Here is a 72,089-nt window from a genome sequence, read left to right as displayed (position 1 = left end):
CTCGTGGGTAGCGGGGACACCTATCAAACACAGCGAAAAACCTAGCAGCAGTAAACATAAAATCTCAAACATCAAATCATAAAACATAATACCAGAGCATTCTATACATCCTCACATACATCATAATGTCTCTAATGCTATTATAAAATCTTACCCTTCTCACAGGGTAATCTCACTAGCTCAACGGCGGCCCTGACCCGCTGGTCTCTCAGGGGCTCCTAAAAAATTAATTAAGTTTGGGGGTGAGACACTTCTCAGTAAGGGAAAATAAACAAAATACAACTGTGTGCCAACATGAATATTTAATGCATTTATACGTATACAGTACGTTTCTTAATTCTATAAACATCATCATATCGTACTGGGTAAACATATATTTTCACATTTGTTAATAAATCATAACATACATAAAATCATCTGTTATAACTGTAGTACTGAAAACAAACCCAGGATGACTAGCTAGCTGGTGTCATGTATTACCCCCTATGACGGGTTGTGCAGCCTGAAGGCAGGACCCGACAATGGCTGCCCTACCACTGCCGAATCAAATATGTCTGTAAGTACGATGAGCCCGCCACACCCTGGTCCGGACTGCCAGGTGGACGTCCACACTCTACTGAAAGCCACGTCGACTATCCATCTACCATCCCCTCGTGGGATGGTTAGCACTAATCTGACGTAGATATCTGATCTACACATATAACTACGATACCGAGCCCCTGAACTGAACTAAACTAACATCCTGGTGGTGATAACATATAATACATGATCATATATATAACATCATTACGGCCTCGTGCCAAAAATATAGTAATTACGGGCCTCGTGCTGAAAACATAAATACGTGGCCTCGCGCCAATAACATAAATACGGCCTCGTGCCGATAACATAAATACATGGCCTCGCGCCAATAACATAAATACAGCCTCGTGTCGATAACATAAATATATGGTCTCGCGCAAAAAACATAAATACGGTCTCGTGCCGATAACATAAATATATGGCCTCGCGCCATATTGTTTCAGGTATATATATTCATAAAATACATCATTTATCACATAATCGTCAAAACCATCACAACATAGCTCATATTTTCATAATACCTGAAATCATGCTTTGTTTGTAAAATCTTTCACATCATAATACATTTCACACAAAATAATATTCATGCCACACATATGCTGTTAAAAGTCATACTTCATATTCTAAAATTGTGATTTACTTACATCTCATGCATACATATGCATTTTAATCATCATAGCAGTATTTTCCCAATCGTACATTTTATTCGTAATACACAATGTCGCAACGTCCCGGAGCGCGTGTGCCCCGGGTGGCGAAATTAAAATGAATTTTAAATTTTCAATTAAAGATTTGAATGTCAGAGTCGCCACTAACCTTTTAGTGTGGTTAGAACACATGATTAGTACTCCGTTAGGGGTAGAATGGGTCTACGTTACCAGAGTTAGGCTCGGGAGTTCGGTTACGCGAGGGTAAGGCACAAGCACCCCCTATGCGCCCGTTCTTACGAACGGTACCTAATTAATTTGAAATTATCCCTAAGTTAATCTAATAAGTCTTTAAATTACTCCTTTTTATGAATTTATAAATACATATGAAAAATAAATAAATAACTAAATAAATATAATATATACATATATATTCCCTCAGAGCTTAAAGGTACGTGAAGCCCGAAGGCTAATACCCCTCGCAATAAAATCATAGTAATTAAAAATTAATAAAATATCTAAGAAAATACGCTCCCAAATTTTGAAATTGTATATAAAATTTTTATAGGAAAATACTAGTATGGGAGGTTTTACTATGTATTGATAAGATAATAAGTTAAAATATTAAATTATCACAATGCATATAAAAATAGTAATGATAATAAGCATATCTGTTAAAATATTACAACTTTCAAAATAGGCAATAAAATACCATATGTATATATATATTAAAACATTCAAGATATTATACAAGGTAATACCATCTATAAAGAAAAATGTCTTAATAAGTGAAGCTAAATAATAATTATATCATAATATTATATACAATATCATACTAAATGTAATAGCAAAATATATACCAAAACACTAAACTTACCATAATGATTGATACCTTTATATGTAAACATGATAAAATATTAGAATACGAATGCTAAATATCAGAAAATATTAATATGAGTATAGATAACACATACAATAAAGAAAACCCTAAATAATTAAAATTGAACATACATCAACGATGAAAACCCTAAATAGCCCTAAACATATGGATTAAGTAAATAATTACAATAACTGTTCTAGTTACGTATTAAACATGCAATAATAATATTAATAATCCAATGAATAAAATGAAATTAAACTTTAAATATTTAGACAAATTCCAACTATAAAAATTCCGCAATAAAGACAATTAACTTATATAGATAATACAACCAAAATTTACCATGAATGCTAAATATTAAACTAACTATAAAAATAAAAACCTACATACCTGCATATACAAGGAAAAAAAACCAGATATTAGATGTTAGAACAAATAAAAAAACTCAACAAAGAAATAGAAGAGAAAAAAAAAAAAGGGGCACGTGAATGTGTGTGTGTGCGTGCGTGTGTGCGTGCGTGTGTGTGTTTCTGTGTTTGGGTGTTGCAGTGTGTGTTGTGTGTGTGTGTTTTTGTGTGTGCTGTGTGTGAGTGTTGCAGTGTGTGCTTTTTTTTTTTTTTTTTTTGGAAGGGCAGTACCTCCATTTATTTATTGATAAACCCTCACTTTTAGCGGAGGAATACCGTGGTTACAAGACAATCAATGAGAGATAACAAAAGACAAACGTTAAAAATCTCCCAAAGAACAACACCAACATCTAGCAAAAACCGGGTTACAAGTCCAAACAAAACAAAACAAATTAGGACCTACAAAACAAAACTCACACAACATAACAAAACAAAAGAAAAACAGCAAAAAGCATGAGCAAAAACCAAAAGATATCAGCTAAACATACCTCATATAAGCCATACCCATCTTCTCCAATTTATACAAACCATTGCTAACTTTAGGGAGTTGACTACTATTTGTAAACAAACTATTCCTCCCCATAGCACCTTGTCGAGCCAAGGCATCTGCTACTTTGTTCCCTTCTCTATACGAATGATTTATCGAAAAATCCACTCCCTCCAATAAACCAATAAGCTGCTCCCAAAAATCCCACAAATACCACAATGAGCACTTCCTGACTCTAATCCAATTAACTACAATATTCGAATCACATTCAATATCGATACAGGTATGACCCAACTGTTTGCAAATCTTTATTCCTTCCAACACAGCTCTCAATTCAGCTTCATTATTTGAACAAGAACCAAAATATTTTGAAAAACCAAATACAAAAGAACCTGTATGGTCTCTAAGGATGCCACCACCACCCACCGGCCCTGGGTTCCCCAGGCTGCTCCCATCCAAGTTTAGTTTCAACCTCCCTTGCCTCGGTTTTAGCCATCTTACACTTTGCATAGTTTTAATTCTTTTATTCACAATTTGCACTTCCAGATTCTGCAAAATCCGAAAATCAGCATCCTTTAACTGAACCATTTCTTTCATGTTCCTACTCAAAACCCCCACCCAATACTTAATGGAGAGCCACACATCGGTACTACTCTCTAATTTTCCTCCCATTCTAGCCACACATTGGTACTACTCTCTAATTTTCCTCCCATTCTAGCCACACATCTCCTTCTCCACAGCCTCCAAACTACTAAACAAGGAATCAAACCCATCAATGAACCCAATTGAGAGAACCTAGAAGCCCTATTAAACCACATTTGAACTCTTTCTGTCCAACTTTGTTGCCTAAGGAAAGGAACACCTACCTCCACCGAAACCTTCCTCCAAACTTCAGAAGCAAGGTCTCCCTTATTTAACACATGCTCCAAATCTTCTGATTGCCTCATCTCACAACAATTACATGCCGAAACCAGAGAAACCCCCACCCTTCTCACCTTTTCATCAACACTTAGGCACTCAAAAGTAGCCTTCCACATACAAATAGAAATTTTCTTCGGTAACCATTTGTTCCAAACCCACTTAGCCCAATCAAATTTTGGAGCTCTTACTCTGATAACATCCCATGCAGATTTTGTATTAAAGCAGCCATCCTTTTCCGGGAGCCATAACAGAATGTCCGAAAAATTTCTAAGATTTCCCACCTTTTCCATCACTTCATCTGCTTTATTATACCCTAGAATGCTCTGCAAATTTTCCACATCCCACGCATTGTTGATAACTAAATCTTTTAATTTGATATGAGATTGTGCATCATTTGGACAATTTGCATACAAAGGTCCCGAATCTAGAAACTTATCATACCACAATTTTACATCTCTTTCTCTAACCTTCCACTTAGATTTACTTAATAGATCAGGCATACCCTGCAGAACTTTCCTCCAAAAGGAAGAATCTGATCCATGCAATCTGCAAAGAGCAATATGTCCTCCTTTCACATATTTAGTTTTAAAAAATCTAGCCCATAAAGAATTCTGCGTTAATAAATGCCAACCAAACTTCATGAATAAATACCGTTGCACTTCCGAAATGTCCCTTACTCCAATGCCCCCTTCCTCCACAAGAACACACAATTTCTTCCAAGCCCTCCATTTCATTTTTTCTTTTCCATCCTTAAATCCCCAGAAAAAAGAAGCAAACATACCTTGAATCTTTTTGATCACCAGTTTCGGTACATTTAGAACAGCTAACAGATGCAATGACATACTTGAAAGCACATGCCTCAACAAAACAAGACGACCTCCTTGAGACAATAGTCTACTTTTCCAGCCCTCAACTCTCTTACTGATTTTTTGGATTAAAGGGTCAAAATGATAGCCTTTCAATTTACCATCCACTATTGGCACACCCAAATACATAAAAGGAAATTTACCCTCAATAAAACCAGTCTTTTGAAGAATTTCTCCTTTCCTCTAGACACCCAACTTGTTTGAGAAAAAAATAGCTGATCTTTATTCACCATTTGGCCAGTCCAGTTTTCATACTCCTTAATCACCTCCATTAATTGACTAACAGATTTTTTTCTAGCATTAGCAAAAACAACAACATCATCCGCGTACATTAAATGCGATATAATAGGTGCACCACACGGGTGTGCAAATGGTAAAATCCGCTTCTCAGACAACTTTTTCTGAATTAATTTAGAAAGAATTTCTTCCATGATGATGAAAATATACGGCGACAACAGATCCCCTTGCCTCAAACCCCTTTTTGACTTGAAGAAACCTCTATAAGTGCCATGCATCATGACAGAAAATCATGGAGTGGAAATACAATTCTGAATCAACTTACAAAACCAGTTTGGAAAACCAAGAGCCTTAAAAATTTGATCTACCACCTGCCACTCCACTCGATCATACGCTTTGCTCATATCAATCTTTAGCATTATATTACCTCCTCTCACCCGCCTAGGTAATAATTTTGTCATCTCTTGAGTAAGCGTTATATTTTCAAAAATACTCCTCCCTTTCACAAAAGCACCCTGTTCTAAAGAAATTAAATCACTCATCACCAACGAAAGCTTACCAACAAGGATTTTGGAGAAAATTTTATAGATTACATTACACAGGCTTATCGGCCGAAATTTATCAAAAGACTGAGGATCCTTCACCTTAAGAATAAGCACTATGTAAGAGGAACAAAAATACTGAGGCAACATATCACCTCTGAAGAATTCTTTTACTGCATCCATCACATCATTTTTAATAATCTTCCAACAGGTAATATAAAAAGAAGACCCAAACCCATCAGGTCCCGGGCTAATATTCACAGAAATAGACGAAACAGCTTCATAAACCTCCTCCTCGGTTGGGTCTTCACTTAGCTGACCTATAGACTCCTCATAAACTACCGATTGGATAATCTCTTCTAGGTTTGACCTTTGCACCGAACTATTTTGCCCTAAGAATTGCTCAAAATACTTCACAACCCCATCATGAACCATCTGCATATTTTCTAACACCGAACCATCAGGAAGCGTCATTGAATTTACACAAGAATTTTGTCTCTTTTGCGTCATCACAGCATGGAAAAACTTTGAATTTTGATCCCCGTCTATCAACCATTTCACCTTTGCTTGTTGCGCCAATCGAACCTTTTCCCTTCTATACCAAACCTCCAATTCAGTTTTAGACACAAGGAACTCTTCTTCAACTAATTCTGAGTATTCTGTCTGCAGTAAATTCTCATAATTTTCCACCCTTTCCTCCAACTCTTGAATAAAACTACCAACACGACCGAAGATCTGTTTGTTCCACACCCTAAGTCTTTGTTTTAGCCTTTTTAATTTACCCGCCAATTTACATAATCCTGAATCTGCCACAATGTGTTCTCTCCAAGATGATTCAACCATTTCCAAAAAATCCCTATGTGACGTCCACATATTCTGAAAACTAAACGGCGCTGGTCCATACCTCTCCATACTCGCACACAGCTGTAATAAGATAGGTGAATGATATGAAGTATTTCTTTTCAACAAAGAAGTCTTAGCTTCACCATATTTTATAGAAAAAACATTATTAATCAACACCCTGTCCAGTTTCGCCCAACTTCTTCTCAAACCTTATTGGCCATTACACCATGAAAATTGACTTCCTTCGAATTTAAGGTCCAATAACCCACAACTATTAATACAACCATTGAATTCAGCCATAGATGAACCCAAGCAAGGTCTACCTCCCACCCTTTCCTCATCTGACCGAATTACATTAAAATCTCCCATAACAACCCAAGCCACGTTAACACTCGACATCCCCTGAAGCTGTTCCCATAAATCTCTTCTCTCAATATGATAACATTTAACATATACAAAAGTAAGAAGCAAGGAGTCTCTATCATTTGTTACCAAAACTGTCACACATTGATTTAAGTTACCCACCCAATCCACTTGAACATCATCTTTCCAGAACAACCAAATCTTTCCACCTTCCTCTACATTAGAGCAAAAGTTAGTAAATTGCAAATACATCACCCACCTTTGTATCTTTTCTATATCTTGAAAAGGTTCCGAGACTGCCAAAATCGAAACTTTCTGATCCTTCACGATTTGTTTCAATCTTCTCCTCGACGTGCCCAACCCTCTTATATTCCAAAACATAATTTTTTCAATCATAGGTTCAACTTTTGAGGTACTGCCTTAGACCTCTTAGACTTTCTCACTTGTCCATCATCTTTCTTTCTTCCTTCTGATTCACCCACTGTCACATTACCTGGATCAGAATAATATTCTTTTTAAGTATCAATGCAAACCTCCAAATCTCCCTCAGATACCACATCATAATTATCCCTTCACAATCCACCCTCCGCTTCACCCTCTCTCTCATCCACCTCCTCCACTAAAATCAACTCTTCATCCTTATCCTTTTCAACTTTTCCCCTCCCACCTTCATCAACAACTCCGATTTCCTGAACAGACCTAGAACAACCTCCCTGTTCTACCTGCACCCCTGCCTTCTGGTCTTTACAACGATCGACTTTCTCTCCACTATTTTTCTCTACCAAATTAACTTCCTCCACTTTTTTAGTACCCACATTATTAACCTCATTCACAATTTCTTTATTTTTCTCAATCACCTTCGACGGATCATTCACGTTTCCATCCTTCTTCTCCTCCATCCGTTGTTCCTGACTCTTCAAAATAAGATCTTCCTCTTCAACTATCATATTCTCTTTTCTATTCACTTTTTTCCAAACGATCTCATCTACCTCCTTTCTCATACCTACCTTCCTTTTATCCTTAGACTTAACTCCAAACCGGCATACTACTTCAGTGTGACCTTGTCTACAACATTTGTTACAATAGAAACCCCTCTTCTCATATATTACCCTTTGCCAATTCTGTTTTTGTCCTACCATCAACGGAAAACCCTCCACAGGATCCTTCTGCAAATCCACTTCAACACATAATCTTGCACCCGTGGCTCGTGTTCTATATAACGTGGCATTATCCGTTCCCAAGAATCTACCAAATCTTGTGGCCAAACTCTGTAAACAGTCCATTCTATATAAATGTAAAGGCAGACCTGGTAAGAAAATCCATTGAGGTGCGATTGATGGCTCCTTGTTGACATCAAAATTCACGGACCAATTAAAAAGCCGAAATTGGCACCTTGCCACCCATCTTCCTTCTAGTGCCCATGCATGAATGTAGTCCTTTTCATTTACCAAATGCAACAGAACATGGTAGTTATCCATAAAACTTATCATGGGGACTTCAGAGAGACCCCAGGATTGGATAATATGCCTTCGAAGGACATCAATAGACGGCCTTGCAGAAAGAAATTTAAGCACCAATGCAAACTTCAGATCCTCTGCAGCCTTTTCCATCTCCACATCTGAGAAAACAAAACCTAATTCTCTATTAATTAGTTCCGGTTTTCTCAATGGGATTTTGAATTTTGAAGATGGAATTGGCCTCTTCAAGGCTTCCGCAAACGATTTTCCCCCAACGAAACCTTTCCCCTTTTCGATCTTAACATCCCCCGAACCACTCCCTGTCTCCCGTATACTAGCATCGACACCTCCCCTCAATCCTCCAGTAACAGTTACCGAAGATGGTTCAGTCATGTCTAAAAAATAAGTTACCTGTTTTCCATATTGACCACCGAAAAGCGAATACAAATAATAAATAAAAAATAACAAATAAAAAATAAAAATAAAAAACGAAACCTGCAGTCCTATAGATCTACGTCTGCCGTTCCCTTATGTTTCTTATACAAATTCGCCGGCTACGTCTTTTCCCTAACACTCCTCGCAACAACGCCGAAGCCAATCGCTGCCAACGCCGGAGGCGAAACACTGCCAGAACTCCGTTGCTAGGAGACGCGGAACGCCGCTGCTGCAAGGCCAAATCTGACCACTGGCGACGGCAAGGCAGTCCCACCCAATCTCCCGGAGATCCAGACGCGACAACTAGCGACGAGGCCACGCGAGCTATAGAGAATACGTCCGGCGACGGCGGCTCTCAAGAAACGCGAGCAACTGTCTGGCGAAGACGGCAGGCCAAGAGACGCGAGCGACAGAGACGTCCGGCTACGGCGGCTCCCAAGAACATGCGAGCAACAGTCCGATGAAGGCGGCAAGCCAGAACACGCGAGCAACGAGTTAACAACGGCTCGCAAGGTAGTCCCACCCAATCTCCCGGAGATCCAGACGCGACGACTGGCGAACGAGGTCACGCGAGCGACAGAGATTACGTCCGGCGAGCAACAGAAAATTTAAAAACTGTGTGTGCAATGTGTGCTGTGTGTGTTGTGTGTGTGTGTTTTTGTGTGTGCTGTGTGTGTGTATTTTGTGCGTATGCAGTGTGTGTGTATTTTGTGCGTGTGTAGTGTGTGTGTGTATATACAGCAGAGGGGCAGGGAGCTCCAGGAGAAGAGAGGCCGGTGGAGCTTACGGAGGTGCAGAGAGCCTCTCGGGTCTGCTGGTATGGTTGACTGCAACTGGGCTGCTGCTGCGTGGTGTCGTGGCTGTGAGCAGCAACGGCGAGTGAGAAAACGATAGGCGAGGATGGGGATTCCAGGGGGGCTGCTGCTATGGCTGGGAAAGAAAGAAAACGAGAGGGAGGTTGCTGGTGAAGTGAGATGGAGAGGAGAATGAGAGCATATGGTCTCCGGGAAGAAGAAGAAGAATAAGGAGAACATAAATTTTTTTTTGGTTTCCCTGTGCGCTCCTTCTGTGCTGCTGCGGCTGTGCGCTGCGCACCACCCCCCACCCCCCCCCCCCTTTGGCTGGTTCCGTGAACCTTGGCTGGTTCCGTGAACGTGCCTTCAAATAGGCATCTCCCCCAAAACCCTAATGAAAACTTTTCTTTTTGTGTTTTTTTTGTTTTTATTTTTTATAATAATAATAATAATAATAATGGTAAGACAATAATAATAATAATAATCATAATAGTAATACTAATAATAATAATACTAATAAATACCAATAATAATAATAATAATAATAATAATAATAATAATAATAATAATATAATAAAACAAAAATAATAATGATTGCAAAAATAACAAAAATAATAATAATGATAATAATTAAAAAATAATAATAATAATAATAATAATAATAATAATAATAATAATAATAATAATAATAATAAGGATAATAGCAAAATAATAGTAAAGTACTAATAATATAGGAAAATAATAATAATAATAATAATAATGAAAATAATAAAAGGGGACCATGTGTTCTATTTGGTTAGGGCAAAAATAGGGTGTCTACACATAATATAACATATGCTTTTCTGAAAATAAATTTACACATAATCAATAATAATTTGTATGAAAAATTACTGCTTTAGTTTATTCCCTTACCTGCCTACTGAGAAATTCGTTAGGATCCAAAATTTCACGCCCTTGGCGCCCTAAATTTAACTCCTGCAATTTATATTTCTTCCTAGATTAATTAATCTATTTCTCCAAAATAATACTCATCTAGTCTTCCTTAGGCTCCATATACCTCAAATTAACATTTAAACTATTATTTAACATCCCCGCTTAATTTTTCAAATTTTTCCTGCGGGTCCCAAAATTACACCGGCGGCACTCACCCGGGGCCTAAATTCTAGAAATCTTACTTCAGTCCCAAATGCTTAATATTTTAGCATTTCTAAATTAATTCTAATTAATTAAAAATAAGCCCCTTAATAATCGCCGCACCCCAAATTTGGGGTTTTGGCCCGACACCCTCACGAGAATTCCGTCCCACTAGACTTGTAGAGAATCATCCCTAGATTCTCGTGGTGGTGTCTGTTCGTCAATTGGGCTTATATTTTGCAAGAAATTAAAGAAAAAAGGAACAATGGCTTACCCCAGGGAATACGCTTACGCCGCCGCTCCTACCACCGATCCGCTCTAGTAGAAATGACGGCAGCGGCGAATGGAATCCAATGGTATCTTCGGATTTTCAATCGGGCGAAAATCCGTCATGAAATCGAGGAGAGAGGGAGAGAGAACGTGAGGAGAGAGAGAGTTTTCAGTGCTGCGCAGGAGGGACAAAAAGAAAAGAAAAGAAAAGAAGAAGAAGAAGAAGAAGAGGTAGAAGAAGCCTAAAGCTTCTAGGCTTCAGATAATAATAATAATAATAATAATTAATTAATTAATATTAATAATATATTTTATTAATAAAATAAAAATAAATTTTAATTAATTTTTTTTCTTTTTCTTTTAAATCCAATTAATAATTAGTTGATTAATTAAAATTTAATTAATTATTTTTTTATTTTATTTATTTTATTTATTTTTTTATTTTTTTGGAAATCAATCCACTAATTTTTTTTATATCTTTGTTTTTGGGGTTTTTACACGTTTATAGCTTAAAAAATATTTGTTAGAAAAAAAAAAAAAAATGTCTCTAGTTAGTTAACTAAATTATAAACTTAATGTAAGGGAATATGCAATATCGTATCCCTCTTTTTTTTTTGATTCCTTTAAATTGTCAAGTTATTACCTACGGTAGCTGTTTTGGAGGTTTGATATTCAGAGGTCTTCGTGCATTAATGATGGAATTTTGTATTACCACCGTAGCGTCCTCAAATATGAAATCTATGCTTCCATAAATTTCAAAATCTCAAAAATATTGAATACCTCTTTGAGGATTTAGGATATCTTGATACCCAAGAAATATGTACTTGTAAAATGCAATGTGGTCCTTACCTCTAATCAATGTCAGTGCCCTGATTATAATTCGCCCCGTTGTATTTTCAAAATTGATATCCATTGCGATGATTCCCAAGGCATTTATAACTGAGAAAATATTTTTTGAAAAAAAAAAAGAAAAATCTTAGTTAACTAAATTATAAACTTAATGTAAGGGAATATACAATATTGTATCCCTCCCTTTCTTTTTTTTTTTTTCCTTTTACATAGTCAAGTTATTACATACGGTAACTGTTTTGGAGGGTTGATATTCAGAGGTCTTCGTGCATTAATGATGTAATTCTGTATCACCACCGTAGCGTCCCCAAATATGAAATCTATGGTTCCGTAAATTTCACATTCTCGAAAATAATGAATACCTCTTTGAGGATTTAGGGTATCTTGATACCCAAGAAATATGCACCTGTAGAACGTAATGTGGTCATTACCTTTAATCAATGTCAGTGTCTGATTATAATTCGCCCCGCGGTATTTTCAAAAGTAATATCCATTGCGATGAATCCCAAGGCGTTAGCTGAGAAAATATGTTTTAGAAAAAAAAAAAAAAATCTTAGTTAGTTAATTAAATGTAAGGGAATATGTAATATTGTATCCCCCCCCCCTTTTTTTTTTCTCTTAAATTCTCAAGTTATTATCTACGGTAGCTATTTTGGAGGTTTGATATTTAGAGGTTTTCGTGTATTAATGATGGAATTTTGTATCACCACCGTCACGTCCCCAAATATGAAATATATTGTTCCGTAAATTTCACATTCTCGAAAATATTGAATACCTCTTTGAGGATTTAGCGTATCTTGATACCCAAGAAATATGCACCCGTAGAATGCAATGTGGTCTTTACCTTTAATCAATGTCAGTGCTTGATTATAATTCGCCCCACGGTATTTTCCAAAGTAATATCCATTGCGATGAATCTCGGGGCGTTTATAGCTTAAAAAATATTTTTTAGGAAAAAGAAAAGAAAATATCTCTAGTTAGTTAACTAAATTATAAACCTAATGTAAGAGAATATGCAATATCGTATCCCTCCTTCTTCTTTTTTTGTTCCTTTAAATTGTCAAGTTATTACCTACGGTAGCTGTTTTGGAGGTTTGATATTCAAAGGTCTTCGTGCATTAATGATGGAATTTTGTTTCACCACCGAAGCGTCCCAAAATATGCTATCTATGGTTCCGTAAATTTTACATTTTTGAAAATATTGAATACCTCTTTGAGGATTTAGGGTATCTTGATACCCAAAAAACATGCACCTGTAGAATGCAATGTGATCCTTACCTTTAATCAATGTCAGTGCCTGATTATAATTTGCCCCGTTGTATTTTAAAAAGTATTATATCCATTGCGATGAATCCTGGGGCGTTTATAGTTGAGAAAATATTTTTTAGAAAAGAAAAAAAAAAATAAAAAATCTTAGTTAGTTAACTAAATTAAAAGTTTAATGTAAGGGAATATGGAATATTGTATCACTTTTTTTTTTCCTTTTAAATAGTCAAGTTATTATCTACAGTAACTATTTTGGAGGTTTGATATTCAGAGGTCTTCATGCATTAATGATGGAATTTTGTATCACCACCGTAGTGTCCCCAAATATGAAATCTATGGCTTCGTAAATTTCACATTCTCGAAAATATTGAATACCCCTTTGAGGATTTAGGGTATCTTGATACCTAAGAAATATGCACCTGTAGAATGCAATGTGGTTCTTACCTCTAATTAATTTCAGTGCCTAATTATAGTTCACCCTACGGTATTTTCAAAAGTAATATCCATTGCGATGAATCCCGAGGCGTTTATAGCTTAGAAAATAATTTTTAGAAAAAAAAAAAAGAAAATATCTTATTAGTTAACTAAATTATAAACTTAATGTAAGGGAATATGCAATATTGTATCCCTCCTTTTTTTTTTATTTTCTTTTAAATAGACAAGTTATTACCTACGATAGCTATTTTGGAGGTTTGATATTCAGAGATCTTCGTGCATTAATGATGGAATTTTGTATCACCACCGTAGTGTCCCCAAATATGAAATCTTTGGTTCCGTAAATTTAACATTCTCGAAAAAAATGAATACCTCTTTGAGGATTTTGGGTATCTTGATACCCAATAAATATGCACCTGTAGAATGTGATGTGGTCCTTACCTCTAATCAATGTCAGTGCCTGATTATAATTTGTCCCGCGGTATTTTCAAAAGCAATATCCATTGCGATGAATCCCAAGGCGTTTATAGTTGAGAAAATATTTTTTAGAAAAAAAATAGAAAAAATCTTAGTTAGTTAGTTAAATTATAAACTTAATGTAAGGGAATATGCAATATTGTATCCCTTATTTTTTTTTTCTTTTAAATAGTCAACTTATTACCTACGGTAGCTGTTTTGGAAGTTTGATATTCAAAGGTCTTTGTGCATAAATGATGAAATTTTGTATCACCACTGTAGCGTCCCCAAATATGAAATCTATGGTTTTATATATTTCACATTCTCGAAAATATTGAATACATCTTTGAGGATTTAGGGTATCTTGATACCCAAGAAATATGCACCTGTAGAATGTAATGTGGTTGTTACCTCTATTCAATGTTAGTGCCTGATTATAATTCGCCTCACGGTATTTTCAAAAATAATATCCATTGTGATGAATCCTGGGACGTTTATAGTTGAGAATATTTTCTTTAGAAAAAAAGAAAAAGAAAAAATCGTAGTTAGTTAACTAAATTATAAACTTAATGCAAGGGAATATGCAATATTGTATCTCTTTTTTTTTTTCTTTTAAATAGTCAAGTTATTACCTACGGTACATGTTTTGGAGGTTTGATATTCAGAGGTTTTCATGCATTAATGATGGAATTTTGTATCACCACCGTAGCGTCCCAAATATGAAATCAATGGTTCCGTAAATTACACATTCTCGAAAATATTGAATACCTCTTTGATGATCTTGATACCCAAGAGATATGCACATGTGGAATGCAATGTGGTCTTTACCTCCAATCAATGTCAATGCCTGATTATAATTCGCCTCGCGGTGTTTTCAAAAGTAATATCTATTGCGATGAATCCTGGGGCGTTTATAGCTGAGAAAATATTTTTTAGAAAAAAAAAATAAAAAATCTTAATTAGTTAACTAAATTATAAACTTAAGGTAAGGGAACATGCAATATTGTATCTCTCCTTTTTTTTTTTTTCTTTTAAATAGTCAAGTTATTACCTACGGTAGCTGTTTTTGAGGTTTGATATTCAGAGGTCTTCGTGCATTATTGATGGAATTTTGTATCACCGCCATAGCCTCCCCAAATATGAAATATATGGTTCAGTAAATTTCACATTCTTGAAAATATTGAATACTTCTTTGAGGATTTAGGGTCTCTTGGTACCCAAGAAATATACAACTGTAGAATGCAATGTAGTCCTTTCCTCTAATCAATGTCAGTGCTTGATTATAATTTGTCCCGCGGTATTTTCAAAAGTAATATCCATTGCGATGAATCTTGGGGCATTTATAGTTAAGAAAATATTTTTTAGAAAAAGAAAAAAAAAGTCTTAGTTAGTCAACTAAATTATAAACTTAATGTAAGGGAATATGCAATATTGTATCCCACCTTTTCTTTTTTTTTTTTTCTTTTAAATAGTCAAGTTATTATCTACGGTAGCTGTTTTGGAGGTTTGATATCCGGCACCAAGACTCCTGTTGCCAGATATGATGGTGGTATCCATACCCTCTCCTACAATTGCTATGTTTCGTTTTTGTGGGATCCACAATCACATTGTCCATATATTTTCCAGGTCAGATATTGATATAATATATTTGAGGACAGCTGTCCGGAGCCTCTTGGAGTGCTTCAGCGATTGCAGTGAAGTTTCCGGATCCATCTCTGGCCACTACGCTATCCAGGTTTCTGGGTTGGGCATCGGGGCTCCAAGACAAAACTGATACGAGCGGAGGTGTGAACAAAAGCTTTACTAACAAAAAATACTCCCCCATGGTGCCTTTGGCTTGATAAAAAAAAATCCACTCCACACCAAAAAATCTTAAATACCACCAATAATAGCCTTACTGACAAAATAAATATAAATTCTTTAAAATGTATAATATATGCCTTCAATTACATTATTCCTTGCAATACGCCTTCTCTCCATCTGCCCCATCTCTATTCAATTTACACACAACCCCTAAATTTTTTGTCATAATTACTAAACAAAATAATTTACTCAGTTCACACATGTCTTTTCAACATAGCTTTCAATTAAAAGTGGTCTTATGATTTAGAGTTAATTTTTGAATAGCCATCAACCACTTGGTTAATTAGAAATCACATTGTTGAAGATATAAATTAATTTTGAACCTATCTCACTTTAGGAAGAAGTTAATTGTCAAAATTTCTTCCAGAATTTAGGTCAATGATAATTTCTCAAACCATGACATGCTAGTATAGAAGTAAAATTATAGTGTCAAATCATATGCATTATAAGGCCACCTAATCTAGCTTCTAGTTTTTCTTTCTTTATTAGAACAATCTTCCTATTATTTGCACTCGTATCCCATTGCAGCACACCCAATGTTTAGGAAAAATGAATGTAACTTATCTCTGAACTATTTTAAAATATGATTCTAATTTCAAACACTTCTCAAATGCTGTTTTAGACACACAAATGTCAGACTAGGCCCTAAATTTTTATTTTAATAATAATAATCTAGATAGAATATACTAACAACCCAGTCTACTCAAGGTATTCAAGCTCCCACACCAAAAAAAATAATAGTACCTTTCTCACCCAACTCCATAAATAAAGACCTGACCAAAGAAAAAAAAAAAGCCTCCCTAGACCTTCAATTTACGGATCATAACATCTTGTTGCTTCAATTTGACACTATTACAACAGCATAAAGCATTGAATAAGCCTCACAACCTCCTCTTCTTCTTTTAGTTAAGAATTATAATCATATAAGAAGTAGGATTTTAATAATTAATTGACTTCTCCCTCACTAATATAGTAGTATATCAACGACCTTACCTCCTAATTGGTAGGCAAACCAAATATGAGAGGGAACTAGAAGAATGAGGACCCCACCAACAATCACTCCAAAAAGACACCGAGGAACCTTCCTCTATATCTATTATGTAGCACACCTCCAGATTATATCTACAACATTCAAAATGCCTCCCTAGAAAACAGCAAGATGAGATCTTATCAAACAAATGCAAGCCTCCTGCACCTAAATCCAAGGGTAATCACTAATATTCTTCCAGTTGTTCTCAATTCCACACACACTAAATCATAAGGAACCATATATAGAGAATTAGGAGTACACTCTAATGTGTAGAGGTGAGCACATTCCAAAAATGCACAAAATTCTATTTCATATTTTCCAGTATTGCAAATGGTAGCTAATTCCTTGCAGTGACTATTTACACAAGAAAAGATCATAATGCAGCATTTCGGGAGAAAAACGTCAATAGTTTACATGACTTTTCTAGAACCGTTGACTGTTTCAGAAAAATCATAGAAAACCCTCGATGAATTTCTACATTCGACTGCAAAACAAAACTCCAAAATTCTAATTTACTTGTCATATTTTACTTCACTATGCGTCCTATATTCGATCGCTCTTACAACGCCTAGCCTACCCATTCCTATCCTTATCCTACTTCATACCTATATTCTCGTAATAATCATCCCTAGAGTCTAAAAAACCTATTTCCTAAACTCGGATACCACTCTGTAATGCCCCAAATCTGAAACTAGGGTCTGGAGTATTATTTAAAAATAAATCTCTGATACCAAATAATTACATAGCGAAAGACCTCAATATTCACATACCAGAGTACTAAAATCCTAAATATTCAACCGTAATAATCAAATAATCATTCTGTAATAATATATATATATATATATATTTAAAACATAATTCAATTTAATGTTTATAACCTTTCTTAGCAAGATCACTTTGGTGACAACATGTTGATCACAATATAAACATTGATGGATAAATATTCAAGCAAAAATTTGTCCATACTAAAATCAAATAATAAAGCATGCATAACGAAAAATTCCCCAGATTGTCATGACGCCATTTTCTGAGGTGGCATTGATGATGTGACAGTGGAGCCCAATGATGATTGTGCTAAATTATAGCACGGTCAATTCCCAGGTAAGTGGGGAGTCACAATGGACCGCTTAAGTCTCACTTTCCTAGACATAATTTTCCTTAACTAGGTAATTAGCACAATATAACACATAATTGGCCATAATGTAAACCAGTCTTTAAAAGAAGATAATTAACCATAGACGCTTAAATACAATTATTCACCTAACTATAAGAATTTTACATGCTTACTTTTATGTAAAATTCGACAATTCATGCATGCATAAATACAATTGATCACCTAATATAAATTGGTCCATAACATTGTCAACTTACTATTATAAAACATATGAGAATTCCATACTTAATCAAATAATAAAATTGTTTGCATGCATTTTCATTTAATGACTCAATACAGTATCACTATCCTGGGAAAAACCGTCAACGGTTTCAGGATGCTAGCAAGGTCACAATTTCAGAACTATGATATTTCATACCAACAAAACCCAATAAAACCAGAAAATATCATATAAATTTTTCAGTATTATATGAAACATTAACGAGATCGTAAAGGGTTAATGGAAACGATCTTTATCATAAAAGGAAGATCACAATAATTTCAATATGGCTCTGATACCACATGTAAGAAATTATAAGCTGTTATTTATGTTATTTACTATAAGCACAAGATCTTTAAAAAATTATGATCTTCACATATATGTTACCTTTATGCGGAAAAATAAGAAAGCCATAAAGTTACATACCAGAATCGTTCATGGTGTATGTCAACCGGGAAGAACGCTCGTAGAAACCGCAAAAATCATTTCTCTTGCTTCACCCCGATCTCTTTTCGTACTTCACCAAATTTATGGGAATATGGCTGATGAATAGAGAGCCAAGGCAGAGAGAGGACAATTCCTATATGCCTTACTTTTATTCTATTGCCATACATAATAATATCTTCATTACACTACTTCCCATAACAATAGCTATATATAGATACATAGGAAACTCTTCAACTTCCAGCCTTTAATTTCACATTCACTCTTTCGTTAATCCACTATGACCTTTTATTCTATGACCTTTCATTATCCTTTATCAAATGAGACATATAATATTCATGTGAGACATAGACATATTCTTAAAGAAGGAAAAGACAATGATAGACAAAAATCTTTCCAAATTACCAATGGAAAAAATTATGGTACAAATTAATTTAAGCCAAACATACATATTGTGCCAAAAAACTAACCAATTTAATTAAGCTAAAACTGTTGCAATCAAATTATTAAAGGAGAGTGTCGTGACGTTCTCCTGCACAGGGCGGAACGCACAAAGTGCGTGTCTTGCCTTGGTGTTGACTTTTTGAGTATCATCCCTGTTTTGATGTTGACAAAGCACATGTTTCTTATGTGTGTATTTAGCATGTGAGCAGGTTCATTTATTTAACACACATATACAGAAGCTTGCAGGACTCAAAGACTATACGATCAAGCATTCCATAAAGTCATAAGAGCAAAAAGAAGAAGAAGACATTTGTGTTTTATGTAATTGCATTTAATTTTATATCTCTGGTCTGTAATAATGCATGCATCTGCATGATGTGTTTGAATGCTCAAAACGACCGTAGATAGACTCTAGGGACCAGCACATCTCACCAAAAACTTTTTTCTAAAAAGACTAAAATCATATAAAGTTTTTGGAATAGCTTTAGGGTCAAAATCGGGGCTAAAATGAAGTTTATGAAAACTTTGGTCGATCGACACCAGATTTTTTCGGTGTCTTCAAAAGGACCTAAAAATGACCATAGGACACTCACTCATGCATACCCATACTTGGTCATTTGAAATGGGGTGATCATTGGCTGAAACAGGGTCGAAATGCACAAAATGTGCACATTCGGTCGACTAAACTACCATGTACAAAATGCCCTGATCGACTAAACCTGGACCAGGTCAACTAGTTGACCGTAGCCTAATCGACCAAACTATGTAGTTCATTTGGCCCTGGTCGACTGAACCTCCTAAGAAGTCAACATTTTGACCTCCTAGTCAACTGAGAGAAAATTGTATACCAACGCCCTGGTCGACCAAGTTCCCACATGTGGGAATCCAACAGTCTGGTTAACCGACCACTTAGTTCATTTTCACCCTGGTCGACCAAACCACGCTATTTTGAAAAATCACTCATTCCGATCGACCGACCCTGAAGTTCAAAATTGGCTCGGTTAACCGAGTCATATGAACTTCGGTCGATCGAAAGTCTTCTAGTCGACCGGTGCTATCGGGTTGGAATATTTTTTAAGTATTTAAAACGTCATTAAAACTTAATTAACTTTTTCAAAATACTGAGCGTGTCCCCAATGGTCATATTTCTCATAAACCCCTCATTACTCCAAATTAGCAACTTTGATTAACTCTAAATTTCTTTTTAATCCTTAGTTATTCAAAGTTCCCCCAAATCATTTTTATTGCAAAAATTTCTTCTTTTGGGGCCAAAATTTTTATAAAAAACTCTCTAACTCTCTTCCACTCTTTCATTTCAAAATTACTCTTGAAGAGAGCATATTTATATTTGGGTATTTACTTGCTTACTCTCACTTATTCTTTATTCTTTGAAAATCGTTTTGAGAGTATAACTTTGGTTTTCTCCCGAATTATTTCCTTGATAAATATATTTTGGGAGAATTTATTTATTGCACAAATATTTTATTGAGCTTAACTCCTAGATTCTCCAAGTATTTCTAACTTGCATAAATCTTTGATTGGAGAACATAATACACATTTTTCATACACATTCTATTTATGCGAAAATCATTAAAAGAGAAAAACCCTAGGTTCTCCTATATTTTCATTGAAATACTTTTTTGGAGAAAACCTTTTATTAGGGTTTAAATATAATTAGGCACCCTTACTCCCCTGAGCATTTTTGCATATCATTGAAGTGTGTATTTGTTTGAGCTTATTAAGTACATCTCCGCTTGTATTTTTTAGAAGAATTTTCATGTACAAAAATAATTTTATTGTAATGGTTGGGTTCAGTCCGTTAATTGAATTGGAGAGTCTTAGTCTCGTAAGTGAGACCGATTCGGTTCAGCCCAGAATTGAATTGGGGAGTCTCAGTCCCGTAAGTGACACTAGTTCGGCTCATCTTAGTAATTGAGTTGAAGTTTTCCTTGCCTCGTGAGGAGAGGATGTAAAAGGCTTTTGCTCCACCCAGTTAAGTGAGCAAGTATAGTATAATCCTTGGGGGTATGGCCAAGGCGAGGATGTATGCAGTATTGTCCGAACCTCATTAGCAAATCTGTGTATTATTCTCTCTCTATCTTATTTAAAATCTTGCACTTAAATTTGAGCATGTGTATGAATGTTTGTTTAATGTCTTAATTATTTACATACACGCATTTGATTTAAATAAGATATACTGCACACGCGTATGCTTGCTTTCAGCGTTAAAAACATTTTACATACACATGTATATGTTGAATGAGATATGAAACGTGGTGAATTGGTGAAATGTTTTAAATTAGCCGAAAATTTTTAAAACCCAATTCACCCCCCTCTTGGGATCACACCAATTCCAAAACCCAGTGTACGCAAATTGGAAAAGGTGTGATTTTGAAAATATATTTTTGTGGAAAACAAGGTGTATGAAATCGCTACTAACCTTTTAGTATGGTTAGACCATTTGATTACTACCCAATTAAGAGTAGAATCGGTCTACATTACCAAAGTCGGGTTCAGGAGTTCAGTTACGCGAAGGAAAGATATAAGCACCCCTTACACGCTCATTCTTATGATCGGTACCTAATTAATAAAAAATTATCCCTGAATTAATTTAATAAGCCTTAAAAATTACTTCCTTTCAAAATTGTAAAACAAATGCTAAATAAAAATACCATATAGGTATTCCCTTAGAGTTGGGGCATATCGTGCTTTGAAGAGCTCAATGCCTCCCTTTGCAATCATCGAGATCAAAAAATGGAGAAAATACAGTACAAAATACACTCCCAAGATTTGAAATTTTTATAGAATTTTCAAAGTATGAAAAATAATATTATGAGAGATTTTTGGATTTTATTTTGGATAGAAGGGAGTGCCAAAAAATGATCTTCAACCTCAAAAATATTTTTCTTCCATTTTTCTGAAATATTTTAATAATTTTCTTGAAATAACAAAAAGGTAATAGGCAAAATCATGAAAATCAAGTCCAAAAATATTTTAGATTTTTTTTTCTTGAGTTTTCTGAATTTTCTAACATTTTTCTTGATTTTTATGAATTTTTATGAATTTTTAGAAAATTTCTATGAATTTTTATTCCTATATTTCTTCCCAAAATATGTTAGTGGGAATTAAATCAAAAAATACCCTTTTAGAATTTTCCCCTGAATTTTCTAGATTTTAAAGCATTTTTCTGATTTTTATGAATTTTTTGTGAATTTTCATTTTTATTAAAGATAATTAAATAGGAACTAGTCCATGGCCGGTTCAAATGACCCAAACCGGTTCGGGGGAGAGCCAGTGTTAGAATTGGTGTATTCCCAAGAGGGAAGGTGAATTGGGTATTTAAAACTTCCTAGATTGATTTTAGTTCCACAAACAGTATTTCCTAACCTAGGGTCTATTTATGTAATCCCAAATGCGCAGATAAATATAATGTGTGGAAATTAAGTCATACACGACATTCACGGACTACTGAAAGTAACATACACATGTGGTAAATAAATTGTAGAAATATAAATTACATACACGATATGTTATCGGGGTTCGGCCAATACTGCCTATGCCTCAGCTTGCAAGCCCGAGGATTCCACTAATATTCACTTAACGGGTGGAGCGGCACCAAAATACAACTAGGTCAAATTAACATAGGGCTGACCTCAACCTTTACAACCAATTCTTTTGGGTTGGATCAACACCCCTTCAGGGCACACCTGGAATACAAAAGATAATAAAATATAACTTTTCTTGTACAATATACATGCTTCTCCAATAAGCATATATGTATCAATACGCACAAACAATAATTGATGCACTTATAGATAATAGTATTTATACTCTAGTGAGATCATGAAAATTTAATTCAAGATAATATATTCAACGAGTGAATATTCAAGATTACCTCAAAACCCTAATCAAGTATCACACAAATATTTTATAAAATATAATCACAACAGATACTTAGGGTTTAAGCTTGCAAAAGATTTATCAAATAAAATATGCAAGTTCTCAAGTCTTGCAATTTGAATGCAAAGACTAGGAAGCTAAAAACAAGTTATTCCCAAACAAATATTTATATACGAAATATTATGAGAATAAACAATAAAGCAAAACTCTCAAAAAGGTTTTTCAAATATGTGTGAATATGAGAGAGTAATGTGAAGGAAATGATTTGAAATATGCACATAATAAAAAAATCAAATCTTCCTACACCTTGCAATTGATTTGCAAGTGAGGAGAACTAGAAAACCAAACTCTCTATTTCAAAATGATATTTTCTAATAAGTATGTAAGAGAGCATGAAAAAATATGCTTGGAATATTGAGTATATAGCCAAAGAGGTATAAAAGATTTGAGAGAATTTTTCCTAATCACTTTTGTTAATCTGGTTGCTAATCAAGGCAAATGAGGGGGTATATATAGATATCCCTCAAATTTTGACTATTGGGGACCTACTGGGAATTTTGATAAAGTTTAATTGAAAATTAACCTCAATTACCGCAGTTAAAAATGTGACAACCCGAGAGTTTCGGTCGACTATATTTTAAGTTCGGTCAACCATATTACTGAGTTCGGTCAACTAGGACATTTTTGAACTGAGGTTTTGGTCGATTAGATTTGAGGTGATTTTGGACATCCCATGTTCGGTCGACCAGGTCAAGTTCTATTGACAAAATTTCATAGGTTTGGTCGATCAAGTCATATTATAACAGGAGGTTCGGTCAACCATAGCATTGGGATTTCCCACGTGCCAGTTCATTCGACTAGAGCGTTGAAGTTCATTTCAAACTTGGTCAATCAAATGGTTAATTGTTGACCCTGGGAGGTTTGGTCGACCGAAGTTGCTCTATATCTTAGGGTTTGGTCGACCGAAGTTGCTCTGTATGTCAGGGTTTGGTCAACCGAACACACTAACTTTGTGCATTCAAGTCCTAATTTTCTTTTGAAGTCACCCCTGTTCACATGATTATTACTTCTAAGATATAGGGGACTTTTCATGTGATATTTAGGGACCTAAAGTCAATCTATGGTCTTTGAGCTAACCCTAAGAATTCGGCGTCAATCGACCGAAGGGTGCCCTACGGTCATTTGGTTTCCTATGGTCAATCTACGGTCATGTTGAGTAAATCATTCACGCCATGCATGTCATGCATTATTACAGACCAAATATAAAACAAAATGCATTACAAATTAAAAACGTAAGTTGTTAGATTTGGTGCAATCCCAAGAGGGGGGTGAATTGGTATTTAAAAATTCTTTTCTAGGTCAATAAGTCTAGTAGCAGTATTACACAACCTAAGGGTAGTCTAAGTATATATGAAATTGTAGATATGAAATATTTACCAATAGTCAAATTATACAACACAATTTCAATATTTATCAACTCAATGCAATTTTGTGTCTATTAGATACGCAATATATTCAGTGAGGAAATCAAATCAAGTACACAGCATAATAGAATTTAGGAAATGTAAAAGTGACACTAAATATGATATCGGGGTTCGGCCAATCCTGCTTACGTCCCCGCCTTGGCATACGTACATAAGGATTACACTATAAGACTCATTTAAATGGAAGGAGCGGCACCTAAACAACCAGGTCAATTAGCACATGGCTCACCTCAATCTTTACAAACAATCCTTACCGGGCTGGATTACTGCCCTCTTAGGTCACGCCTGGAATACAACAATATTTTCATAATATAACTGGTACAATGATTATGTTTCTTAATCAAGCATATATGTACCAAAATACAGCACAAATAGATATGCACTCACAGATGATATGGATTTATTGCTCAGGTGAGATCCAATATGTAAACTCTCTAAAGTGTGTGAGTGTATGTATATGTGAGAGTTCAACCTTTGATTCAAGATAAGATATTCAACACACAAATAATCAAAGGAATTTTAACTAAATCCAAATCAAATATCTCAAGGTTATTATAAATGTAAAGCACAATAGATATTTTTGGATTGAAGCTGGCAAAAACAATATCAAGGATAATATGCAAGCTTGTGTAAAATAATATTTTTACAAATCAAAATCCACAAGCTTGACGAGTCTTGTAATCAAGATGCAAAGACTCACTAGCTATAAGGGTATTCCCGCTCAAAGATTTATTGTTTAAATCGGGGGGAAAACCCTAGCTAAGAACTCTCAATGAAAATAATCAATCAACAAGTAAGGAGAGTTTTAGCAATATAAAGCACTCAATAACACTCTTGGAAACTTGATCTATCAAGGGAATAGTAATATAGAGTGTATGGAACTAGTATGAGCTAAATGGGATTTGAAAATTTGAAAGAGTTTTTCCTTAATGATCTTGTTAATCAATCCTTAATTTTGTAAATGAGAAGATATATATGGGCAAGGGCAAAATTATGACCGTTGGGGTATAGGGGTTACTGTTAGGAATGTTTTAAAACCAATCACGAAAATTAACCCCATTTAATTAAATTTAACCCCGGTAAAAAATAATATATCCCGAGAGATTCGGGTGCCTAGTTAGAGGTTCGAGTGCCTGAATAAACTTAGTTAAAAATTCAGTTTTTAAAGGTTCGGGTTCCCGAAGTCAGGGTTGGTTGGTTGAATAAAAGATAGAAACTTTCTGTCTGTGGTTCGGGTGCCCGAAACTAGGTTTGGTTAATCGAACTAACAAGTTCGGTCGCCCGAGGCCTTTTTGAACGCAAAGGTTTGGGCGCCCGGGTTGGTGAAAAGCACCCTGACATAGGTTCGATTGCTCGAGGGAGATACATTCATTTTAGGTTCGGTCACCCAAAACCAGGTCAAACAGTTGACTTCTTAGCCATTCGGGCGCCCGAGGTGTTTTGAACACCAAGGGTTCAATCGCTCGAACTCTCACAATTTTTGCCCTTTCAGTCATATTTTAATTCAATTATTTCCCTTGATAGTATATGTGATTTTGGGGACTAATTTAAGTATAAGTGCAGGAACCTAAGGTCTTTTTTAAGGTCTTTTTAAGTACGCCAAAAAACCTGACATCGATCGACCTTAGTTCCTACATGCATGTCATGCATTTATTATTACAGACCATTCCTATATTATTATTACAGACTCAAATTACACAAAATATAAATTACAATGAGTCTTCAGGGTCTTTAGTATTCAAGTCTTCTCATGTGCCAGGATATGATATGATAATATAAACCTGCACACAAACTTGACAGACATTAAATACTAAGGTATTTGTCATGATCAAAACGAGATGTAACCAATAGAGTCAACGTAAGTCTTCTTCTTCATCTTTGCTCTGCTGCCTTCTTGGAATATGCCAGATGATGTGAGATTTTAAGTTCAATTCTGGCTTCTATTTTTCCTTTCCTTATGTGTGCTAAAATTTAAGTTTATTCACATACTAAATACACACATAAGATACTAGTGTTTCATTAGTATCAAAATAGAAATTATACTCAAAAAGCCAACAACCGGTTCAAAAAGGGAGTAAACCTTTTTAATGTCTGGTCAAGAACATGATATGTGTTAGGTCCAAAGTGTGTAAGAGCATTTAAAAGGGATCGAGGACGTGGTTCAATCTCGGCCGTTAATAAAAGGCGTTGATCGAAGGGCTCCTAGAGAGCCACATGAGGCCAGACGTGTGTGGAGAAGGAGGGCGACACGTGTCATCTTTATGTGGTCCAAGAGGAAAAGAATACTTAAACCAAAAAAATCTTTCCTTCTCATTTTTTCATTCTCCCATTTGCCCTCTCTTTCAGCGCTCTCTCTCTCTCGCACCATTCCCTCTCTTCTCCAGCCTTCTCCCTCTGCCATCTCTTCTCTCGAGGTCCCCTCACGGTCAAACCAGTGCCCCCGTCCTTGGAGAATCCCCACCAATGTCGAGCATCCTCCAACATTGTCACCGGAACCCCAACATGGCAGCTAAAAGCATGGCTGTGGCCTACACCTTCGCATCACCCTTTTTTCGAAGCCTCACCGAGACTTCGAAGGTTTCGAAGCTTCTTCACGACTCAGATTTCTAAGTTTTGTGAGGTAAAAATAGCAGGGATGCTCCTTTGACTCCTGTTGACCTGAAAGGGGAAGAAAAGAAAGGCTTGGAGGACCCGGGGTGTACTCTGGGGGATCACTTCGATGCCTGAGTAAGAGGAATGCTTTTAGAGAGGCTGAACGCAACAGTAGAATAATGTTTAGTGACTTGCCTTTGCCTTTTCTCCAAATCCCTTCTTATAGGGGCTTGAGTTAACAGCCGGTTGGCTCGGATTTATTGCACGGAGAAGTGAATCGCTCTCCAGCAATAAGTGCGTGTGCCTATTACTCTGTTATTAAGGACGTTGGCGTGGATCTCTCCTCTTCTTTATTGGGTCGGAGCTAATCACTCATCAGAAAGTCAAATCCAGAGAAAGTGCGAGATAGGTGTTGACCTGCCCTCATTAACTAGATTATTATGGGCATATCAGTTGTCCCCCCCTCAGTTTCAAATTTCTGGATAGAATTTTGAATAATGGTTTTGTCTACATCTTTCCCCTTAGAAGGTTTAACGCTCCATCATGTTCCTCTCTCTTTTTTTTGGTAGAGTAATTGAATAGCTCGTACCGAGCTATTCGTGGGGAGCTGCTCGTGCCGAGCTGTTAGCCAAGCTCCTCGTGCCGAGCTATTAGCCGAGCTCCTCATGCCGAACTGTTTTGCCGAGCTGTCTTGCCGAGCTATTTGTGCCGAGCTGCTTCGTCCGAGCTCTTTGAAGAGTTGCCCGGGCTAAGCTGTTTCGTCCGAGCTCTTTCAAGAGTTGCTCGGGCCGAGCTGTTGGTGCAAATATTTTTTGTCCGAGCTCTTCAAAGAGTTACTCGGGCCGAGCTATTTTGACGAGCTGTTTGTGCCGAGCTGCTTCGTTCGAGCTCTTTGAAGAGTTGCTTGGGCCGAGCTATTGGTGTAAATTATTTTTGTCCGAGCTCTTCGAAGAGTTGCTCGGGCCGACCTGTTTTGTCGAGCTATCTATGCCGAGCTGCTTCATCCGAGCTCTTTGAAGAGTTGCCCGGGCCGAGCTAGCGCATGGAGGGAAATTGACCTAGCTGTCCGACCTTTTCCTTAGAGTGAAGCTTGGACGACCTATCACATGGAGGGAATTTTTCCGACCTGTCCCATGGGGGGAATTTTTCTGACCTGTCCCATGGAGGAAAATTGACCAAGTTGTCCGACCTTTTCCTTGGAGTGAAGCTTGGACGACCTGTCACATGGAGGGAATTTTTCCGACCTGTCCCATGGAGGGAAATTGGCCGAGTTGTCCAACCTGTGCCATGAGAGTAGATATACTGACCTATTCGACCTGCTTTATGAAGGGGATTTGGTCGACCTGTCCTATGGAGGGAAATTTTGCCACCGAGCTTATCTGCTCGGCTGTTTTGGCCTTATCAGTCATGCTCTTTATTTGGGCCTTTGTGTCTATTGAGGTGTGCTCATTGGCTAGGTTGTTGTGGCCTCGCGAGTCGTGTTTGTCAGTTTAGCCTATCCGCCTGATGAGTCGTGCTCATCTGTTGGGCTATTCTGGCCTCATGAGTCGTGCTCATCAATTTGGCCTATCCTCCCGATGAGTCGTGCTCATCTATTAGGTTGTTCTGGCCTCACGAGTCGTGCTCGTCAGTTTGGCCTATCCGCCTGATGAGTCGTGCTCATTTGTTGGGCTGTTGTGTCCTCAAGAGTCATGCTTGTCAATTTGGCCTTTCCGCCTAATGAGTCGTGCTTATCTGCTGGGCTGTTCTGGCCTTACGAGTCGTGCTCGTCTCTTGGTTGTTTCACCTTTTAGAGATTTCGTCGCACACTTATGTCCTGCAAAAAATAGATAAAAGCAGGCTTTAAATGCGTTCTGCCTCGGCAAGTGGATTGGAGGAAATGTTCTCATTTATGGTCATCTGTCTAACGTTGTGTCTGAGGCAATGTGGTCTTTTTGAGGCACCGTTTGTCCTTGGGAAGCCGCGGTTGTGCATTCATCAGAGATTTTCTGTGTCCTTTTTCTCCCTCGAGACGCAATCCTTTTTGTAGATGGAAATTCTTGAGATTCCCGCCACAGGTATTTGTGCCCTCGTCTCTTTATAAAGGCCAGGGGACTCCTTCATTCTACACTCATCTTCAGTCTGAGTGGACTCCTTCCTTCTTTTTTCTTCTTCATTCCACGGGCCCCCTTTTGGTGTTAAGTACATTCTCCCTCTCTACTGTATTTTTATTTTGTTGTTCTTTATGTTCTTCGTTGTTCTTGCGTTAACTTTGTATGTTTGATCTTTTCTTGTAAAATGGCCTTGCTGTTTGTGTGTAGAATTTTACTGTCTTGATTTGTCTTGGCATCTTTTCCTCTTTGTTTTTGCTGTTTCTTGCCTGTTTGATCCTTAGGTATAGGTATTGTTTTGTTCACGCCTTGTTTTTCGTATGGAGTCTTCCTCACAGCCTTTGAGGGTTCCTACTACAGTTCGGAGCGCTCGTTATGACCTCACCTCCTCCGACTTGCAGAATGTTCATTACTTTTTTGCCATACCATCGAGTATTACTGTTAGGTTGCCATCTGCTTCTAAGTCAGCTCTTGATCCAGGCTCCGAGGAGCTCTGCCTCTATACAGATTGTCTAGATTTGGGTCTTAGGCTCCCTTTTCCCCCTTTCGTCTCTAGCATATTACATTTTTACTGCATAGCACCTTCCCAACTTGTCCCGAACTCTTATCTTTTGCTCACCTGTTTTGTTGTCCTTCTGCTCCGCTTGGGCTACCATCCTACAGTTCCTCTTTTTAGAAGTTGTTTCTAGATGCGATCCCATTCTACCGAGAAGGAGCTATATTATTTCAACTCTCTACCCAGTTATAAACTTTTTTCACTAGGCAGTTCTTCCATCCATAGCTGGAAGTCTCGTTACTTCTTCGCCTTGGGAGAGTTGAATTACATGAGCTCTTTGGTCGGGTCTTCTCCTCTTGATGGTAACGTTGTCTATCCTTTTTTCCCCCTTCTTTTGCAGGGCTTACTAGTAGGTTATCCGCTGACTCGTCTTTTCTCCTCTCACCCCTTTTTCCTTTGTAGTTCAGGTGCGCCACCTTCTTCCCAGACTTTCTCCTGAAGAGCAGACCATCTTGAAAGAACTTCGTGTCCTTAGTGAATAGGGTATTATCCCTCATGAGGAGCTGCTCCAAGAGCATGTCCTCGTGCAGTGGGGGATCAGCCCCATTTCCTCAAGTCTTTCCTCGCCCCTGATTTCATATATATATATATATATATGTATGTATATATGTGTATGTTTGGATATTGTCCCTATTGTTAGTATTTTTACTGCTTTTCTCTTTTATCCTTGCAGATATGGACTTCACAAGGTATGAATCTCTCATGGGAGAAGCCAGGAAGCAAAGGGTGAGTAGGAGTAGGAAGAAAAGAAGGGAGATCGAAGGAGAGTCCTCACAGAGGGACGCACCTGCCGTAGGTGATTCAGGCACCCTTACTGATGAAGTGAATGCTACTCCTCCTCCGACACCCCGCCGGCTCATATTGAGGCGATTTTTCATGAACTGACCTGCTCTGCCTTTGCTCTCCGTTGGGCTGTACATGCTGAGGATTTTGTGCAAGCCCAGTGCACCTTTCCTGATGCTCTTTCAGAGAAGATCCGCCACACCTCCTACCAAGTATCTATTTTTTAGGTGGCTTTATTCTTCTCGCCTTATACATAGTCTTGTTGATTGTTCCCTACTTTGTATTCTTCCGCAGTTGGTGACGATGGCTCTAGCCCAGGAGGAAAAGGTTGCTGAGATGTATCGGCAGACCCTCGATGCCCGGGAGAAGTATGTTGTTGCTCAGAATGAACTGCGCGAGGCGAGGTCCGTGAGCGGGCTCTGCAAGCTAAGGTTAAGCGCTTTCGTAGGGAGGAACTACCTGCCAGAGAAGCTGCTGCTGCTGCTACTGCATCCCGAAATGCAGTAAAGGAGTACAAAGACTCCAACCAGTTCGTCATTGATACCTCTAAAGCTTACCGGGTAGGATTCAGGAGGTGCCGGGATCAAGTCAAGACCAAACATCTTGAGCTTCTGCTGGACAGTGTGAGCTCTCATGGTTATGGCAACGAGAGTCTTGAGTCCGTGGAAGATCTGGAGGAGGATGAGGAAGGGGAGGAGGAGGAAGTTGGAGAGGGGAGTAAAGCTAACTAGTCTGTAGGAACCGAACTTGTAATATGAATTTTTAAACTTTATTGACATAGTACAACTATTGTAATTGGTATTTTTATTACTGCGATGTAAGAAGCACTTTTTAGGAATAGTATTTTTTTAACATATCCGAGTTCTATGTGTTCTTAATCTCTCTCCCCCCTACATCTTCCAACTTGTATGTCCCTGGCTTTATCTCGTTTGTGACTCTATATGGACCCTCCCAGTTTGGTTTTAACTTGTGCGACCCTGAATCCAATGGGTTATTTCGCGTCTTCCTCAGGACTATGTCTCCTGGCCAAAAATTCCATACTTTGACGCGATTGTTGTAATACTTTGCTACCCTCTGCTGGTACGCTGCAACTTTTAAACTCACCTGATCCTATCTCTCTTCCAACAGGTCTATTTCTAATCTGAGCTCTTCATTGTTGGTCTGCTCGTTGAAGTATTGCCTTCGCCAAGAGGGCATCCCTACCTCTGCTGGGATGACCGCCTCTGCGCCAAAGACAAACATAAAAGGGGTTTCCCCTGTTGCTGCTCTCTTGGTGGTGTGGTACGCCCATATTAATGAAAGGAGTTCCTCTGCCCATCTACCTTGCATGGACTCGAGTCGCGTCCTCAGTCTATGCAGTATCGTCCGATTCATGTTCTCTACCTGTCCATTGCTCTAGGGGTGGGCCACTAACGTGAATAGGAGCTTAATAGACAGGTCCGAACATAACTTTTTGAAGTGTTCATTGTCGAACTGCCTCCCGTGGTCTATAACTATCGCCCAGGGGATTCCGTAACGGCAAACCAATGATGTCTAGATGAAGCGCATAATGTTCCGCTCTGTTATGGTGGCTAGAGGTTCAGTCTCTACCCACTTAGTGAAATAATCTATTGCTACCAACAAAAACTTTCTTTGACCAGTCGCCTGCGGTAGAGGTCCGAGGATGTCTATTCCCCACTGTGCGAAGGGGCAGGGACTGGTTAGAGGGGAGAGTAGATTAGAGGGTACATGTGGTACAGCCGCACATCGTTGACATCTGTAGACACCCTATTTTTGCCCTAGCCAAATAGAACAATGGGTCCCCTCTTATTTTCATTATTATTATTATTAATATTATTATTATTTTTCATTAGTATTATTATTATTACTTATTTTTACTTTTATTTTATTATTATTATTATTATTTATTTTTTTCATTATTATTTTTAATTTTTATTATCATTATTATTAGTATTTTTTATTACTATTATTTTATTTATTATTATTATTATTATTATTTTTCATTAGTATTATTATTATTACTTTTATTTTTATTTTTATTGTTTATTATTATTATTATCATTATTTATTATTTTCATTATTATTGACATTATTTTTAATATTAGTATTTTTACTATTATTATTATTATTATTATTTATTATTATTATTATTATTATTATTATTATTATTATTATTATTATTACCATATTAGTAGTTATACTCCTCTATATTATTTCCAAAAGAAAAATAAAAAAAAAATGTGTAATAAAATGCAATAAACCAAAAAGGAAATAGGAAATTAGGGTTTCTAAAATTTTTTTTTTAAAAAGGGGGTCTCTTTTGGCTTCTGAAGGAGGCCAAGCGCACACACAGGGGACATGGCCGGAGAGCCAAACGAAAAAATAAAAAATCCAGCCACCGAGCAGCCTCCCCGGCCTCCATTCTTTCACTCTCATCTAAACACACAGCCCTCTCTCAAATCTCTCCATCTCTTACTCTCCCCAACACCAGCCTCTTAGTCTCCTTCTTAGTCGCCCAACTACGGCTTGCTCCCCCCACGGCCACAGTCACCTGCAGCTGTCATCGCTCTTCATCTCCGGCCAAGAGTAGCAGGAACAGTCCGGCAATCCCTGCACCAATCACCCGGCCTCCCCTCTTCACGTCGCCAGCAGCAGCGACCACCAGCAACACCCGAGGCTTTCCTCTGCAACTCTGCCACGACACTACCCCTCTGCTTCATCACCCGATCGCCTTCCTACAACACAGCAACCTCCGGTTGCTGCAAGCCGGCTAGCACCATTCTACAACCGCCCCCATCCTCGGCCAACCACCACACCAGTAGCAGCGGCCCTCAACCACAGTTGCGGCAGTCCCCCGAGCACCCCAGGACCTCCGGCGACACACACACATACCCGGAGGTCCAGATAGCCTCTGCATGTCGGTTACACCAGCACACACGCACTCACACTGTCACCCACGTGCCTGTATACATATATATATATATATATATATATATATATTTTTTTTAGATTTGCTTGGGTTTTGACACGTAAAGTTTTAATTTTTTTTTTTTTTATTGTACATCTAATTGGTGTTATTTATATGTGTATAGCTAACATTAATCTATTTTTCTGCAGGATTTTTTTTTTTTTTACCTTTTGCAGTAATTTTAATTCAGGTTTCATATAAGTATATATATATATTTGACGTTGATTTATTTCATTTTTATTTATTTATTATTTTGTAGGTTTTGTTTTTGTCATAGTATTAATTTAGGTTTAAATTTTTATTGTTTATATTGATGTATGTTAAATAAGGAATATGGTTGTCTTTTATTGTAATACTTTCATTAGTGTGTGATGTTTTGGTATGCTACTCGTTATCATGTTTATATTGTTTCTATGTTCATCTAATATATATTGTGGTATTTATAGGTATTATTATGTTTACATATTATTATGTGTTTCTTTATGTATAGTTCATTAAGTTTGGCTTTATGTTTATATTATTCTTATGATGGTATGTATATCTTAGTTTGTAATTATTAGTTTATTACCATGTTATTTTAGTTCATTATTAGTTTATCTTTATTATGGTGTTTTGGTACTAATATTAGGTTATCATCCTGGTTATTGTTATTATTATTATTGTTAGTATTATTAGTTTATTATTATGGTATTATATTGCTTTAGTTTATTATTAGTTTATCTTTATTATATTATGTTACTATTTCATTAGTTTCTCTTTATTATGATATCTTTAGTATAGTAGTATGTATAACTTATTGAGAATTTTTAGTATTTTAATATATATATATAGTATAAACTTACTACAGTGTGTATTTATTATTACGTGTTATGGTACTTGTTGTTATTATTTTAGTATTATTATATTGTTTTTCTAAATATTTTCAATTTTTTATTTTTATTTTTATTTTTTTATTTTTATTTTTTTTTATCCCTATGATTTTATTGTGGGGGGTATGAGCCTTCGGGCATCACGTACCCTAAGCTCTGAGGGAATATATGCATATATTATATCATATTTATTTATTTATTTATTTATTTTTCACGTGTAATTATAAAGTCATAAAAAGGAGTAATTTAAAGGCTTATTAGATTAACTTAGGGATAATTTTAAATTAATTAGGTACCGTTCGTAAGAACGGGCGTGTAGGGGGTGCTAGTACCTTCCCCTCGCGTAACCGAACTCCCGACCCCAACTTTGGTAATGTAGACCGATTCTACCCTTAGCGGGGTAGTAATCATGTGTTCTAACCGCACTAAAGGTTAGTGGCGACTCCGACATTCCATGTTTTTCTATGAAAATATTAAAATGATTTTAATTTCGCCGCCCGGGGCACACGCACTCACGGGACGTCGCGACAACATCTGTCGCATCTCTTGACGAGCTCAACCACGTCTTTCTTCATTGTAGGCCAGTAAAACCCCTGCCGCATAGCTTTGTGGGCTAGGGCCCTACTGGCCAGGTGGTTTCCGCGTACTCCTTCGTAGATTTCCCTTAGTACGTACGTCCCTTCTTCGTTTAGACAATGAAGGTAGGGCAGTGTTAGAGATCGTCTGTACAGCTCCCAGCCTATCAGTGTATACCTTGCTGCTTTCCTTCTCACTCTCCAAGCTACCTTGTTGTCTTCTAGTAAGGATCCGTCCGGGAGAAATAGGAACAAAGGGGCCCTCCAATCATTCTTGTTGATTTCGGACTCTACTGAGCTAACTTTGTCTTCCTCATATGAGGGTTTCCCTATTCGCTCTAGATAAATAGCATCTTTCCATTCCGCACCGGTCGCTGAGGTCAATTTTGCGAGTGCGTCGGCCTTTTTGTTTTTTGCCCTTGGTACGTGTTCTACATTGAACCGAACAAATGCTTTCTCGTATTCTTGGGCCTTAAGGAGATATTTCTTCATTCTTGGATCCCTAGCTTCAAATTCTCCTTTCAGCTGCTCTACCACCAGCTGAGAATCACTCAATACCTTGATCTGTGCCACCCCTAATGCATCTGCCAAGCGTAGGCCGGCTAACAAAGCTCCATACTCCGCAACGTTGTTGGTTGCTGTGAACTCAAGCTTCAGTGCGAAAAGAGTTTCGCTGCCATCTGGGGCCGAAAGGATGAATCCAGCTCCCCCTCCAACAGCGTTAGATAACCCATCAACATGTAGTGTCCATACGTCTTGCTTAGTGGATGCGTCGGAGAACCTTTCTGCTGTAAAATCAGCGAGCACCTGGGCCTTGACAATGGGCCTTGGTCGATATTGTATGTCGAACTCGCTTAATTCAATTGACCATTTCTTCATCCTTCCTGAACTCTCCAGCCGCTGTAGAATTTATCTCATCGGTAGGTTTGTTAACACAACTACCTTGTGGGCCTGAAAGTAGGGCCTCAATTTTCGCGCTGCACAAACGATGGAGAAAGCGGCTTTTTCCGTCTTGCAATAGTTCTCTTCGGCTTCGCTGAGCACCTTGCTAGTGTAATAAATTGGTTGATGCTTCCTGCCTTCTTCCCGAACGAGGACAAAGCTGACGGCATTTTCTGTGAATGCTATATACAAGTAGAGGTCTTCCCCATTCTTTGCCTTTATTAAAATAGGAGGGGATCCGAGGTACTGCTTGAGCAGTTCGAAGGCTTTGGCCTGCTCCTCTCCCCATTTGAATCCTCCCTTCTTCCGTAGTGCTTTGAAGAAAGGTAAGCCTTTGTCCCCTGAGCAGGAGACAAACCTGCTGAGGGAGGCTATCCTCCCTGTCAAAACTTGGATCTCCTTTTTGGTCCGTGGAGCCTCCATCTCCAGCAGCGCTCTTATTTTTTCTGGGTTTACTTCTATACCTCTACGAGTCACCATAAAGCCCAGGAACTTTCCTGCAGAAACACCGAACACACACTTCGATGGGTTTAGTTTCATGTGGTACCGTCAAAGGAGTTCGAATGTTTCTCTCAAGTCTTTGCAATGTTGCCCTGTTACCAAGCTTTTCACCAGCATGTCGTCCACGTACGCCTCCATTGTTTTTCCGAGCTGATCTTTAAAAATCCTGTTCACCAATCTCTGATATGTGGCTCCTGCATTTTTTAGCCTGAAGGGCATCACCCGATAACAATACAGACCCCTTTCGGTGATGAAAGATGTTTTTTCTTCATCTACTCGACTCATGGGGATTTGGTTGTATCCTGAGTAGGCATCCATGAAGCTGAGGAGCACATGCCCTGAGGTTAAATCCACTAGCTGGTCAATTCAGGGAAGAGGGAAGCTGTCTTTTGGGCACGCCTTATTCAAGTCAGTGAAGTCTATGCAAGTGCGCCATTTTCCGTTCGGCTTTCTTACTAGAACTACATTGCTCAACCACTCCGGGAAGTCTATCTCCCTGATGAAGTTGGCTTGTACTAGCTTCGTCACTTCTTCATCGATTATTCTGATCTGCTCCATTGCAAAGCTCCTCTTTTTCTGCTTCACAGGTCTGTGGTTGGGGTCGACCTGCAGCCTGTGCTCTATGACTACAGGGTTGATGCCGAGCATGTCTGCAGTCGACCATGCGAACAAATCAGTGAATTCGTTCAACAGTTCGATCAGCTCTACTTTCAAGGTTTCGGCCAAGTGATTCCCGATCTGTATACTCCTCTCCTGGTGGCCCTTCAGTGGTATGTGCCTGATCTCTTCATCTACTGTACTAATCTGAGGATACTCTCCCCTTACTTCTAGATCTTCCACCGTTAGAGCTTCCCTAGCCTCCATCTTCCCTTTCAGGGCCATTACATAGCAACTCCGAGCAGCAGCCTGATCTTCCTTTGCAAACCCTATCCCTTGTGGTGTAGGAAATTTGATTTTGAGATGGTACGTTGACGTTACAGCCAGAACTGCGTTAAGGAAAGGGCAACCCAAGATGACATTGTATACCGAAGGTCGGTCGACCACCAGGAATTCTGTCAACGTCGTTACCTGCTGCAGGGTCGTCCCTATTGTCACTAGTAACGTGATTGTACCCAAGGGGTGAAAAGTGTCTCCCCCAAATCCTACCAAGGGGGTCGAGATCGGCTTGAGTCATTCCTTGCCGATCTTTATTCCCACCAGGACCTACCAGAACATGATGTTGGCCGAGCTCCCATTGTCTATCAGTATGCGTCTGACCATGTAATTGGCCACGAGTAGGGAGAGCACTAGTGCGTCATCATGTGGTTGCTGCACCCCTTCTTCGTCTCTGCTATCAAAGGTTATGATGTCATCTCTTCTGTTTCATTTGCTACTGGTTTCCCCCTTCTCCATCGTCAGCACCTGTTTAGCATATCTTTTGCGTGCACTCCCGCTATCTCTTCCACTAGCGGATCCTCCGAAGATCACCGCAATTTCCCCTATGACCTACTCTTCCTTCTCTTTTGCGCCATGCCTCCTTTGCTCGAGTGGTTCCCTTTGTGGATTTTCTTTCTTTATAAACTTTGACAGATGTCCTCTTCTTATTAGGACTTCAATTTCTTTCTTCAACTGAATGCATTCTTCTGTGTCGTGGCCGTGATCCCTATGGAATGTGCAGAACTTGGACATGTTCCGCTTATGTAGAGGCGTTCGCATAGGTTCAGGCTACGAGATGTAGTCCTTCTTTTTGATCTGCATCAGTAACTCTGAGCGCGGTACATTTAGGGGTGTGTAGGTGGAGAACTTGTTGTGCTGTCCTCTTATCTTTGGGCCTGTTTGCAGTGCACTAGTCTCATGCCTTTTTATGGATCTATAGGAGTCTCCAGATTCTCTATTATTGTTTCTCCTTTTCCGCTCTATGCGACTTCCTCTCATATCCATCATTTCCTCCAGGTTTATGTATTTCTTTGCTCGAATCATTAACTCCCGCATATCAACCAGCGGTTTTTTCCCTAAAGAGTATAAGAAGCTTCCCAGTTGAAGAGCCATTGTTAAGGCGGCCAAGGCTACCCCCATGTCTAAGTTACGAATTTCTAGGGTCGCCATGTTGAATCGTTGCATGAAGTTCTTTAGAGTCTCCCGCTCCCCTTGCACCATACTCATGAGATAGCCTATTGTTTTAGCAACTCTCCGGCTACTAAGGAAGTGGCCGGTGAACATTTGCTCCATCTCTTGGAAGGAACCAATGGATCCTGGTCGAAGAGTTCGATACCAGTCTCTGGTCGTACCCTTAAGGGTGGTTGCAAAAGCTCGACACATGATGGCGTCCGGAGCCCCTTGCAGCTGCATCAACATTTTAAAATTATCCAGGTGATCAATTGGGTCAGACAAACCTTCGTATCTTTCAAAGGTGGGCATCTTGAATCTACTAGGCAATGGAGCTTCCATGATTTCTTTGTTGAATGGCGGCTCTGAGGACCTTAGGGATGCTTCCCCATAGTAGGGCTTGGTTCTGCCCTCTTTCATCATCTTCTCTATATGATCTATCTTCTTGATTCTTTCTTCAAGCTCCGTGGATCTTTGTTGGTTGACGTCCACGCTATTTGCATCTTCTACCTTCTTATTGGGGTGAGTTTTCTCCTCTTTCTCCACTGGTTTGTTAACTTGCTTTTCTGCCCTGGGATTCTCTTGCGGTTGGGGGAGGACATGCCCTTCATGACTCTTTTGATGTAAGAGTTGGTTGAGCATGTCCTTCATTTCCTTCTAGAAAGCAAGGAACTCCTCCCTACTAAGCCCGGATGACTTTGCGGGTGCGGACTGGATGGATTGGGATGGTTCTTTTGTAGCAGGGAAGGAGGTAGAATTGCGTGAGGTTGACATTGCTAGAATGTTGAAAGTCGAGAGCAAGATAATATCGCCTCCTAAAAGCTGGTTCCCACAGACGGCGCCAATTTTTGCGGGGTAAAAATAGCAGGGATGCTCCTTCGACCCCCGTTGACCTGAAAGGGGAAGAAAAGAAAGGCTTGGAGGACCCGAGGTGTACTTCGGGGGATCACTCCAATGCCTAAGTAAGAGGAATGCTTTTAGAGGAGCTGAACGCAATAGTAGAATAATGTTTAGTGGCTTGCCTTTGCCTTTTCTCCAAATCCCTTCTTATAGGGGCTTGAGTTGACCGTCGGTTGGCTCGGATTTATTACACGAAAGCGTGAATCGCTCTCCAGCAATAAGTGCGTGCGTCTATTACTCGGTTATTAAGGACGTTGGCGTAGATCTCTCCTCCTCTTTATTGGGTCGGAGCTAATCACTCGTCAGAATGTCAGATCCGGAGAAAGTGCGAGATAGGTGTTGACCTGCCCTCATTAGCTAGATTATTATGGGCATATCACTAAGGATCTGATATCCCTTTCAAGATCCCTAACATTCTGCTATCCTTGAAACCCCGAGGTTTCAAGTTGATGCTCGAGTTCGCGATTTGGAAGAAATCTACTCATGCTAACAGTAAGGAAGATGAGTACACTATCTTCAAAACTTTCCCATTTATTATACATATTATTTTTGTTCTATTTTTTTCTTCTTTTCTTTGCTTTTGTGGTCTATTGGTGTAGCCATGAGTGAGAGAGGCTATGCACGTAAGTGGCTGTGCGTGAACAGTGCTGTGTGTGAGTCATGAAAGTGCTCCCAGTGATGGTGTGGCCGTGAGTGTTTACTGTGTGTGCTTGTGTGTGCAGTGTGTGTGCGTGGTGCTGTGTGCTATGTGTTCAGTGTGTGTGCGTTTCGAGCTTGGGTTCATTTGGGAAGTGGACTTGGGATAAAAATTTTAAAATAGGCTTAGAGGTCCCCCGTTTTTCTTTTTCCCTAAATGAGGTTGGTGGTTTAAAAATTTTGTGGGCTGATTTAAAAAAAAAAAAATTCTACTAGGCTCGGGAGTTTAACCAATTGGGCTAGTTTTATTTTGAACTAGAGTGGGCTGGGGGTTTTAATATTTAAAAACGGGCTTAGGGTAAAGTGTGAACAATGGGCTATGGGTTTGAGGAGGTGGATTCAAGGGATCCGAACGTAAGTTCGGATTTGGGAGGTTAAGGTTTTCGAGACCCAGATTCAAAATTGGATTCAAGGAATTGGGAGTCATCTGGAGTCAAAATCAGCTCAGGTTAGGGTCTAAACCCGAAACTTAAAAACAGGGGGGGTTTTGCACTCATATTCACACACACAGTAGCATCACATGAGTTGAACAATTCAAAATGGATATAGAATTTTACCCTTCTCTTTTTCTCCTCCGATCTTCTTCTCCCCTTCTTTGATGTCTGTCTGGTATTCTGAGTTGCTACTTTACTTTCGCTCCTTTGCTCTCCTACTCTCCTGCTCCTCTGCTCTCTACTTATGCTCTTTTCTGTTCTTTGCGATTTGGTAGAGTTCTTAATTTCACCAGAGTGATGCTATGCTCTCTTGTTTGTCCCTCTCTATTTTCTCAGCATTTTATCTATACTCTCCTCCCCGTTCTTGTAGTGTGACCTCCTCCCTATTTATAAGGAGGCTGGGCAGCCCTTTTTGGCGCCAATTCTTCTCGCATGGCTTTCCTCCAACAAAATTTCCCACCAACAACCTGTCAGGGAATATATCCTCCCATGTGATTTCATTTTCATTTTATTTTATTTTTGAATTTTGTTGCTAACTAACTTTGCTTTTTCTCTCTTTTGTGCACAAGTGACTTGGGAAGTCTAGATGGCAGTAGCGCATTAGATGACTTAAATTTTTCTGTGTTTTATTTTTTGTCTTTGTAATATTTTATGTGTATGTACCCCCGAGGTTCCTTCTCTACAATATTTATTTGTACTTAGTAACATTTATTGCCCTGTATTTTTTGCACTTTTCACTTTCTTTTCATTTTATTTTCAGGTGTGGCTTACATATGTTGATGCACCCTCATCCCCTTTTGAACTGCAACATACTTGCACATGCTCCTCCCTCTTTAATAAAACTTGTGATGTATGCTTTCCAATTTGGTTTTGACCAATTTGACTTAAAAGAACCTGGTTATTGAAGCACGATCTTAACATCAAAACAAAACCCTAGTTTTAAAATTAAAGGACTCGCTCAATTAAAAATTTAATTAAAAAGTTTAAAAGAACCAATTTCACAAATTAAACATTTAAAGTTTGACTTTCAATAAAACAGTGTTTAATTTTGAAATTTAACTCAAGGTTTAGAAAAATTGAATTTTAGATTAAAAAGGATTCTAATTGAAAATTTTAGAAGAAATTAGTTTTAAAATTAAAAGAAAGAAAATTTTCCTAGACCGCCAAGACTCAACTTAAAATATTTAGGACTTATTATTTTTTTCCAAAAAGGATGGCAAGGATGAATTTTGAAATCTAGGGTCCTCGACTAATGAGATGAATTTTTGCAACTAAATAAATCTTATGAAAAAAAAAGAGACTTTTCCTAGAATACTGAGACTCGACTTGAAATTACAAAACTATTTTAAGATAACTGGGAATTTCAAAATGGAACTCGAAAAGGACTCAAAATTGAAACAATTGGGACTTAAAGTCAACTATACCACACTAGGTCTTTTCAGGGAGGTCTGGTAAAAAGTAGGGTGTCTATAGAGAGCAATGCTACATGTACAATAAAATAATTATCTAAAATATTATATTAAAATTATTAAAATATTAACACCCCTATATTTCAAACACAGTAAATAGAAGGGGTGAGTTTTCAGTCCTAATTTTTTATTTCTTATTTCTTATTTTTATTATTTTTATATAATTAAAATTAAAATTCTGAATTAATGAATAGATCAATAAATTTACATTCTCTAAGGCCGAGTTTGAAGAAATTCAGTTTTTATGTTTGATTATCAAGGAAAATGAGAAAATTCATTAACATTTAATTTTAAAAATTTTAAAGATTTTTACAAAATATTCCTATTTTTAATATTGATCATAAACAACACAACAACAAAACCAAGCTTTAGTCTCACTAAGTGGGGTCGGCTATATGAATCATTTTCCGTCAATTTATGCTATCATGAACCATTTCTTTTTATAGATTCAAGGATATTAAATTCTTACTCACTGAAATTAGGAATAACTTCTCAAGATGGGGGGTGAATTGGATTCTAAAAATTTCTTTTGATTCCTTTTAAAATACCTTAAACTTCTTTTATTTCTTTTAACCAATTCTTGACTTTTTTTTTAATTCTTTAATCAATCAAGAACTTAGTTCTTTTATCCAATCAATAACACAATTAAACAACCAATCAATTAAACACAATCTTAAAACCAAACAATCAATTTATTTTCCAAGTACAAGTTAAACATCAAACAACCAAACCAAGATATAAAGTATTCAACACTTTGGTAATATAAGATCTTGTGATTGTTTGTTTGTTTATATAAGCCCTTTGATTATGAATTTGTAAGCCTTGTAGTTGAATTATAATTTATACTTTGCTGATATAAATTTTCTTCTTCAATATGTTTTTCAACAACACATTCACACTCTTCTCAATATTTAGAACTCAACTAAACTCTCAGTTAATTTATCCTTGGGCTGTTAACCAAGTAACGTATTCCCGTATGGTTTCCGCAAGATATGGTATAACCAACGTACTCACTTTCAGTTTCTACAACCCAAATCAAAATTAAACTTTAAGTTTACTTGATTTTTATATTACGTAGTATATATGATTATCAAATAAACCATCCACGCAATTTAAATATGCTGAAAATAAAGAGTAAGGGAAAGAGAGAGTGAGACGGGGATTTTTACGAGGTTCGGCTTATACTCAGCCTACGTCCTCACCTTTGGCAAAACCACCAAAGGATTCACTAAACCTATTCCATTGACGGGTGGAACAAAACTTTTACCAGCGATACCCCACGCTCAAACACTCCTTCACTAGGCTAGAGCCCGCCTCTCCAAACAATGTCCCCTCATTCGGTCACTCCTTTAGGCTAGAGTCTGCCTCTCTAAGCAATATCCCCTTACTTAGCCAATGATCCAAACAATCCTTGGAATGTCAAAGAACTACAAGAAACACAAGATAAGATCTGCGTACAAGTATACTCTCTCAAAGAGCAAGTTAGTACAATTTCAGCACTATATACTTCAATATAAAATATCAATATGAAATAAATGAAGTTCAAGTGTAGAATTCACCAATATCCTTCTTAGATGAGGATTAGCAGTAGATTTTCAGAGAAGGAAGGATTAGCACTTCAGAAAACATCTCAGAAAAAGAGTTTTGCAATGAGTGAACAAGAGAGCTTTGAAAGAACAAGAGTGCTTTCAGACTCACAAATTGATTTTTCAAATCTTGGTGTGTTTTGATTTGCAAAATCATGTATTTATAGGCTTTCAAACTTGTTTCCATGTTGCTAAAGTTTCCTTAGAGAGTTTCCCAAGTTGTTTAGAAAATTTGGAGTTCAAACGGATATAATTTAAAATATTAGAATTTAAAAAAATTTGCCCATTGAACAGTGTTCAAATGACTGAAGTAGGGTTCAGACGTCTGAAGTGTCAAGTTCAGATGTTTGAGGTGTCGAGCTTAGACGTCTGAACTGCTACTACCTATTTCAATTCTATCCCAGAAAATCTTTAAACGTCTGAACTTAATCTTCAGACATCTGAGGTCGTTCTGTGTGCTGCTCAGACAGCTGAAGTTCCTTCCGTGAACAGTGTTCAAATGTTTGATAACTATGACCCCGCTTCAGTTTTTTGGCCATAACTTTTTCTATATAACTCAAAATTAAGTGTTCTTGGTGTCAAAATAAATCTAAGAGAAAATCATATAACTTTCATGTTGAACACATTTTAAAATAAGTAGATTTGGATAGAAAAGAATTCACCTCAATGCGGATGTATAAAAACTGACAGCATTTGGAAAAACTCTTTTTGGTGCTTTTCATTCCAAAAATGATTCTAACCTTTTTAAAATAATTTTTGACCTTATAAAAATATTTTTCAAGTATTTTAAAAGGTATCTAGGTCCAAGAAGTTAACTTAAGAGCTTCAAAATATTTCAAACGATATTTTAAACATTAAAGTACTTACATGAAACTTCTAAAACATTAACATTCTAGGTTCTTGAGTCTTCATGCTTTGTCCTTGGATTGAGTCCATCTTTTCTTCAAGCTTCCATATTCTTTGAGCTTTCTCACTTTGCCTTTCTTTGGCTCTTTTGACTTTAATATTCCTTGGCATGCATGACCTCATATTCTTCAAGGTTTAATATATCATCTTTAAATCCATGCTTTGACTCATTTAAGCTTCATTTGATCCTTGTGAGCACTTTCACATTACTTTCTCATATGTGAGCCCTGAAATAACATTACTCACACAAATATGTTAAATTCCACTTGTTTGTTAGCATCAAAACAAGATAACAAGATTTTAAGCCTTGTAAGGCCAACACTCATTATCTCCTCCCAAGTTATTTCAGGTCTATCCCTACCCCTTCTACTACCCCCCATAGTAACTAAGTCACTCTTCCTTACAAGGGCACCATGTGGCCTACGTTGCAAGTGTCTATACCATTTGAGTCATCCCTCCCTTATTTTATTTTCTATAGGAGTTACACCTAACTTACCACAAATATGTTCATTCCTTAATTTTTCTTTTAATGTTACACCACTCATCCATCTAAGTATTCTCATCTCGACAACTTTTACTTTTTGGATATTATGTTTCTTCATCGTCCAACATTCCGATTCATATAGCATAGTTGATCTTATAATAGTCCTATAAAACTTTCCTTTCAAATTTAAGGGTATTCTATGATAACGGAGCACACTTGAAGCACTTTTTCATTTTACCCAACCTGCTTTAACTCTATGCATTACATCTTCCAAGGTATCGAAATCTACAAGTCATCATCAAGTTTAACTTTATCTCCAATATTCCTCCTATCATTACTAAAATTACATTTCATATATTCTCTTTTATTTCTACTTATCCTAAAGTCTCTAGATTCCAAAACTTTTCTCTATAATTCTAACTTAGCCTCTACTCCGTCCTTAGTTTCATTAATTAATACAATATCATCTGCAAACAATATTCACCATGGAACCTCCTTTTGAATACTCTTAGTCAATTGGTCCATCACTTAAGCAAAGAGATAAGGACTTAAAGAAGATCTTTGATGTACACCTATGGTGATTGGAAATTTTGTAATTTCTCCATCTATAGTCCTTACACTAGTTATTACTTCATCGTACGTATCCTTGATGACATCAGTATACCTACTACATATACCCTTTTTAATTTTATTATTTTTTTCTAAAACCCGCAATAGAACTTCCCTAGGTATCCTATCTTATGCTTTCTCAAGGTCAATAAATATCATATGCAAGTCCCTCTTCTTTTTCCTAAACTTTTCCATTAATCTTCTTAAATGATAAATAGCTTCTATGGTAGATCTCCCAAGCATAAAACCAAATTGATTTTCTAAAATCCTCATTTCTAACCTTAATCTTTGTTCAACTACTCAATCTCATAGTTTCATCTTATGACTCATAAGTTTAATTTTACGATAGTTATTATAATTTTGAATATCTCCTTTATTTTTGTATATATCTATTAAAGTGTTTTTCCTCCATTCATCTAACATTTTCTTAGTTTTTCCAATTGTATTAAATAAATTAGTCAACCATATAATTCCATTATCACCTAAGCATTTCCAAACTTCAATTGGGATATCATCTGGTCCCACAACTGTCACACCCCGAACCTCGTAATGGGACCCAGGGGTGAAAATGTAACCTAACCTATCCTTATATCATACAAATCATCACAGATATAGTACAAAAGATGAGGGTCCGACCCCATGGGGTTCCCAAGCACCCTAAACACATCCAAACACAATCATATATGCAGTGGAAAACCATACATACATATGCAGTACCATACCAGAGTCTATACAAGAGCAGACACAATACTCTATCAAAACGTGCAAACGGGTGCCCATCACATCCCAAAATGGCAACCCACCAAAATTACAATCCTAACACTTACCTAGCGCTAAACGCGGTACACCAGCCACTACGCTCCCTACACTATGATGCTAGCTCTGGTTACCTAAAAGACTTGTAAAAATGTACGTATAGAAGGGGTGAGACACCTCTCAGTAAGGAAGAACACAAGTTATATCGGTGTGTGACATTTGAGTGTTGTCATGATGCAACATACACACAATTGAATGCAATCCAGTACTAGTTCACACAGTGCGTACACGCACACACATACATGATCAGTAATCCTGGTGTCATCACACCCTTCGGCCCAAAGCTAGTCTGCGACGATCCGGCGTTGGCCCGGCCAACCCGCGAAGCACGGCTTCACCGGCACATGGCTAGTCCCCGACTCCCATGGCATCGTACCGGTGCTAACTGGTGGATCCACACCATTCGGCCTGATCTGCCGGAATAGGCTCACACCCTCGGATATAGAGCCGGACACTCTTGCCTACGTGGCAGGTGATAAACACATGCCCTCGGATATAGAGACGGACACTCTCAGTACCTGGAACAATTTGAAACCTGGTTCCTACTAGCATTTCAACATATCACACACACATGCATGCTCATATAACCAAACAAACCACACCCATTTGGTAATCTAAATCATCGTTTTTTAAACAAATACAGTTTAAACAAGTCAAGGCACGACCATCCCAATATCATAGTATAAATCACACATATACTCGGTTTTCAAAAAAACCAGGGATGCAGCCCGTCGCCCCCTTTTTTCCCCAAAACTATAATAATGAAAAACTCATAGTTTTCCCCATTAGATTCTCCTAAATGAGTAGCCAAAACACACACAAGACCGTGAACCACAAATCCACCGAGTCCGATGTCGCGGCGTCCCGGGAGCGCGTGTGCCCCGGGCGACGAAATTAAAATCAATTTAAATTTTCAATTAAAAAGATGAAAGTGTCGGAGTCGCCACTAACCTTTAGTGCGGTTAGAACACATGATTACTACCCCGTTAGGGGTAGAATCGGTCTACATTACCAGAGTTGGGGCCGGGAGTTCGGTTACGCGAAGGGAAGGTATGAGCACCCCCTACGCGCCCGTTCTTACGAACGGTACCTAATTAATTTGAAATTATCCCTAAGTTAATCTAATAATTCTTTAAATTACTCCTTTTTATGAATTTATAAATACATGTAAAAAATAAATAAATAAATAAATAAAATAATAAATAAATAAAGATAATATATACATCTATATATTCCCTCAGAGCTTAGGATACGTGATGCCCGAAGGCTCATACCCTCATAATAAAATCATAGGGAAAAAAAATCGAAAATAATTTACAAAAATACACTCCCAAAATTTGGAAATTTTATAGGATTTTTTTTTAAGTATGAAAATACTAGCTTGGGAGGTTTTTGAAATAAAATATATATATATATATATATAATTAAAGAAAATAGTGAAAGTCAAGTCAAAAATATTTTTAGAATTTTCTCCTAATTTTCTATTTTTTATGATTTTTCTGTATTTTACCGAAATTTCAAATAATTAATAAAGAATATGATATAATACTAATACTATATATTATAACACGTAAATATCATAACAGTCAAAATCTCCATGATAAAGCTCAAGTATTAACAATCCATCCCTAATAATATAGCCCAATAATTAAACCCAAGAAATCATATACCATATATAAACACGTAAAGAGAAAGAAACAAATTATGGAAACAATTCAAGTCATGAATCTAATAGGAAATATACACAAACTTTAGAGAAATCAATATGCCACAAGAGGGGAACCCTAAAAATAAATATGGAAATAAATTTAATTTTATCAAAGAGTGTTCAATAATATAGAAATACTAGAAATTGATATGCAATGAGGTAGACAGAAATCAATGTACAATAATAAGACCAATAGTAATAGGAAAATAACTCAAACCCTAAAACAATACCTAAACATAAAATTATCAACCTTCTAAAAACATGAAAACTACCAAAATCCTAAACAAACCTAGATATAAAATGTGAAATGATTTAAATAATAAACAACCATAACCAAAATCGTGAACGAATTTAAATAACACGAATAAACTATAAGAAAAATTAAACCATATTAACATGATAAACCTAACCTTTAAAAAAACATAAATACTAACATATAAAACAAAATGTAAAATAATACTAAAACAATACAAATCGTTAAATAATACAACATCAATTAAAAATACATGCTAAATAATACAAAATCACTTACCGGCAATAGCCTAGAATTCTCGCCACTGAACTACAGCCACAATATAACAACAATAATGTGAATACACAATATTACATAATAATAAATCCAACAATAATAATATTATTTAATATATACAATAAATTTATACGTAAATAAAACCCTTAAATATACCACCTGCAAAAACACATAGATAATAAACATACAATAAACCTACAAAAATTAATACCATAAGACAAAAACAAACATATATTGATGATAAAATATGTACCTAATAAATAAAGGAAACAAACAAAATATAATATTACATAATAATATAACATAATGAAAATAGTAAACCAAGCCACTGCATATATACAAAATAATAGCCTAGAATCATGATAAAAAAAAAAAGCTTAACAAAGTAATAATAAACAACAATACATACAAAAAAATAAAATAACATAAAAACCTAAACCTTATATACTGAAAACAGAACAAACCAGTATATATATATATATATATATATATGTGTGTGTGTGTGTGTGTGTGTGTGTGTGTGTATATGTATATCTACATATACAATACCTAAAGATACCACCTTTGTACCAATATACATATATACAAGCCAATATATACCTAGTCGGCCACTTGAGAAGCAGGTCACCGGAGGACGGAGGGCGGCCGGAGTTGTTGACTGTGCTCGCGGCAGCTGGAATGCTGGCTTGCTGGTTGTGTGACAGCAAGGTGGTTGTGAGTCTCCCCAGGGTGGTGCTTTGCTGAAGACGGTGGCTAACCCGAGATCTGCAGAGCTGTCAAACGTGCCGGTGATGACAAGGGCAGAGGAGGTAGGAGAAGAGGGCTCGGGTTTGGCCGTGGAGGATGGATCGGCTGCTGCGTGAGGGATGGCACTGATCTGTCCGTGCTGGCGCGAGAGTGGTTGCAGGGGCGGCCAGAAGGAGGTGGTTTTGCTTGCAGGTTCGTCGGAGATGGTGGCTGGGTGCGATGGTGGTTGCTAGAAGTAAGGTGACCGGGGATGAGGGGCTGCCGTAGTCTATGGCAAAGCGGATGAGTAGTGGTGGCTCGAGGGCTGGAACGGGGCTCGGAAAAGAAGATGAAGAAGAAGCAGGGGATTTTTTTTTTTTTTGGCTCCGGTTGTGGCTGTAGATAAATTCTGCAGAGGCTGGGCTAGGTTGGATGGCGAGTGATGAGAGAGACAGAGAGATGACGGAGGAAGAAGAAGATGGTTCGGGTTTTTTTTTTTGGCCTCTGCCTCTGCCCCTCGGCTATGTGTATTGCCCACCCCACACTTATTATAAAAATAATTTTAAAAAAATAACCCTAAAAACATTTCCTTTTTTGGTTTATGGTATTTTTCTTTTTTTTGGAAATAATATATACTACTATTATAGAAATAAGGAATAATAATATAATAATAATAATAATAATAATAATATAGATAATAGATAGATACACCCCTATAATCAATAAATCCACATACTAATATAATAATGTAATAAATACAGGTAAAATCTAATAATAATAATAATTACACATAATTCAATAATAATAAAATATATAATCATATAATACTCACCCCTCTAATAGACAATCCCCTCCCCGTCCTACCTCCTCCTCTCCTCCGCCCCTCCTCATCCCGCCCCCCCTCCTCCCATCCTCCTCCTCCCTCTCCTCATCCTCCCTCCGTCCTCGTCACCTCGTCCTCCCCCTCCTCCTACCTCTGCTCCTCCACCCACTCCTGCCCCTCCTCCTGCCCTCCCCTCACTCCTCTCCTCCCCCACTCGCCCTCCCCCCCTCCCCTCCACCCGTCTCTTCCTCCTCCTCCTCCCTCCTCCTCGATCTACTCCCGCCCCTCCTCCTCCTCCTCCTCCTCCTCCCTCCCCTCCTCCTCTCGCTTCGTGCCCTGCCTCCTCCTCGCCTCCTCTCTCCTCTCCGCCTCCCGCTCCCTCCCTCCTCCGTCGCTCCCTCCTCTCCTCCTCCTCCCCTACTACTCATCCGCTCCTACCTCCCTCTTTGGGTTCGTCGGTCCCCATGGGAGTGTCTCCCGCTGCCCCCCTCTTGTCGGCTTTGTTGTTTCCCCGTCAAGTAAGATCTCTCCTACGTTATTTGTGGCAACAAGCCTACAAAGATAAAAGACGCTGATTTGGGACCAGGCCCATTGTAACGGAAAAGACCAAAAATGATTTGTGAAAACCGATTTGCATGTATGCTTGAGAGCACATGGAAATGACTTGCGTCGAGTGTAGGGAACCCGAGCTATAGTTTCAGGACAGGTGACTTGCACCGGGTGTAGGAACCCGAGCTATAGTTCACATCACGGAGGGGTGACTTGCACCGGGTGTAGGAACCCGAGCTATAGTGCACGGAAGGTGACTTGCACCGGGTGTAGGAACCCGAGCTATAGTTCACGGAAAGGTGACTTGCACCCGGGTGTAGGAACCCGAGCTATAGTGCATGGAAGTGACTTGCACCGGGTGTAGGAACCCGAGTTATAGTTCACGGAGGAATGACTTGCATCGGGTGTAGGAACCCGAGCTATAGTTCATGGAAGGTGACTTGCACCGGTTGTAGGAACCTGAGCTATAGTTCATGAGAGGTGACTGCACCGGGGTGTAGGAACCCTAGCTATAGTTCACGGAGGATGACTTGCACCGAGTGTAGGAACCCGAGCTATAGTTCACGAAGGGTGACTTGCCACCGGGTGTAGGAACCGCAGCTATAGTTCACGATGGGTGACTTGGCACCGGGTGTAGAACCCGAGCTATATTCACGGACACGGATGGGTGACTTGCACCGTGTGTAGGAACCGCGCTTAGTGCACGGAAGGTGACTTGGCACTGGCGTGGTGTAGGAACCCGAGCTGATGTTCACGGAACGCGCCAAAGGGTGTCAATAGAATAGGACCGGTGATTTAGGTCAATAAGGTGGGACCGCGAAGCGGTCAATAAGATGGGACCGCGATGGGTCACTAAAAAGAATAGGACCGTGACTATTAGCGCCCAATAGGTGGGACCACTGAAGGGGTCAATAGAGATGGACCACGACAGTGGTTAATAGAATGGAACCGCGAGCTGGGTCAATAACAAGTGGGACCGCGATGGGCAATAAGAGTGACTCGCGAGGGTCAAATACAGAAGTGGATAACGCTAATCATGAATTAATTGGATTGTTAACAATTGCTTCATGAAGAGGTGAGTTATTGTGGTAATCAAGAAAGCTTTAAGGTGATCCAACTCCTCGATTTCTTCGTGAACAACACCAATTTTGGATGTGAGGGTCGATGCCCTAATTTTAAGGTAGATGACTCAATTTGGACCAGGAAAATGGCTACTTTGTATGGGGGATGATGAATCGGGTACGAAGTCTTGAGATTTTTTGGAAAGTGTCCTCAAGCATAGGGCTCAGAATTATTCCATTGGGGATTATCAATCGGGAATGAAAACATGAGTTTCTTTGGCTGTCTTTAGATTACCCTCTTTGAGACTCAACAACCAAGGGGTCAACTGCCACAGTTTCAAAGTATGTTAATCTGTGCATTGGGGCCAGCTGCCCCAATTTCAAAATACATCTAGACCAGAATGGCTCAGTCAATGAGGCAAAAGAATTATTCAAAAGTTTATTCAACCAGGAAAGTGTGATTGAATAGTGCTCTATTGCTATATGTATGCATGTTGCTACCTAAGATGCTAGAATGCAGTGACATGTTGTTCTGTGTGCATAGTGATGCGTGAATGCAAAGATGTATGCATATTGAATGAGATGCCCTTTATATTTTCTTTCTTATGCAATGCATAAAATGTACGGTAATGAATGAAATGCATGGTAATGCATGAATCTTTTCTCCTTCCAACATGCTTGTCATCAACAACCCAATCTCTGATCTTGGGTGTGCCTGCTGATTCTGGCCATGTTTCAAATTCCAAAAGGCACTCAAAATCTGCCCTAGTGTTTACATGCCACTGGTCATGACCCTATTTTTGACTTTGATTCTGTCCTGAAAGCTCTTGAATTTGCTCCACTGAACTCAAAAATTGCCTAGTTTCGATCCTCATCCACTGATATTGGCTATGTTTTCATCATGCACTCTGATATGACGGCATCGGAATTAGTCCAAACAAAACTCAACCCAAAATCTGCCCCATTTACCATCGTTTGTTACTGATATTGGCTTCAAATTTGACTTTGACACGAAGGCACCCCAAATCAGCGTCACTAGAACTCAACACGGAGTTTGGATCATTTGAGTGCATCTATAACTATTCTTGACAATTTTACCTGTCTTTCACAAGGATCCTCTTTTGGCGAATGTGTCAGTGATTAAGCCCTTTTGACCATCCGTCCTCCTTTTAGAGCTTTTGAAGAATGGATTTTTTTTTTTTTTTTGGATGGGGGAATGAATGATGAATGATCATGCATTTAGGACATCAACTTGCTAAATCAAAAGGTCATATGCACAAAATAGATGTTTTACTGAGTTCGCTTGCTATTTCAATGGAAAAAACTCATACCAGTATTCGAGAGCCCTAATGATGATGGTGCTAACTTTTCGAACTGAATAACTGATTTTCTTTTTTAACCGATTGCCCCAGTTTTATTGGGGGACTATTCTTCCTCCTTGTTCTGCCGTGAAACCATTGAGAACCTTTTGTTTAATGGTTACCCCTAGTTCAGTCAAGTCCGACTAATGTTTTGATCTCAAGATGGTCTTTAAGACTCGGGACGAAACGTTGGATGAGGGATACAGGTTTTCAGAATAAAAGGAAAACTAAGGCTCAAAAATCCCATCCCATAATGATGTTTTATGCTCCCAGTTTGAATTGAGGCACTTGCAAGATATTGACCGAACTTGTCATTTGGACAAGTTGCCTACGTACCCTTTCAGGATCAGGTCATTACGTAGTTCAGACACAATATTGCGTCTGACAAATCATTTGACACAACAATGTATACCAATCTGGTCAGGACTTCATTTGGACTGTAATGCAGGCTAGGGTTTGGGTTAAAGAAGAAAAGAGTTAAATAAGGCTCAAAATCGTTGATTTTATCAAGGGTAATTTGGTCAAAGATCACATATGTAGTACGTCCCTTATTTTTCTTTCTTCTTCCTTTTCTTCTTCCTTTTATCGCAACTTTTTCTTTTCCTTTTATGAATGAATCTTAACTTCATTTTCATTTGAATTCCATTTGGGACTGATCATTTTCTTAAAACTGCCCTAGTATGGGGTGTGATCCTTTGACGGGTTAAGAATGAAATTTTTCAGGCTCAAAAAGGGCTTTGCAAGGGGTTTCTCTTTTGCCTTTCTTTTGGGTAGCAAAAAAAAAAATAGCCTGCCGTCCTTTTGATAATGATTATTGTCTCAAATGACTTGTCAAATGCTAAGGCACCCAAACCCGAGTTAAATTTCTGGTGAACTGACTTTTAAGAAAAATTAGTTTAACAATCAAGCTCAAGTGGGTTAACAAATGGTAAATCAATATTGGGTTCTTTTTAGGGATAACTGATCGGCCAAAGATGGCCATCTATCATTCGATCAAAACTTGATTAGCGGACTGACATGAGATTCATGGAACCAACCCATATTTTACTGAGGCTTTCAGAACATCTTCGCAGTATTCGAACTCATGGAGTGACGAACATTGTTTCATCTTGCTTTATTTTCGTCTCGTAGCTTGAATTTTTCATAACTAACACCTGCTTTTGGTTCATGAATACTGGTATTTTATTTTCCTTATCTTAGCAAAGAAACACGAGTAAACAAAATTTTGGACATTGAACTCCCGATGCAAGTGATATACGAAAATGCATAATTTCGTTTCTTTGATAGCAAAGGAAACTTCGGAGATAAAACCTTTAATAAATTGCAACAAAAGAAAGAAGAAAACAAAAGAAGATAAAAGCATCCATGTAGGGGGCGAATAATCAAAAGCTTGCCACTTGTATTTCTCTGTTTCCATGGTCAAAAGTAAACCCATTTATTCAGACTATATGCGGAATATCTCTGGTTCAAAACTTGTTGTACTTCTTTGACAGATCTGATCTTCAAAATATTCCTTCAATGTTGCACAATAGGCTCCTCCACGTCAATTGCCAATAGACCCAAATCTCTTAAGGTTTGTACTTTATGCTTGAAATGCCAACATTTTTCGATTGAATGACCTATTGCCCCAGAATGATACTCGCATCGATCATTTGGGTCGTACCACCTTGGGAAAGGGGATTGTAGCAACAATCCTGGTATTAGTGCAACCATTTGAATTTCCACCAATTGCGGGAACAATTCTGCGTAAGTCATCGGAATAGGTTGAACTTCTTTTCTCTTTCTTTCCATTAGGGGGCTCCCTCCCGTGTCCTGAACACTTAGCTGCCTTGAAATAGGCTTAGGTCCAAAGGGAACTACTTGGGGTTGCGTACCTGAATGCACTATCTGATGGACTATGGGCTTGTAGGCAAAATTCTTATTTGTCCCCCGAATTTTACCCTCTTGGTAATGATGCCCCTGAATCATCTGTGCTTCCTCGTCTTTCTTCCTCTTACTTGGGTCAGTTTCTGCATCACCACTTTTGGTTCTTCCGACTTTGATGGCCGTTTCAATTCTCTCTCCAGTAGCAACAATATCCATAAAGTCATGTGGGGTTGCCCCTAAGAGATGCCCAAAGTACGGATCTTTCAATGTATTCACGAATAGGGAGATAGCCTCCCTATCTTCCATCGGAGGGCTCACTTGGATGGACATGTCCCTCCATCTATATGCATACTCTCTGAATGTTTCATTAGGTTTCATTTGCATGCTTTGCAGGGTCATACGATCAGGTGCCATCTCTATCACATGGCGGTACTGAGTTATAAATGAATTTGCCAGATCTTTCCAAGTACGAATTCGAGCTCGATCCTACTGAATGTACCATCTGATAGCTGCTCCAGTCAAACTATCTTGAAAGCAATGCATCATCAACCTTTCATCATCAGTATGTGCAGCCATTTTTTGGCAATACAAGCGCAGGTGGGTCCGAGGATAGTGGGTCCCATCGAATTTTTCAAAATCCGGCAACTTGAATTTTGGCGGCAGAGTGACCTTTGGTACTAGGCAAAGGTCATTAGGGTCAACGGAATCAAATGTATTATACCCTTCAATTGCTTTCAAGCGCTCCTCCAATACGTCACAACGACGCTCAAACTCAGGTCTATTTATCCCCATATCAGGAGTTGCTCAGGGGGAAGTCCCTGCCACTGGAAACCCCTGTGCAGGCACAGTTGGGATAAATGGAGGCATATTTGGCATTGGATCCCCCATGACACCCGGCGGTGGAACTGATGTTTGTCCATGATTTAGGGTGAACCCTGGAGGGTGAGTAGGGTCTATATCTGTTTCAGAATCATTTTGTACCGCTTTTCCTTTGTTCATCAACAATTCCATAATTTTACTCATTTTTTCAATCAATTCTTCCTGTCCTTATTCTATGCCCAGGACTCTACCTTCCAATTGTTCACTCATTTCTTTTGCCCTTCTCTTGGTATTGTATTGATGTGTGACAGTCTCAATGTTGCTTGCTCAGACGAATTCTGTGGCTAGGCACTGCAAACCAAAACCTTCCCTTTTTAGAATCATGAATGCATAGGTATGAATGCATGGATGCAATGTATGTTTGTGCATGGATGTAACTAGTGCAATTACACATACAAATAGAGATATGAACATGCATGTGACCTAGCGTGCATGATTACGCGTGAAATTACGCATGAATACATGGATGCAATGTAACCTAACTAACTACTTTGTCAGCATTCTAGGAAAAGTCCCACTAATGAGAGATTTCAAGACAATCATTGATGGGCCACAATTTAAATTCAATTCTTCCCTCAATCGGTTCATGTATCTCAGATTTTATGAAGGGTCAAATTATGATATGAGGTTGGGGTTGACCCAGGTTGGTCAACCCGCTGGATTTGTTTAGTGCGAACTTGTGGACTTTAGTGTGCACTTGGGCCTCAAGTATTTTAAAATATGGGCTTCAATGTACTTCATGATGGGATCAGGCCCTAATTTTAAAAGGAATTGGGCTTGGATTGTTTAGAAAATATGGGCCTGGATTTTTAGGGTAATAAGGCCGAAGCCCATTTATGGAAATCTGGATTTGACCCATTTTGAAAATCAGGCCTGGACCGAGTTTTTACTTAGGAAAAGGTTGGGCCTATACTTGTTATTTCTCAAAAAATTGGGCCCGAGTTACTTGAAAAGGGTTGGGCCAACCCATATTTTAAAATGCTTGGGCCAAGTGCTTCATTTTTTGAAAAGATGGGCCATGGTCTCATTATTGGGCTTTTCCAGAATACTGGCTAAGTAGTATGTATGGATGTCAAATGTATGATATAATACAAAGTATCTCATAGCTTATATACAACACACTATACATGGAGAAGGATGTGGCTCCTGTCCCAACCCAAGGTAGGTACACCTATTTTATAGGGTTTCTTCATGGCTCTATCCTAATTAAGGGAAAACTATGGACAATTACGTGTGGGTAGGCTTTAATCCCTGTTGACAAAAAGGTCCCCAATTTGAAATTTCATCCTCCCCCATAGGGGTCCGGACAAAACTCGCATTGAGCGGGGTGGTTCGCGGGTCCTATCAAGCTTAAGCTACGAAGGGACAAACGCTATTACACCCCTATCTAATCTTAGCAGGTAAAGCTCGGGTATAGAGCGTGAGAGTGTGTGAATTCAAACTTTAACCTAATCCCGCTATCCCCACATTTATTCACATGCTATAAAGAATATGGAAGCAAGATATCTACCATTAATGTATTTATTCACAAGATATGGAAACATATTATCTGCCATTAACATGTTGATTCTAAAAAATTTGGAAACAAAAAATAAGGAAACAAAATATTTATGATTAATATACAAAATATCTATAATTAATATGCTTATTCACAATATCTACAATTAATATGCTTATTCAGAATATTTAGAAACAAAATATCTACAATTAATGCTCAACAAATTAGGAAACAAAATATTTTTAATTAATTGAGGTTTTTTACAAATTATGGAAGTAAAATATTTACAATTAAGTAAAGTTATTTACAAATTACAATATTTACAAAATAAGGAGTAATTAATAGATTTATTAAATTTAAACTTAGGATAATTTTCAATTAATTAATGGCTCGACTCTCTAGGTCCCCAGCGGAGTCGCCAAGCTGTCGCGGCGTCTCGGGAGCGCGTGTGCCCCGGGCGGCGAAATTAAAATCAATTTAAATTTTCAATTAAAAAGATGAAAGTGTCGGAGTCGCCACTAACCTTTAGTGCGGTTAGAACACATGATTACTACCCCGTTAGGGGTAGAATCGGTCTACATTACCAGAGTTAGGGCCAGGAGTTCGGTTACGCGAAGGGAAGGTATGAGCACCCCCTACGCGCCCGTTCTTACGAATGGTACCTAATTAATTTGAAATTATCCATAAGTTAATCTAATAATTCTTTAAATTACTCCTTTTTATGAATTTATAAATACATGTAAAAAAAAATAAATAAATAAATAAAATAATAAATAAATAAAGATAATATATACATCTATATATTCCCTCAGAGCTTAGGATACGTGATGCCCGAAGGCTCATACCCTCGCAATAAAATTATAGGGAAAAAAAATCGAAAATAATTTACAAAAAATACACTCCCAAAATTTGGAAATTTTATAGGGTTTTTTTTTAAGTATGAAAATACTAGCTTGGGAGGTTTTTGAAATAAAATATATATATATATATATATATATATATATATATATATATAATTAAAGAAAACAGTGAAAGTCAAGTCAAAAATATTTTTAGAATTTTCTCCTAATTTTCTATTTTTTATGATTTTTCTGTATTTTACCGAAATTTCAAATAATTAAGAAAGAATATGATATAATACTAATACTATATATTATAACACGTAAATATCATAACAGTCAAAATCTCCATGATAAAGCTCAAGTATTAACAATCCATCCCTAATAATATAGCCCAATAATTAAACCCAAGAAATCATATACCATATATAAACACGTAAAGAGAAAGAAACAAATTATGGAAACAATTCAAGTCATGAATCTAATAGGAAATATACACAAACTCTAGAGAAATCAATATGCCACAAGAGGGGAACCCTAAAAATAAATATGGAAATAAATTTAATTTTATCAAAGAGTGTTCAATAATATAGAAATACTAGAAATTGATATGCAATGAGGTAGACAGAAATCAATGTACAATAATAAGACCAATAGTAATAGGAAAATAACTCAAACCCTAAAACAATACCTAAACATAAAATTATCAACCTTCTAAAAACATGAAAACTACCAAAATCCTAAACAAACCTAGATATAAAATGTGAAATGATTTAAATAATAAACAACCATAACCAAAATCGTGAACGAATTTAAATAACACGAATAAACTATAAGAAAAATTAAACCATATTAACATGATAAACCTAACCTTTAAAAAAACATAAATACTAACATATAAAACAAAATGTAAAATAATACTAAAACAATACAAATCGTTAAATAATACAACATCAATTAAAAATATATGCTAAATAATACAAAATCACTTACCGGCAATAGCCTAGAATTCTCGCCACTGAACTACAGCCACAATATAACAACAATAATGTGAATACACAATATTACATAATAATAAAATCCAACAATAATAATATTATTTAATATATACAATAAATTTATACGTAAATAAAACCCTTAAATATACCACCTGCAAAAACACATAGATAATAAACATACAATAAACCTACAAAAATTAATACCATAAGATAAAAACAAACATATATTGATGATAAAATATGCACCTAATAAATAAAGGAAACAAACAAAATATAATATTACATAATAATATAACATAATGAAAATAGTAAACCAAGCCACTGCATATATACAAAATAATAGCCTAGAATCATGATAAAAAAAAAAAGCTTAACAAAGTAATAATAAACAACAATACATACAGAAAAATAAAATAACATAAAAATCTAAACCTTATATACTGAAAACAGAACAAACCAGTATATATATATATATATATATATATATATATATATATATTTGTGTGTGCATGTGTGTATATATATATATATATATGTGTGTGTGTGTGTGTGTGTGTGTGTGTGTATATGTATATCTACATATACAATACCTAAAGATACCACCTTTGTACCAATATACATATATACAAGCCAATATATACCTAGTCAGCCACTTAAGAAGCAGGTCACCGGAGGACGGAGGGCGGCCGGAGTTGTTGACTGTGCTCGCGGCAGCTGGAATGCTGGCTTGGTGGTTGTGTGACAGCAAGGTGGTTGTGAGTCTCCCCAGGGTGGTGCTTTGCTGAAGACGGTGGCTAGCCCGAGATCTGCAGAGCTGTCAGACGTGCCGGCGATGACAAGGGCAGAGGAGGCCGGAGAAGAGGGCTCGGGTCTGGCCGTGGAGGATGGATCGGCTGCTGCGTGAGGGATGGCACTGATCTGTCCGTGCTGGCGCGAGAGTGGTTGCAGGGGCGGCCGGAAGGAGGTGGTTTTGCTTGCAGGTTCGTCGGAGATGGTGGCTGGGTGCGGTGGTGGTTGCTAGAAGTAAGGTGACCGGGGATGAGGGGCTGCCGTAGTCTATGGAAAAGCGGATGAGTAGTGGTGGCTCGAGGGCTGGAACAGGGCTCGGAAAAGAAGATGAAGAAGAAGCAGGGGATTTTTTTTTTTTTTGGCTCCGGTTGTGGCTGTAGATAAATTCTGCAGAGGCTGGGCTAGGTTGGATGGCGAGTGATGAGAGAGACAGAGAGATGACGGAGGAAGAAGAAGATGGTTCGGGTTTTTTTTTTTGGCCTCTGCCTCTGCCCCCCGGCGCTGTGTATAGCCACCCCCCCCCCTTCTTATAAAAATAATTTTTAAAAAATAACCCTAAAAACATTTCCTTTTTTGGTTTTTGGTATTTTTCTTTTTTTTGGAAATAATATATACTACTATTATAGAAATAAGGAAATAATAATAATAATAATAATAATAATAATAATAATAATAATAATAGTAATAGTAATAACAAAGATAAATAAATAAATAAAATAATAATAATAATAATAGTAATAAATAAAGGTAAAAATACTAATAATAATAATAATTAAAAATAATGTCAATAATAATGAAAATAATAAATAATAATAATAATAATAAACAATATAAATAGAAATAAAAATAAAAGTAATAATAATAATACTAATGAAAAATAATAATAATAATAATAATAATAATAATAATAATAAAAAATAAGATAATAGTAAAAATAGTAATAAAAATACTAATAATAATGATAATAAAAATAATAAAAATAATAATGAAAATAATAAATAATAATAATAATAAAATAGACATAAAAAATAAAAATAAAAGTAATATTAATAATACTAATGAAAAATAATAATAAAGAAAATAATAATAATAATAATAATAATAATAAGATTAGTGCAAATTAATAATAATAATAATAATAAGAATAAATAAAATAATAATAATAATAATAATAAAATAACAATAATAATAATAATAGTAATACATATATTGGGCCTGGGTAAAAATGGGGTGTCTACATCCGATTTCAAAAATAACCAATATAAACATAGTTCCCCTTACCTTTTCCTCGAATAACAAATCCTAAACTCCAAGGTCCCTAAACAGCGAACCGAGTTTCAAAACCTACAAATCATAGTACAGAATATGTTCATAAGACCGTTACCTACAAAACTACCGGATCAGAAATGAAAATCAAGCCTTACTTCGATTTTTTTCTGAAACTTGAAAATCTCCGAAACGAGATTCTGATCCGTAGAAATTGTAGAGAATTCTTCCACGATCCTCGTGGTAACTTTAGATTTTCGATTCCATTAACAATCGACGAAATCTAGAGAGAGAGAGAGAGAGTAGGGAGAGTTTAAGAGAGAGAGAGAGATATATCTTGAAGTTACTTAGCTTGGAAGAAATGAAAAATCCTATTTATAGCCCTTTGACCCAGCCTAATTCGTCGACGAAATGGTGCCTTCGTCGACGAATCTTCCACTACCTTCATTGACAAATCGATGGCCTCATCGAAGAATCTGAGATCACCAGTTTTTCTGAGACTCCTTGGCTTCTCCTCGTCGACGAGTCTCTGAATTTCTTCGACGAGAAGAACAAAGGTTTTGTCGATGAAATCTGTCAAATTTCTTATTTGCCCCTCTCTTATTTATTTAAACCCAGTTATCACGGTTCGGGTTCTTACAATCTCCCCTCCTTACAAAAATTTCGTCCTCGAAATTTGCCATCTTTTATTTATAAAGTCATATCCGGAATACACATAAACAAACTACCAACAAAAAACTGGCGACTACTACAACGCAGTCCCATCATACACATACACCTACATACCCTCACTTCTGGTGAAGTAATACCATGGTTACATATACAACAGTCTCAGGAGTTCACAATACACACACACACTCCCGACGACCAACCACGTGCCCCAACCCACAGTAGGATTATGTACAAGTGCTCAAAACAACTGTGGATACTTCCGGCGTATTTTCGTTTCCAATTCCCAAGAAGCTTCCTCAAGCTCGTGGTTTTGCCACAATACCTTCACTAACGGTATCTCTTTGGTACGAAGCTTCTAATCTTTACAGTCTAGAACCTGAACATGTATCTCCTCATACGCTAAAGTATCCCCAATTTCCAACTCATCGTAGCTGATAACATGTGAAGGATCCAACGTGTATCTCCTCAACATGGATACGTGAAACACATCATGGACCCTCGAAAGTGTTGGAGGTAATGCAACCCTGTAGGCTACCGGACCCACTCTCTCAAGTACCTCGAATGGTCCGATATACCTCGGGCTCAGCTTGCCCTTCCTGACGAATCTCATCACCCCTTTCATCGGAGCAATACGCAGAAATACCCTACCTCCCACTTCGAACTCTAACTCATGGCGGCGAACATCTGCATAACTCTTCTGCCGACTCTGAGCTGATCTAATTCTCTCCCAGATCAAACTCACCTTCTCAAACGCCTGCTGCACAAGTTCAAGTCCTAACACCTGATGTTCACCAACCTCATTCCAACACAAAGGAGATCGACACCTCCAACCATACAAAGCCTCGAATGGTGCCATCCCGATACTAGAATGGAAGTTGTTATTATAAGCGAATTCCACAAGTGGCATAAACTGTATCCAGCTACCACTGAAGTCTAACACACAAGCTCACAATATATCTTCCAATATCTGTATCATCCTCTCCGACTATCCATCAGTCTGGGGGTGGAACGCTGTACTGAAAGTAAGCTTCGTCCCCAATGCCTCCTATAAGCTCATCCAGAATCGAGAAGTAAACCTCGGATCTCGATCAGACACAATGGACATCGGTACCCCGTGCATCCTCACAATCTCCTGCACATACAAATCTGCTAGCCTACTCAAAGGATAGCTAACTTTCATCTGTATGAAATGTGCAGATTTCGTCAATCTATCCACGATCACCCATATAACATTCTGCCCATAAAGCACTGGTGGTAATCTAGTCACAAAATCCATGGAAATTTGCTCCCATTTCCACACCAAAATAGGCAAAGGCTGCAACAGCCCTGCCGGCCTCTGATGTTCAGCTTTCACCTACTGACACATCAGACACTGCTCCAAGAATTGAATAATCTGCCTTTTCATACCATACCACTAGAAGGTCTCGCACAAGTCCCGATACATCTTCGTACTACCAGGATGTACCGTACACATAGAACAATGCGCCTCCTCTAGAATCGTCCTTCTTATCTCATCATCATTCGAAACACACAACCTGGTCTCAAACCTCAGCACACCTCCCTCAGAGATGTTAAATTCTGTAGCTAGTCCCTATTGTACCTTTTCCATAACCTTTGCCAACTCTGCATCACTAGCCTGCGTGGCTTTTCTACGCTCAAATAGGGTCAAATGGACCATCAAACCAGAAAGATAGACCTGATGATCACCAACCACCAACTCTATATCTGTGCTCTCCAAATCTCGTCTGATGTGACACTGAGTTACAACTGCAGATACAGCCGTAGGCCCTAACTTCCGACTCAACGCATCAACCACCACATTAGCCTTCCCCGGGTGGTAACTGATCGTGCAATCGTAGTCCTTAATCAACTCTAGACACCTTCTCTACCTTATGTTCAACTCCTTCTGTTTGAAGAAATACTTGAGGCTCTTATAGCCAATGAAGATCTCACAATACACCCTATATAGATAGTGTCGCTAGATCTTCAGTGCGTATACCACAGCAGCCAATTCCAGATCATGCGTAGGGTAATTCTTCTCGTACTCTTTCAGTTGCCGAGAAGCATACGCCACTACCTTACCTTGCTGCATGAGCACACATCCCAAGCCTTTCAGAGACGTGTCACTATAAATCACAAATCCACCATCCCCTGAAGGAATGGTTAACACCAGAGCAGTAACCAGCCAGTGCTTCAACTCCTGAAAGCACCGCTCACAATCACTGGTCCACTCAAACTGAACTCCCTTCTTGGTCAATCGTGTCAGAGGTCCAGACAGTTTAGAGAAACCCTCTACGAACCGATGATAGTAACCCACCAGTCCTAGAAAACTCCAAACCTTCTGCACATTCTTTGGCCTTACCTAGTCGACCACAACTTCAATCTTGCTAGGATCAACTGATATACCATCCCCAGTAACGACATAGCCTAAGAATGCAATCTGACTCAACCAGAATTCACACTTCTTCAGTTTAGCATACATCTTCATCTCCCGCAAAATCTGTAACACTAACCTCAAATATTCCACATGCCCTTCCGTACTCCTTGAGTAAACCAAAATGTCATCAATGAATACCACCACGAACCGATCTAGGTACTTATGGAAAACCTTGTTCATCAGATCCATGAACACCGCCGGAGCATTCATCAACCCAAACGACATGACTAAAAACTAGCAATGGCTATATTTGGTTTGGAAAGCTGTCTTCACTACTTCCTCTGCTCTAACCCTTACTTGATGATATCCTAATCGCAAATCAATCTTCGAAAAGACATGCGTCCCCTGCAACTAGTCAAAGAGATCATCTATACGAGGTAAAGGATAGCGATTCTTCACAGTCACCTTGTTAATCTCATGGTAATTAATGCACATCCGCATCGACTCGTCCTTCTTCTTTACAAATAGTATTGGGGCTCCCTAGAGCGAAACACTAGGTCGAATGAAACTTTTGTCCAGTAATTCCTTTAACTTCTCCTTCAACTCTTGAAGTTTCGTTTGAGCCATCCGGTACGGAGCTTTAGAGATCGGTGCCTTACCGAGAAGCAACTCTATCGCAAACTCCACCTCACGATCTGGAGGTAAACCTGGTAAATCATCTGCAAACACATCCGGGAATTCGCTGACTACCCGAATGTCCTCAAGTCTCAACTCATCCCGCGGCGGTTCTTTCATACAAGCTAGGTACCCTTGACATCCGTCCAGGAGTAGCCTCCTCGCCTGCAGAGCTGAGAGAATCTGTGGCACTGTACGCACACACGATCCCACGAATTTGTACTTCTACTCCCCAAGAGGTCTAAAAACTACCACTTTCCTACGACAGTCGATCACAGCATAGTTGGAGAACAATCAATCCATCCCCAAAATGACGTCGAACCCCTGACATGTCGTATACTACAAGATTCGCTGGTAGCAGCTTCTCCTGAATTTCCACTGGGAAGTTTACCAACATCTTCCTATAGAAAGATATACTCTCAGATGGCGTAGTAACAGATAACACCTCATTTATGTCTTGGGTCTCAACCCCACACCGTCCCACAAAACTTACAGACACAAAGGAATGGTTTGCACCTGAATCAAACAAAAGAGAAGCTTTATTTGAAAGCAATAATAAGGTACCTATCACCACATTACCTGCATGCTCAGCGTCCGCTGGAGTAAGAGAGTATACTCTAGCCGGAGCTGTATTCGCCTGAACAATACCCCGAGGTATCTGATTGCTCCCTTGGTTCCCACTAAATGTAGGCACATCTCATCTCGACGCTCGACAATCACGAGCCATGTGACCTGGCTGGCCACAATTGTAGCAATTACCCTCAAATAACCGTCACTCGCCCTCGTGCCACCTATGGCACCTAGTACAATGCCCACTAGTTTGACTCCCTTGAGAATCTTGGCGCTCGGTATTCTGGCGGTAACCCGAGCCCTTGCTCTTCTTCTTCCACAATCCCTGATGAGACCTTGTCTAAGAACAAGAAGGTACTGTCCTCTTCCTTGATTCCTGATTCGCCTCGTCCTCTCGGATACAGGTCTCGATCACCGTGGCCTTGTCCACCAACACCGAGAACTCACGGATCTGAAGCATACCGACCAGCCTGTGAATGTCCTTCCTCAAACCCTTCTTGAACCTCTGAGTCTTCTCATACTCGCTTGAGATCATACATTGTGCAAAGCGGGACAACTCTATGTATCGGGCCGCATACCCCTGCATCGTCAAACTCCCCTGAGTTAGCGCATAAAACTCATCTGCCTTTACATCACGTACAGAAGCCGGGAAGTATCTATCAAAGAACACCTCCTTGAATCGGCTCCATGTCATCTCCTCAGGACCGGCTCTCTGCTTTTCTAACAGACTCACCATAGTCCACCATCGACCTGCCTCCCTAGACAGTTGGCAGGTGGCATAAAGGACTCGCTACCTACCCGTGTAGTGCAGGACCTCCAAGATCCTCTCAGTCTTCTCCACCCAATCCTCTGCTATCGTCTGGTCAGGTCCTCCAGAGAACGTCAGAGGATGCATGCATGTGAACCTCTCAATGGTGCACCTCGCAGCAACAGGAGAGCGCTTGCGTCTCCTCACACTCCGTCCGATCTCCCATAATACCTGCCTCGTCAAAGCTCGAGGCACAAAAGGAGACTCATCACTCGCAGTCTCCTCGGAGCCACTTCCCAAGTCATTATCCTTGGGCTCCATTCTGTAACACAATAGGAATCTATCAGTATCCCTACAACACATATATTTAACACAATGATCTACACTAATTGTGTTAATTACTCCCTGCTAGGTCTAGATTCGTCCTATCACATCGACACGAAAGTCATCAATGATTTGCCCTGCTTTTACTGGAATCGTCATCCCGGAAAAAACACAGAATACCGTCGACAAATCCCAGTCTAGCAACTGAACAACCCTCAACCAACTCTACCCATATCCACATCCTATACTCTGGCATGTACTCACAACTAAGCCTAACCAAGTCTACAATATCTAGTAACCTGGTTAACTCTGATACCAAGCTGTCACGCCCCGAACCCCGTAATGGGACCCAGGGGTGAAAATATAACCTAAACTGTCCCTGTATCATACAAATCATCACAAATACAGTACAAAGGATGAGGGTCCGACCCCAATGGGTTCCCAGGCATCCTAAACACATCCAAACACAATCATATACGCAGCGGAAAACCATACATACATATGAGTACCGTACTAGAGTCTATACAAGAGTAGACACAATGCTCTATCAAAACGTACAAACGGGTGCCCATCACATCCCAAAATGGCAACCCACCAAAATTACAGTCCTAGTACTTACCTAGTGCTAAAAGTGGTACACCGCCCACTATGCTCCCTACACCAGGATGCTAGTTCCGCTTACTTGAAGGACCTGTAAAAATGTACGTACAGTAGGGGTGAGACACATCTTAGTAAGGAAGAACACATGTTATATCGGTGTGTGGCATTTGAGTGTTATCATGATGCAACATACACGTAGTTGAATGCAATCCAATACTAGTTCACCCAGTGCATACACACACACACACACACACACACACATGATCAGCAATCCTGGTGTCATCACACCCTTCAGCCCGAAGTCGGTCTGCGATAATTCGTCATTGGTCTGGCCAACCCACGAAGCACGGTGCCACCGGCATATGGCTGGTCCCCGACTCTCATGGCATCGTACTGGCATTAACTGGTGGATCCACACCCTTCACCCTGATCTTCCGGAATAGGCTCACGCCCTCGGATATAGAGCCGGACACTCTTGCTTATGTGGCAGGCGATAAACACACACCCTCGGATATAGAGCCGGAGACTCTCAGTACTTGGAACAATTCGGAACCCGGTTCCTATTAGCATTTCAATATATCACACACACATGCATGCTCATATAACCAAACAAACCACAACCATTTCGTAATCTAAATCATGGTTTTTCAAGCTGTCGCGACGTCCCGGGAGCGCATGTGCCCCGGGCGGCGAAATTAAAATCAATTTTAATTTTCAAGGAAAAATAGGGAATGTCGGAGTCGCCACTAACCTTTTATTGTGGTTAGAACACATAATCACTACCCCATTAGGTGTAGAATGGGTCTATGTTACCAGAGTTAGGCTCGGGAGTTCGGTTATGCGAGGGGAAGGTACAAGCACCCACTACGCGCCCGTTCTTACGAACGGTACCTAATTAATTTGAAATTATCCCTAAGTTAATCTATTAAGTCTTTAAATTACTCATTTTTATGAATTTATAAATACACATGAAAAATAAATAAATATAATATATACATATATATTCCCTTAGAGCTTAAGGTACGTGATGCCCGAAGGCTCATACCCCCGCAATAAAATCATAGGGATATACCCACACAAAAATACTTACTAAAATAATACCAAAATATTAGGAATAATGGATATCTCAATATAAAATATAAACATAGGATATAGTTGAAAATTCTAGAAATATGTGATAATAATAGCTCTAATATATTACAATGATAATATATTATCTGTAAAATACTACTACTATAATAATAACACATATATATCTCATAATATTAATAACACATAAATACCAATACAATATTATAATACCACTTTAATATTTATATATATATCGTAACACGTAAATATTAATATTATACCATAATAATACTACTAGACTAATAATATATCATAATTTTAATAACTATACAATATGATAATAATATATCCTAACAAATACAGGCAAAAGCCCTAATTATAAATAATCAAAACTTTGACATAATACTAACAAAATCCTGATATTAACAATAAAGGAAATATGACAATAAATCAAACCCTAAAAGTTAAATATAAACAACATGGAAACAAATAAGATGAAATTATGGCATTTAGACAAACCTAAAAATAAATATACAATGATATGGAAATAATCAAACCCTAAAAAAAATTCAATGTGCAATAAAATGGAAATAAATCAGAAATCCTAAAAAATATGTACTAATAATTTGGAAACATAACAAATCCTAAAGTTAAAATGTGATAATAATATGGAAACACTCATAACCCTAAATTTAATAATCAATCTATATAGAGGCAATTAAACCATAAAAATATTAATAACATGGAAACCAATCAAAACCCTAAATATAATAGGCAATATTGTATAATAATAATAATAGCTTGGAAATAATTAGAGCCTTACAATTAATGTACAATAATAATGTGGAAACAGATTAAACCCTATAATACACATGCAATATATATAATAATGGAAACTATTACACAAGTAAAATTATAGGAAGCGATTTAAACCCTAGAATTAACAGATAAGACATACGACAATAATTATGGAAATAATTTAAACCCTAAATACACAATATACCCTAAAATAAATAAAAACTCTCAAGATAATATATAACAATAACATAGATACCCTAAATAATAAATGAGTATATTACGGTGATTGAAAATACAATGATAACATAAACACTTTACACCAATATTTAAACAATAAATATGGACATGTAATAGGGTATTAAAAAATAATAATCCAACAATAATAATATTATTTAATATGTACAATAAATTTAGACATAAATAAAAACCCTTAAATATACCACATGCAAAAACACATAGACAATAAATACACAATAAACCTACAAAAATTAATACCATAAGACAATAAGACACATATATCGAATGATAAAATATATACCTAATAAATAAAGAAAACACATAGACTATAATATTACATATCAGTATAAAATAATGAAAATATTAAATCAAGCCACTGCATATATATAGAATAATAACCCAGAACCATGATAGGAACAATAGAATAATGATAAATCATATAAATCTAAATATATATATATATATATATATATATAATAACAATTAACATACCTCCTAATAATCACATAAAAAAATTTACCTTTATGAAGAAGGTGACCGGAGCAGGGCACGGCGACAGCGAATGGCGGCGGGGCAGAGAGTTTGTGGGTTGCCGTTGGGGTTCCGATGGTCCGCCGGAGCAGCTGGATGACGAGCTGCTGGGTTGTTGCAGTGACGGACGCCGGTGATGACGACGGGGTACCCTGTGGTGCCGTGAAGAGAGAATCCAGAGCCCTAACTAGCGTGGCTAGCCTTGGCTTGTCTGTCCGAGGTTGGTTCTGTGACTAGCCGGAGATGTTTGCTGTGGCTTGTATGCTGTGCGGAGGCGAGTGTGGTAGTGACGGAGTTTGTGTTGCCGAGGAGAGCTACTGGTGCTGGCAGAGACCTTCGGGAATGGTTCGTGGAGCAGAGAAAGGCCGCGCCTGCTGAATTGTGTTCTCCAGCTACAGCTCCTCTGCCTCTCGGCCACACGTACAACTGCAGCTGGAGTGATCGGCTGCCGGGTGGAACAGAGAATGGTCTCAGGTACTCGGCTGGTTCGTGGATGATGGCTGGGACAGAGGTTGGTTCACGGCAGGAACAGAGGGAGAACAATACGAGGCGAGGGGAGCCGAGAGAGAGAGAGGAGAGAGTAAGAGAGAGAGAGAGAGTAGGGGAGGAACCGAGAGTGTTGTGCGTGCCCCCGTGTCGGCGGAGCAGGGCTCCAGAAGAAGAAGAAGGAGGTTTTTTTTTTGTTCTTGGCCTGCGCAACCACACCCCCCCCCCCCCAAGCCTCTACCCAATCAAGCCTTTAAATATGCTTTTCACCTAAAACCCTAAAAGAACCTTCCTTTTTTTTTGTTTTTTTTTTCTTTTTATAATGATAATAGAAATTATAATAATAACCATAATAATAGTAAGATAATAACAATAATAGTATTAATAATAATAATAATAATAGTAATAATAATAATGATAATAGCAAAATAATAGTAATAATAAAGTATAAATAATAATATAGGAAAACAATAGTAATAATAATAATAATAATAATAATAATAATAATAATAATAATAATAATAATAAATATACTCAAAATAATAATATTAAAGTAACACTAATTATAATACTAGTAATGAATAATAATAAATAATACAAATAATTATAAGAAAATAATAATAAAATAATAAAATAATAATAATAAAAATAAGGTAATAATAATAATAATATAATGACAAGGGACCGCTTTGTTCTATTCGGTTAGGGCAAAAATAGAGTGTCCACACAAACAACTACAGTTTAAATAACTCAAGGCACAACCATCCCAATATCACAGTGTAAATCACACATATACTCGGTTTTCAACAAAACTAAGGATGCAGCCCATCGCCCCCCCCTTTTTTTTTCCCAAAACTATAATAATGAAAAACTCATAGTTTTCCCCGTTAGATTCCCCCAAATGAGTAGCCAAAACACACACAGGACCGTGGACCACAAATCTACCGAGTCTGATTTCAAAAATAACCAATATAAACATAGTTCCCCTTACCTTTTCCTCGAATAACAAATCCCGAACTCCAAGGTCCCTAAACAGCGAACCGAGTTCCAAAACTTACAAATCACAGTATATAATATGTTCATAAGACCGTTACCTACAAAACTACAGGATCAGAAATGAAAACCGAGCTTTACCTCGATTTTTCGTCGAAACCCGAAAATCTTCGAAACGAGATTCCGATCCGTAGAAATTGTAGAAAATTCTTCCATGATCCTCGTGGTAACTTTAGATTTCCAATTCCATCAACGATCGGCGAAGAAATTTAAAGAGAGAGAGAGAGTAGAGAGAGTTTTAGAGAGAGAGAGAGGAGAGATATCTTGAAGTTACTTAGCTTGGAAGAAATGAAAAATCCTATTTATAGCCCTTTGACCAGGCCCAATTTGTCGACGAAATGGTACCTTCGTCAACGAATCTTCCACTACCTTTGTCGACAAATCGGTGGCCTCATCAATGAATCTGAGATCACCAATTTTTCCAAGACTCCTTGGCTTCTCCTCGTTGACGAGTCTCTGAATTTCGTCGACAAGAAGAACAAAGGCTTCGTTGACGAAATCTGGCTACGTCGATGAAATCTGTCAAATTACCTATTTGCCCCTCTCTTATTTATTTAAACCCAGTTATCACGGTTCAAGTTCTTACAATTTTTTCCATTTTTCATCTTTTCTAGTGTAAACTTAACTTCATTAACTCTAATTTTGCAAATAAATTTTATATTTTTAGTTTTATCCTCATTTGACAATTCAAAGTTTAAGTCTTCTATTTGGTTTTCATTAAAAAACTTACTAAAGTAACTTTGCCATCTTTCTTTAATGTCCTTGTCCTTAACTAAGACAATATT

General features: G+C 37.9%; 1 protein-coding gene across 1 annotated transcript; it reads left to right on the top strand.

Moving 5' to 3' along the window:
• The first annotated feature begins 40,278 nt into the window (after window positions 1–40,278).
• Window positions 40,279–60,011, top strand: LOC131156116 (formin-like protein 14). The gene is made up of 5 exons (XM_058109563.1): window positions 40,279–40,320; window positions 43,892–43,981; window positions 49,212–49,316; window positions 50,077–50,574; window positions 59,853–60,011. The coding sequence occupies exons 1-5, from the start codon at window positions 40,279–40,281 to the stop codon at window positions 60,009–60,011; spliced, it is 894 nt and encodes a 297-aa protein (XP_057965546.1).
• The last annotated feature ends 12,078 nt before the right edge of the window (window positions 60,012–72,089 follow it).

The sequence above is a fragment of the Malania oleifera genome, chromosome 5 (assembly GCF_029873635.1).
Source record: "Malania oleifera isolate guangnan ecotype guangnan chromosome 5, ASM2987363v1, whole genome shotgun sequence".
Lineage (NCBI taxonomy): Eukaryota > Viridiplantae > Streptophyta > Magnoliopsida > Santalales > Ximeniaceae > Malania > Malania oleifera.
Note: the sequence above shows the minus strand (reverse complement) of the source record. Positions and strands in the feature narration are given on the sequence as shown.

Coding starts and splice junctions, on each gene's coding strand:
- LOC131156116 (XM_058109563.1), top strand. CDS start 40,279: ATGGGCTATGGGTTTGAGGAGGTGGATTCAAGGGATCCGAAC. Junction 40,321..43,891: donor TGGATTCAAGGGATCCGAAC/GTAAGTTCGGAT, acceptor CTTAATCTTCAG/ACATCTGAGGTCGTTCTGTG. Junction 43,982..49,211: donor ATAACTATGACCCCGCTTCA/GTTTTTTGGCCA, acceptor GTTGTGTGACAG/CAAGGTGGTTGTGAGTCTCC.